Source organism: Carya illinoinensis, chromosome 14 (assembly GCF_018687715.1).
Source record: "Carya illinoinensis cultivar Pawnee chromosome 14, C.illinoinensisPawnee_v1, whole genome shotgun sequence".
Classification (NCBI taxonomy): domain Eukaryota; kingdom Viridiplantae; phylum Streptophyta; class Magnoliopsida; order Fagales; family Juglandaceae; genus Carya; species Carya illinoinensis.
In genome coordinates, this window is record NC_056765.1 from 20383915 (window position 1) to 20437386 (window position 53472).

Here is a 53472-nt window from a genome sequence, read left to right on the forward strand (position 1 = left end):
TTGTAATCTGAATAATTCCTTCTAGAAGGAACTAGTGAATGTAGCTCCTCCATTAGAAACAATATTGAGGGGCATACCATGCAATTTAAAGACATGATCAAAAAAATACCAAGGCTACTTTTGCTGCTATGAAGGGATGTTTGAGAGCCATGAAATGAGAGTACTTTGATAGCCTATCCACAACAACTATCACCGCTGAATACCCTTTTGAAACTTGCAAACCTTCTACAAAGTCCATAGACAAGTCTGTCCAGATGTTTTGAGGCACGAGCAAAGGGTCTAGTAACCCAAGAGAATATATATTCTCAACTTTATTTCTTTGACAGGTTTCACATTCTCTAATAAAATCTTTCACATCTTTCTTTAGTCTAGACCAATAAAATCAGATCTAGATCTTAGTAAGGATTTATGAAATCCTGAATGTCCAGTAGAGGGGCTTGAGTGAATGTAATGCAACAATTTCACTTTTAGCTATGGAGAATTTGGTACATAAATATTCTCTTTTCTGAACAACACCCCATGTTTCAAGGTGAAATTATAATTGGGATTAGAACCATCTTATATCAAACCCAATTGTTGCTGAATGGTTGGATCTATGGCATAAGCCTGTTTGAGTTCCTCTAACCAAAATGGTGTAGGAAATGAAATGGCATACACTATAGCTTCTTCATCTTGGCAATCTTTTCGAGACAAGGCATCAGCTACCTTGTTGTCCACCCCTCGTTTATATTCAATGGAAAACTTATAGCCTAACAACTTTGAGATCTATTTTTGTTGAGTTGCTGTCCCCACCTTTTACTCTAACAAGTATTTCAAACTCAAGTGATCAGTTCTTATTGCAAAAACTGATCCAAGAAAGTAAGATCTCCATTTTTTTATGGCTAAAACCAGTGAAAGGAACTCTTTCTCATAGGTTGAAAGTGTCAGATTCTTTTATTTTAAGGCTTGGCTCAGAAAAGTAATAGGTTCTGATTCTGCATTAACATAATAACTATGCCTACCCACATGCATCGCATTCAATGACAAATTTTTGAGTGAAGTCTAGTAGTGCTAAAATAACAGGACTTACAACAACTTTCTTCAGCTCTTCGAAGGCTACAGTTACTGTGTCATTCCACACAAAGACATTCTTCTTGAGGAGAGAAGTCAATGGTGCTACAATCTGTCCATAATTCTTGATAAAATTTCTATAATATCCAGTTAGGCCTAAAAATCCTTTCAAAGCTTTTAAGAGTTTTTGGAACTAGCCAACTAATCGTAGTTTCTAATTTCCTTGGATCAGCCCTCACACCCTCCATGGAAATTAGATGCCCCAAATATTCAATTTCTTAAATTAGATGCCCCAAATATTCAATTTCTTAGCATGCAAAATGTGTGATGACCCGCTTTTGCGTGTATTTTCACTGAATGGTTGTTTTTATTTTAATTAATATATTATTTTATTTATTTTAATTTATTACGTTTTAAAATTGATTTTTATTTATTTAATGTTGTGTTTTATTTATTTAGTCGTTTTACGGTTTTTAATCTCGTTTTCGGCAGATTTGTTTTGTTTTCCCGGAGTGAGGATTGGACCTCATTTCTTTCCTACATCTTTTCTTTTTCCTTTTTCCTTTTTCTCTTTTTTTTCTTTTTTCTTTTTCCTTCTTTTTCTTTTTCTTCTTCCTTTTCTTTCCTTCCCGCGCGTAACCCCCCCGATCATCTCTCTCTCTCCTCTCCCACGTCGGAAGCAACACCAGCCCCGACCCACCGCCGTCCGGCCACTGTGGTCGACACCACCCCCGCCGGTCGAACCCCCTCCCTTCGGCGCACCACCCCACCAAACCCCAGCCCCATCCGACCAGCTGTTTGGCTGGAAAACGCCCAACAAAGCCCCACGGATTTTGCCCCGATCCGCCGCCGTCGCTCCACCTCCGGCCACCACCTCTTCACCACTTCATCACCGGTTCCTTGCCGTCCTAACCCACCCATTTCCAGCCCCTACTAGCCACCGTAACAGCTCCCACGAGCTAGCTTTCCATTTTGGAAAATCCGGCCATCAACCACCATTTTCGCCGCCACCCACGACCAAACTTCACTTCCAATAGCTTCATAATCATCCTTAGACCATTCCCTATCAATCCCAAGCCTTGGTTTGTCCTCGTTCAAAAGTGGGTATTTTACAACCCACGGCCACAATGAATTTTCACTGTTACGTTGCTTTCCTTCCACCGTTTGCAACGCCGCAAGCTTTCTAAAAATACCATATAGCGCTGTAAGTATTTTCCAAACCCTATTTTCAGATTTAAATATATTTTGCTCATTCAATAATTTATTGCTGCTAGTTGGTTGATTTCGGACTGAGTCCGAGGAGTTCGGGGGTCGGATGGATGGAGGATGGAGTTGCTTGTTTTATTAATTTATGGATGGTTGATTATTTTGTGCATTGATATCGCATTTACATAGTGCATGCACGTGCGTTTTTGCTTATTTGAGAAAAGCCTGTTTTATTGGCGTAAGTGGATTTTCGGGTGCGTGTGTATCACGACCCCAAGCCGGGATGGGGTATTATCTCAGTGGAGCTCCTCTGGTCACTTGGGAGCGAAATAAACTGAGTGACGTCCCCTGGGTTGTTGCTGGGCGACGACGGGAGTGGGGGCTAGGGTATGCTTGCTACGAATGCGCCGGGCACGGAACCGGGCATCGCTCTACGCACCGACTCCGTGGCCCTTCACTAGCGAGGGCTAGAGGATGCTTGGCTACGAACGCGCGGGGCGCGGAACTGGGCATCGCTCGTTAGGTGTCACATGCGTGGTCGTAACCTGTGGTGTGGCACTGGAGCCAGGGTGTGCGAATGACCCCTAGGGGAGGTCATGGTGCATACGGATTAATTGGATAATGGTTTGAGATGGATATAGGCCAAATGTGACTTTTGGCGTGATATTTGGAAAGGTTATGTTTTTGGGCCAAATGAGATTTTTAGCGTGCGTGGAAAAATATGTTTTTATGGGTTTTGCGCATTGGTATCACTTCATGCATATTGTTTGAGTTCTATATGTTTTTATCTAGTGGTGTTTGGATTTTACTTACCTGCGGCACCATTTTTGGTTCCGTAGATTTTGGTGCAGGATTCGAGGAGGAGGAGGAGGCTGAGCCCGAGGATGCGGCTCCGCCAGAGTTTTGAGTCGAAGTTATGCTTTATAGTTTGGTTTAAAACTATATTTGTATCTTGTAATATTTTATTTATGTATGTTTTAAACAGCTTGTATTATATTAAGAAAATTTCTGATACTTAGTTATATGACTTTCTTTATCTGTTGCGTTTCCTTTGCACATTTGTTGCTTTTACACACACTTGGCACTCGTCGATAGGGTGGTGACCCGGGTTGTCATCATCTGAACGTCTCGATTTCCCCGTGTCCGTACGTGGGGGATTTGGGGGCGTCACAAAATGAAACTTAGATTTCTTAACATATAAGTGATTTTTCTTCAAAACTTCCAAAATAGTAGCTAAGTGTGATAAATGAGATTATAGGTTCTTGCTATACACGAGAATGTCATCAAAGAACACAATAACAAATTTTCTCAAAAATGGTTTGAAAACATCATTCATGAGAGATCGAAAAGTTGAGGGAGCATGAGTGAGTCCAAATGGCATAACAAGGAACTCATAATGTCACTCGTGATCTAAAGGTTGTTTTGTATATACCTTGAGGCCTCATTCTTATTTGATGATATCCTAACCTAAGGTCAAGTTTAGAAAAAATGGTTGAGCCAAATAACTCATCAAGTAATTCATCTACTACTGGATTGGGGTACTTATATTTGATAGTAGCCTCATTTAGTTGTCTGTAATCTATACACATCCTCCACGATCTATCTGCTTTTCTGACTAACAAGATAGGTGAGGAAAATGGAGATTGGCTTGGTCGAATTACACCATTCTTGAGCAACTCAGCAACTATACTTTCAATTTCTGCCTTTTGAAAGTGTGGATATTGTTATGCCTAAATTTTGACTCAAAGTTGTTAACCAAAAATTTAGAGCAGTTTTACTTGCAAGTATATAGGTATTGTAGTACCTAATAAGATCGAATCCATCGAGATTAACTTATATGATAAGGAAAATAAACTTAAATAATGAAAACAAATTATTAAAAGGAGCATGCAATCAAATAGATGAGAAAATTACTAATATAGAGATTTTTAAAGTAATAAGATACAACTAAAATGATAAAATAAATCAATGTAGAGAATGACTAAGGTTTCAAGGATTCGTCTAATAATTTAAAATATTGTCTCCGATCAATTTAGTTCAATTAAACTAGAATAATTATTCTGTTTAACTGAAGGATTTAGCAGTTAAGGCCAAGAAAACTAATCACTAATGATTAAGCATAAACAATTGATGGTTAAAATATTCACAAACCCATTTGAATATCACAGAGAATTTTTCAAACATCCAATATATTCGAAAATCACAATTAACCAAGATAAATATATAGATAATCAAAATATATAATAATAAAACCATTCAATCGATCAAACTCACAATATAAACTCTATTATTAATCCGAAACAATGTCTAAATCATTAGACTTCACCTCTAAGTTTAGTATGAAAATTTAGCCAACCATATTCATCACAAGAGCCAACAAAATCAAAGAAATTTTTTCCATTAGAAAACTAAAATAAAACACAAAAATCAACACTAGAAAACCCCTTCACAAGAGAGCAAAGGTGGAGAGAAAACAAAACTAAAAAACTGCTACTACCTGTGCGTCAAAAGCTGAAGAACTCGAGAGCTTCCTGCCTTGGATGTGTCTCGTCAAAGCTGAAGAAAGGCTCCCTACTTTACCTTGTCTCCAACCTCCTATTCCCGGGCAAAAGTGCTCATTTTTCTTTGTTCCAGCAAAAATGCTTTCTCTACTTCCCCAAAAAATGCCACGTGCCACTTGAAAACCAAGGAAGCTCTTGCTCCAATCCTTAAGCCTAGCATCTCGCCCTCCTTTTCGTTCGTCCAAAGCCTTCCTTTTTTTGAAGTGCCGCGTCCTTTTTCCAGAAGCCCCCTCCGGAAAAAAGCCACCCTTGCTCCAAATCTCTTTTCGTGTGTCGAGTCCAAAACTCGAAAAAAAGTGAATTGTTGTGTTGTAGTTTTTTTCTTCTGTTCCATGGAGAGAAGTTCCTTTCAAAGGCAAGAGAAGAAACTACTGTGGTGCTCTTTCTTTATTTCACTGCATGTTAACATCAAAAAGGTAAATTTGTTGCTTTGCATTGCATCTGGAGAATTAGGAAGCCTGCTCCTTTCAACCCATGCGTCCATGTACTGCCTCTGCAGAATAGTGTAAGGTGTGTCTGATTGAAGGCAGAAGGGGGGTCTAACGGCTTTAACTGCCTTTGTTAAACGTTGTGCGTTGATGAGAAGGGAGAGAGATTGTGAAGCTATAAAACGCTGTGTTGAGGAATTAATAAAACGGTGCGTTGCGAGAAGGCTTTAGGAAAGGCAGACTAAAAGCAAAGCGACGTCGTGTTCAATTGCATTTAGTTGTTAGTTGATTTTCTGTTAGGATCGGAAGTGTAGTATAAAAAGGTTGTTCTATTTACTGAATAAGCATCTTAATTCTTGTAATTGTTACAGAGAGAACTTGTGGAGCTTAAGGATTGCTCGAAAATCTCTGCCAAGGAATTATAGTAGTTTCTTGGTTGTTCTTGTGTTTACTTCTTGATTTGTGCGATTCTGAAGTGTAGTGTATTCTGTTGTTCTAATTCCAGTAGCTTACCACTGAGTTCTTCTTCTGGAGAATTCTTGAGTAGGAAGACCATAACAATTGGTATCAGCATAGCGGTCGATCCTTACTAATGGCAGAAGGGACACGAGGAGCATTAAAAGGTCAACAACAAGAAATGGTGCAGCAACAATTGGAGCATCACCAAATCGCAATTTCTGGCATGGCAGAAAGGTAAGATCAAATTTCTGATGTATTAAAAACTTTGGTGGAAACAGTGAATGTAATACCTCGTAGGGAGAGGGAGACTCCTCGTGATAGAGATAATGATACTAGACCTCATGATGAAAGGGGTAGGGCTCAGAGAAATTTTAGGTTGGATTTTCCATGTTTTAATGGAACTAAACCTGTTGGTTGGGTCTTTAAGGCCAATCAATACTTTGACTGTTTTCAAATTCCATTTCATCAGAAGTTAATGGTAGCTTCACACCATATGGATGGGGAAGCTTTGGTTTGGTACCAAAATGGTTTAGATTCGGGGCAATTTAATTCTTGGGAGACCTTGGTGGTAGCTTTACAAACAAGGTTTGGACCATCCTCATTTGATGATCCTATGGAAGCTCTTACCAGGTTGAGACAAACTTCTTCTGTGAGTTTGTACACTTCTCAATTCGAGGCATTGACTAATAGATTGAGAGGATTATCTAAAAGACACAAAATGAGTTGCTTCATAAGTGGATTAAAAGATGACATTCGCATTCCTGTTAAAATGTTTAATCCATTAAATTTGGGGGCTGCTTTTGGTCTGGCAAAGTTACAGGAGGAATATGTGCTGTCCTCCAGAAAATCTTGTAGACCTACTAATCATTATGCTGATAAGTGGCCAATTTACACCATTGCCTTTAATGACTCAGCTTCTCAAAATCACAAGGGATTGTTGCCTTTCAAGAAGGTAAACCCTTCTCATATTGATGAAAAGAGGAAAAAGGGCCTATGTTTCCATTGTGAAGAAAAATGGAACCCGAACCAGGTGTGTAAGAAACCAAAAGTCTATTTTATTCAACTTGATTCTGATATAGACAACCAACTAGAAGTTGAGGAGTCTGAGGTTTCTATTCCTGAAGAGCCAAAGTCTGATGAGGTTGATAGCCTGGAAGTTTCTGTCAATGCCATTTCAAGTTGTATTGGAGGTAATGCTATGAGATTGCATGGATATGTGGGTTCTTGTGTTGTTGAAGTTCTGGTTGATTCAGGGAGCACACACAATTTTTTGGACCCTTTAGTAGTTAAAGAAGCAAAGTTGAGTGTTCAACAAGATTCCTGTTTGCAAGTCTGTGTGGCTAATGGGGAAAAAATTGTGACTCAAGGCAGTGGGTAGGAAGTTATTAAGATTCAAGGCTCGAGGTTCCCTGTTCCTTTTCATGTTCTTTCTTTAGGAGGTTGTGATGTAGTACTTGGGGTCCAGTGGTTGAAGACATTGGGCTCGATTACTTGGAATTTTTTGGATATGTCCATGAGCTTTAATTGGGAGGGTCAAGCCATTAAACTGAAGGGATTAACTTCAGGAAATGTTCAAATGTTGGTTGGTGCTAAAGGCTTCAAGTCTGACTTTGTGAATAAGCAAGGTTGGTTATTGCAATTGATGCTTGTTAACAAAGAGCCTTCTAAAATGTGTGAAGAAGGACCAATGTCTGGGTCACTCAAGGAGTTTGCTGATGTTTTTGAGGAACTAGTGGGACTGCCACCAAGAAGAGAATTTGACCATCCACTTAACTTTACCTGTTTCTGTTAGACCTTACAGGTACCCTCATTACCAGAAGTCTGAAATAGAAAAAATTGTTCATGACTTGTTGCATTCTGGTGTGGTGAGACCTAGCTAGAGTCCATTTTCTTCTCTAGTTTTATTGGTTAAGAAAGTTGATGGAACTTGGTGTATGTGTATTAATTATAGAGCCTTAAATCAGGAAACTATTAAAGACAAGTTTCCAATCCCTGTTATAGATGAACTTTTGGATGAATTGTTTGGGGCAAAGATTTTTTCCAAGCTGGATTTTAGGGCTGGCTACCACCAGATTCAAGTAAGAGAAGGGGATATTGAGAAAACTGCCTTTAGAACACATGAAGGCCATTACGAATTCTTAGTGATGCCATTTGGGCTCACTAATACACCTGCTACCTTTCAAGGGTTGATGAACCACATCTTCAAACCCTTTTTAAGGAGATTTGTGTTAGTTTTTTTTTTTTATGATATTCTGGTCTATAGTAACATTGTTGAAGACCATTTGGAGCATGTGAACATTGTTTTAGGCATATTAAGACAACATACTCTTTATGCTAAAATGTCAAAATGCAAGTTTGGGTCACATGAGATTGAGTACTTGGGCCATATTATCTCTGGGAAAGGTGTGCAGACAGATTCAGCAAAAACAATAGCTATGGTCCAATGGCCCATTCCTAAAACCTTAAAATCATTAAGAGGGTTTTTAGGTTTGACTGGCTATTACAGAAAATTCATTAAAGGCTATGGTTCAATAGCAGCTCCTCTAACTGAATTGTTGAAGAAAAATTCTTTTTGTTGGAATGAAAAAGCTGTTGTTGCTTTTGACATGTTGAAAACAGCAGTTAGCAATCCTCCTGTGTTGAGATTGCCAGATTTCAGTAAACCATTCACCATTGAGTGTGATGCATCTGGTGTGGGTCTTGGTGCAGTGTTAATGCAAGAGTCTCAACCTATAGCATTTTACAGCAAAGCCTTGAAAGGGAAGGCACTATTGCTGTCAACTTATGAAAAGGAGTTGTTGGCTTTGGTTTATGCTGTGCAAAGGTGGAGACCTTATCTTCTTGGCCATTCCTTTAAGATCAAGACTGATCAACAAGTACTCAAGTTCTTGGTGGAACAGAAGATTAGAACTGAGGCACAACATAAATGGGTTTCAAAACTCATTGGGTATGATTTTTCTGTAGATTATAAAAAATGCAAGGAGAATGTGGTGGCTGATGCTCTTTTAAGAAAGAATGAGGAAGAGCAACCTGTTTTGGGAGTAATTTCTTTTCCCACTCCATTGTGGATTGATGAGCTTAAAGGGAGTTATTCTTTGTGCCCGAGAAGAGCAGATATTGTTACTAAGTTGCAGCTTGGGGAACTAGGTCCTAAACATTTCTCCATGCAACAAGGGTTGTTATTGAAGAAGGGTAAGATGGTGGTTGTGCCTGCATCCTCTATGCAGTCCAAAATTCTAGAATATATTCATAATAACCCTCAAGTTGGTCATGTGGGGTATCACAAAACATTGCATCGTGCTAGAAGAGACTTTTGGTGGGAAGGTATGAGGAAAGATGTCAAAAAATTGGTCAAAGAATGTGATGTTTGCCAAGTCAGTAAAAATGAGAATGTCTTGTACCCTGACCTATTGCAGCCCTTATCCATACCAGAATCTCCATGGTTGGACATTTCCATGGATTTCATTGAAGGGTTGCCTCTTTCAAATGGAGTTTCTGTGGTATTTTCTGTAGTTGATAGATTAACCAAGTTTGCCCATTTTTTTTCTCTCTCACACCCTTATATAGCAGCTAAGGTGGCTCAAGTGTTCTTTAATGGTGTTTTCAAGTTACATGGCCTACCTCGTTCAATTGTTTCAAAGAGAGACACAGTTTTCACCAGTGCATTTTGGAAACAACTATTTCAGTTGTAAGGAGTTTCACTTGATTTTAGCTCCTCTTACCATTCACAGTCTGATGGACAGACAGAAGCATTAAACAAATGCTTGGAGGGTTACTTAAGGTGTTATTGCAGTCAAAGACCTAAGGAATGGAATTCATGGTTGTCAATGGCTGAATGGTGTTATAACACCACTGTCCATTCTACCATTAACATCACTCCTTTCGAGGCTCTTTATGGATACCCTCCTCCTAAATTGTTGGCTTATGTGCCAGGTACCTCTTCAAATGATGATGTGGATAACCAACTCAGGTCCAGGGAAGAGTTGCTGGTTTTATTAAGGGATAGTATACTCAGAGCACAACAAAGAATGAAGTACTTTGCTGATAGGAAAAGGAGTGACAGGTCATTTGAGGTTGGGGATTGGGTATTTTTAAGACTTCAGCCCTATAGACAAAAGACAGTAGCTATGAGATACAATATGAAGTTAGCACCACGTTTCTATGGCCCTTTCCAGATTGTACAAAAGCTAGGGACTGTGGCATATAAGCTGAATTTGCCTGAATCTTCAAAAATACATCTAGTATTCCATGTTTCCTGTCTTAAAAAGAAACTAGGCCAGCATATTGTACCATTGCCTACTTTACCACCTACAGATTTTTCTGGTCAAGTACAACCTGAGCCTTAGTAGATTCTTGATAGGAGATTACAAAGGAAGGGCAATCATGCTATTACAGAAGTGTTGGTGAGTTGGGTTGGGGCTACGGCTGAAGATGCTTCTTGGGAAAGTTTGTATAAACTGTGGCAGCTCTATCCTCATTTGGTAGGAACTGTCCTATGAAGGTGTGTCTGATTGAAGGCCTTGTGGACAAGTCCTTTAAGGAAGGGAGAATGTAAGGTGTGTCTGATTGAAGGCGGAAGGGGGGTCTAACGGCTTTAACTGCCTTTATTAAACGCTGCGTGTTGATGAGAAGGGAGAGTGATTGTGAAGCTATAAAATGCTGTGTTGAGGAATTAATAAAACGGTGCGCTGCGAGAAGGCTTTAGGAAAGGCAGACTGAAAGCAAAGCGACGTCGTATTCAATTGCATTTAGTTGTTAGTTGATTTTCTGTTAGGATCGAAAGTGTAGTATAAAAAGGCTGTTATGTTTACTTAATAAGCATATGAATTCTTGTAATTGTTACATAGAGAACTTGTGGAGCTTAGGGATTGCTCGAAAATCTTTGCCCAAGGAATTATAGTAGTTCTTGGTTGTTCTTGTGTTTGCTTCTTGATTTGTGAGAATTCTGAAGTGTAGTGTATTCTGTTGTTCTAATTCCAGTAGCTTACCACTGAGTTCTTCATCTGGAGAATTCTTGAGCAGGAAGACCATAACAAATAGCTTCAGAATAGCATCCCCCCAAATCTCCCTATGTGCAGTTGTCTCAAAAAGAAAAAGATTTCCCGTAAGAGTTGCTCCGTATCTTGCATGAGTGTAGTGCTTGTGTCCAAATGTAGGTTTTGAAATCAAAGATAAATTATCAGTACGAAGGAGCATTATTTAAAAGTACTTTAAAGTAGTACAAGAAAAAAAAACAACTGAAAGAAATAACACACAAAATTAGAAACTCAAAAATAAATTAAAATGAAGAATAGAATATCACAGTTGTGTTGTACATATGAGGAAATATTGCTAGTCCTTGTTTACTTTCATAAAACATCTCATCTCATCTTACTTAATCATTACAATTTTTTTAAATTCTTATACAAAATAAAATAAACAATTCAACTTTTATAAATTTCAATACAAAAATAATATTAAAACAATATATTCTAAATTTTATTCATTTTTCAATTTTAATCTCAACTCTTCTTATCTCGTCTCTAAAAACAAACGAGACAGTGTGAAGTGGATATTGATATGTTCATTCCATTTCATTGAATATGATTTATTGAAGTGCAAAAGGAAACAAAGGTTGAGCTTGCAAGTAAGTAGCTATGACCATGCTTCTTACACAATATTTTCTTCTACTAAATGCTCTCTTTCTTCAAATGCTTCTTTGTGATGAAGAGGAATATATACAATGTACAAGCCTTCTTGGTAGCTACTACATGGTGTATGATATTTTAATTGTATTGTGTATTATTTACTGAATATTAGACTCACTTTTATATTTAATGTTTTAAATGTCTAGGTAATGACGAAGATGACGTTGCAAGTAAGGCACTACTTAGGAAGGAGAGACAGATGCTTAGTGGTAGCCTTGGGTTGGGTCTCTAAGTGGAGTTTAGTTTTTTGGTTGATTTTGTGGAACTGTTTGGCTATGTATTTTGAGAAAAAAGCATTTTGTAAACCAGGTAGATGTTCCTACCGGAAAAGTGGCTGTACTTTTTAATATGTAACTAATGACATCGTCTTATATTTTGACAAACATGTTAGTTTGAATTTTGAAATTACGAAAGAAAATGGGAAAGGTCCATTTCGTAAATTGTTAAGATGTTATTTATGTATAGAAAAAAATAAGTAGGACGAAATGTAGCGGCTCTTTCTATTACGAGAAGAGAAATGCTATACATCATCTTACACCACACATTATATATATTAAAATATTATTTTTTTATTTTTTTTTATTTTTTATTTTATTTTATTCTTATTAAACTAATTAAATTATTTTATTTATCATCCACACACTACATATTTATTATAGAAAAAATGAAAAAAAAAATTAAAATAAATGTGGTGTGTGAAGTGTGAGGATGATAAATAGATTTTTCCTTACGAGAAAGGGCTTCTGACAGGTTATGGCACTTAAGTGTATGCGGTGATAAGATGTGAACTAGCTCTTTGGTGTAATCGGAGCTATCTATGTTGCCAAGTGGCAATTTGGTGCCTGCCAAACCATATCTTTTTGGGTTGAAGACTAAGGCCAAATTTGAATGGTGAAAATATTTCATCTCATTATTATAATTTTCTTAAATTTTTATATAAAATATAATAAATAATTTAACATTTTTAAATCTCAAAATAATATTACTTTTAAAAAATAATATTTTATCAATTTTTAATTTTTATCTAAAATCATCTAATCTCAGCTCACTATTTAAACCGCATTGTTTTAAATAAAACTAATGCATACTTCTTGTTGTTGAACAAGATGCTTCCTATTTGGAGATACGAATGTTTTAAGTTTCTCTGCTTTAGTTTTTATATGCAATTCAAACTTAAGTTTACATTCATTCTCACATTAAACCAAGTAGTTTGTAAGTTTATGTTTATAAGATTTTTTTTTACCAACCATTTCTGTTCAAGTATAAAAAACAAGAAAACAAAAAATTAACGTATTAATTTACTTTCTATTTTCTTTATTTTAAAAAATCCTGACTTTGCTGCCAACTTAATTATGATAAAGAAGTTATATACAATATTTTCTGCACCAACGGCATATGAAATAAATGAAGGGAAGAATAGAAGTAAGGATGTGTTGAATCCATATAGAAAAATGCTAAATGGTCTAATATTTTGCCTCCTTATTTTCACAGTTTATTTATTTTATTATATTTTTAATAGTTAAGAGGAAGATATTAATAGTGAATTTGTATATTTTATATTTAAAAATTATTTAAAGATATTAAAAAATATTAAAAAAAAAAGAAATAGAAGTACAATTATACTAATAATAAATTTGAGAGGAGAAAATGATGAAGTTTAATAGCATTGCCTATACACGTATGATCGACTGGCAAGGGTGAATGAGGTCTTCCAGCATTCGACCAACTTTCATCACCAAACAAGTTTGAGATCCACTCTCAGTTTTGATGTTGAGATAAAATAAAATAATTTTAATTAAAAATTAAAAATTAAATAAAATATTATTAAAATATTAATTTTTAATATTATAATTATTTTAAAGTTTGAAAAAGTTGAATAATTTATTAATTATTCATATTTTATAGAAAATTTATGAAAATTTAAGAAAATTGATAAGGTGAAAAGAAATAAAATAAAATATTTTTACTATCCACACGTGTCAGGTCACAAATTGCTCACATACAATAGTTACCGTACGCCGTAGAGCACACTATCCACCGTTCCCCGAATATTAGAAACTAGAAAGCGCCAGCAAAAGAATATAAATTACAAAACCCTGAGCCCCAGTAGAGGTCCGAACAAACAAGAACCCTAACCTGCGCGGACTCTCTCTCTCTCTCTCTCTCTCTCTCCCGCGGCACCTATCCTCGACAATCGCCAACAATGGCGGCCATGCTGGTACGCGGATTCTCTCTCACACTATCCATTTGGATAGATTCTTAGCTCACTGGTGTTAGCTTACTGATTTTTGTTTCTCGGTGTTTGTGAAATGTATGTTGAAAAAACAAAAAACAGCAACCGCAGATCATACTGCTAAAGGAAGGAACGGACACGTCCCAAGGAAAGGCGCAGTTGGTGAGCAACATAAACGCCTGCACTGCTACGGCAGACGTGGTCAGGACCACGCTGGGGCCGAGGGGTATGGATAAGCTGATTCATGACAACAAAGGCACGGTCACCATCTCCAACGACGGTGCCACCATCATGAAGCTCCTTGACATTGTCCATCCCGCCGCCAAGATCCTTGTCGACATTGCCAAGTCCCAAGACTCCGAGGTTTCCTTTTCTTGATTTTCCTTTTATTTTTTCTGAATTTTCTTTCTGTATACTTTAAATTTTCACTGTGGATGGTTTTTTTTTTTTCCCGTTTATATTCTGCTTGGTTGCCTAGAAAATGGGGAAATGTCCTCGACCGGAATATTGAGATCTTATGTTTCTTAATAGTTTAGATTTCATTTGTTTATATTAGATCAGTAATAATCATTATTTTCCATTAGCATAATTCCTCACAGGAAATATTGATTTTTTTACTTTCTATTGTTTAGTTATAATTATATCGTCACGTTTTCATTTACGACTTTTTTGCCCAAAAATGGGGAGAATATGAGGGGGCTGGAATGCCGAGGTCTTGGGGTTGTCTAACCATTTAGATTTGAGGTACTGATTATTAACGTGGCCTATAGCCCGTTACATCAATTAATTATTGCTATTTGAAGGCGTTAAATGAGCTCTAAGTTCTTTCTTTAAGCGTCTGAGAAAGGGGAGAATGAGATTTTTATTCTATTATTCTAAAAAAACTGGAATTAAGTTTTGATCCACCGGACCCAGCCCAATTGAAGCCAAAATAGAAGAAGAGGAAACGGAAAATAAATTTGGGTTTTATGTGTTCGCTATAAATGTGTCGCCTGCTGAGCAGAAAAGGCAAAGCAGAGCCATGTATGTTGTTGATTACCTAGAAAAAAGGTTTCCAGCCATGTTAGGCTTATTGACATTTCCAACTGCTCCAGAGTTTCCCTGAAATGTGGAATATTTGAATATTACACAATTTTAATAGTTTTTTTTTCTTTCACTTATGGTACTTTCTTAGCAACCATATCAGGTAATTTAGAACTTGACTAAAATCTGTGTAAACAGTAGTTTGTTCTTGGTTTATGGTAGAACTTCTGACAAGTTACATTTATGTATTTTCTTATTGCAGAGAGATTAATCCAAAGTTCAGTTTTTAATTATTTTATAGTTTCTTTTTTAGTGCGATGATCTTTGGAAAGCCCACCCAACATCTGGGCCTATAATTAGAGTAATTATTACAATTAGAGTTTTTTGAAATTATTATAAAGGGTCAGAATTTCTCCCTGCCAAACAATGTGGGACCCTATTCACCACTCTCTCATACTAAACTTGGGTTATTACATTTTAGCTTCTTTTTTCCCTATTGCATTGAAAATTGTGCTGTCTATGATCGAAATGAGAAATGTAATGAGTTCAGCCATTTGCCTCCCACTTCCTTCGTATGAAAATTTGGTAGAAGGTAAAGGGACCAAAATTTTGAATAGCATGTTTTTTTCATTTTTGTTACATTTTACAACACAAAAAGTTCAATTAATGCTAAACTGCCTTCATCATTGCCTAAGCAATGAAGTAGATCATCAACATCTATTTATTGTGTTTTATTTAGTGGTGGTCTTTTATGGAAAAAGAACAACGAAAATAAGAGAATCAAAGTGCTACCTATTGCAGAAGTTTTTTATATTATATTTTGTTGAAGGTGGCTTTTAGGGTTTGAAATGGCAGAGTCATGCTAATTTATGATTTTCAAGCTGTAAAACTCAATTATAGACTTTTTTTTTTGCTCTTTATTCTATGTTTTAACTTGTTTTTGGCAATTAACTTAAATGACTTACCAATTGTAATGTTTGTGGTGTAGGTTGGTGATGGAACCACTACAGTAGTTCTGCTTGCAGGAGAATTTCTGAAGGAAGCCAAGCCTTTTATAGAGGATGGCGTCCACCCACAAAATTTGATACGGAGTTATCGGACTGCATGCTCTTTGGTACATGATCTGTTTTTTTTGTTTTTTTGTTTTTTTTTTTTGTTTTTAACAAAAACAAAGAAGCATGGTTATGCTCATCCTCATTCATTCTAAATATTGTGAATAATGATGCACTAGGCACTGGAGAAGGTCAAAGAACTGGCTGTTAGCATAGAGGGAAAAAGCCTAGAAGAAAAGAAAAGCTTACTTGCTAAATGTGCTACTACAACACTCTCTTCAAAACTCATTGGTGGGGAAAAAGAGTTTTTTGCATCAATGGTTGTAAATGCTGTCATTGCAATTGGGCATGATGATAGGTTGAATATGATTGGAATAAAGAAGGTAAGTTTGGCTGTTAGTCCCTTAAAAGATACAATTCGTAAGTACTTATGAAAAAGATACAATTCGTAATTTCTTGTTTTTCTGTTTTAGTTATTTATAATAATTGGATGTTTAAACCTACCTGTTTAGGTTTGATTAGTAACGTAATGAGCTTTATCTCAATACTGAACACTGGATGATGTAAAGTATCCAGATGGATGCTGAAAACCCTACTTGAAAGATATAATTAGTAGCCCCCTTCCCCAAAATAATATAATACTGGCATAATTAAAAAAATCTGGTCATTACACATGCTTGATGAATAATTGTGATTCCTTGGAATTCACTCCAAAGTACTTCAGTCTAATCTTGATATTTGGAAGCTTGTGCTCTAATCTTTGATCATATCTCACATCAATGCTTCATGTTGTACTTTCAAGTTGATAGGAAACTTGAGCCTAGAGACGCAATCCTAAAAAATTATGCTTGTTGGGTGGCCATTGGGTTAATAACACAACATTTATCATTTATATAATATTGCCACCTTTCACACCATTGACTTCCTGTATGTGCTTAACCATTTTCACTCATTAAAGGAGAATAAATTTGGAAATGAATGTCTTTAACTAATTCGTCAATTAGTTTCATTACCAAAAGGTTGCTTTTTGTCACATGGTTAGTTTTCATTTTGTGACCTTGTCTTCTAGGCTCTCCCGGAGTCTTACATTTTTTTTTTTTTTTTTTAACCAAGCCTCAAATTCTTTTGGGATTTTATATTTTTTGGATTTATCTACTATATTTTGTTGGTTCATTTTGTTTTCTCACCATTTTTGGTTTATGGGCATGTGTATAGAGCTTTTTTCTGGGTACGGATGACATTTATTTTTATTTTGTAAATTACACTCGCACTTATGGGCCTTGATGCCAGAATGGCACCCTTCATCATGCTTTTACTGAGGGAGGATGTGTCATTTGAGCTACCACACAGGATAGATACCACTACTATGGTATTTTTGTTCTAAATATTGTTTAGAAAAGATCCTTCTGACTAAAATGTCACTCCACTTCAATCCACTTTTAATTTTGTAGCAAAACTTCTTTGTTGGAACCTTCTTTCTGTTCATGCCTTTTCCCTTCCAGTGCTGAATGTTTTAATGCTTCTCTCTCTCTCTCTCTCTCTCTCTCTCTCTCTCTCTCTCTCTCTCTCTCTAACATAAATCTTCTAACTTTTACTGGAAGTTTTTCCTAGCCAGAAATTGTGCTCTCAAAATTCAAGCAATGGACAATTTGTTTTTCTTAACAGGTTCCTGGTGGTAACATGCGTGATTCCTTTCTGGTAAATGGTGTTGCCTTTAAAAAGACATTTTCATATGCGGGTTTTGAGCAGCAGCCAAAGAAATTTGAAAATCCCAAGATACTTCTCCTAAACATTGAATTGGAACTGAAATCTGAGAAAGAAAATGCGGAAATAAGGTAAAGTATTTGGGTTTATTTTTTATTTCTACACGGTCATCTGGATAAAGTGCTTATCTGGAAATGTTCTTCCCATCTTCTGTAGACTTTCAGATCCATCGCAGTACCAGTCAATTGTCGATGCAGAATGGAATATTATATATGACAAGTTGGATAAATGTGTACAGAGTGGGGCTAAGGTTGTTCTTTCGCGGCTGGCTATTGGTGATCTTGCCACACAGGTGTCTATTGCCCCAATTCTTAGTGCATCTATTGCTTTTTCATATACATTTGCTCTAACTCTAATTTATGCAATAGGTGTCTTATAATATCTTTTACATATGATAAAAATTATCCTATCAGAAAGATCTTTTACAATTTTACTGAGCTTTTTCATACATTCTTAATTGGTAAACTCAGTTCATACTCCCTCACATTTAGTGAAGAACAGCATTTTTCTATATTTCATGCCTTTTCATTTATGGTTTTAAGTCAGTCATAATTTGATGAAAACTAGGTGTACTCTGTATATGTCCTGTGTACTTGGGCTATTGCCTATCCCTATTATCAATAAAACTTTGTTTACCAATAAAAAAATTTATGAAAACAATGGCTCTGAGGTCTCTAAAGGAAGATTCTTTGGATTTACTGGGGTTTGTTTGACAGTATTTTGCAGATCGAGATATTTTCTGTGCTGGTCGTGTAACAGAAGAAGATTTGCAACGGGTTGCTGCCGCAACTGGTGGAACTGTACAAACATCTGTCAACAACATTATTGATGAGGTCACTATTTTTCATTTTTCTTATTATCTTTTCCCACTATTCTTAAGAATGAAGACAGTGGTTTACTTATGTTGTTTGATATGTTGGTGGATAGTACTTCTAATGAGACTATTGAGATTTGTTTGTCCTCAAGGTTCTTGGAACATGTGAGCTGTTTGAGGAAAGGCAAGTTGGAAATGAGAGGTTTAATATATTCTGTGGGTGTCCGTCGGGCCATACAGCCACCATAGTTCTGCGTGGTGGAGCTGATCAGGTCTGTCAATTACGTGAAAAAAGAACCACCGAGTTATTTGGTTGCACAATGCTTGCACATATAGTTGACCTCTGATTTCTCATGACAGTTTATTGAGGAAGCTGAGCGGAGTTTACACGACGCAATAATGATTGTTCGGAGGGCTATGAAGAACTCCACTGTAGTTGCTGGGGGTGGTGCGATCGATGTATGGTTTTTAGAACAATTAACTAGACCTTAGTCAATTATATCAAGGATATTTTGATGATGCAAAATGTTTTTTTTTGGTGTCAGATGGAGTTAAGTCGATATCTTAGACAGCATGCCCGCACAATAGCTGGGAAATCTCAGCTTTTTATCAACTCTTATGCTAAAGCTCTTGAGGTACGTCTTTTTGGCATTGTGTGTGCCTTTTTTTATCTAGATGAAAACGTTTTGGTTAATTATATGCAGGAAAAAAATTGTACAAGTGGACTAAATTGCTTTATGTTTTCTTTATCAATCGTGCACAAAATAGTATTAAAGCTTTGTTTTTATGCGATTATTTTTCCCTTTGGAACAGATATGAGAATAAACTTGCACATAAGTTGATTCAGAAATTGGCAATTGGTTTCGGTTGAAATGAATCATTTAGTATTCTACAATGTGAGATCTCCATTTTTGCAAGAGTCCTCAAACTATGAGTTTAGAGTGAACAAAACCACTAATTAGGTACTCGTAAATTAGTTTCCACTTGGTGATTTAGGGAAGAAAAGTAAAGAAATACAATATACTTTGTTTTTGGGTGAAATGGATAGTACAAAATCAGTGTTCTGAGGCATATCTTTTGCCTTCTTTATATATTGATTATATTATTACCGATCAAAAAAAAAAAAAAAAGAGATTATATTACAGTTTTACCCAAAAAGATTGCTAGAAAAAAAAAGAAAACAATAGAATTTACCCTAAAAAAAGAAAAAGAAAAAGGGGGGGGGGGGTGGTGGTGGTGTGGTGTTCACTATGTGCTTCCTTGCACTTGGTTTCTTGACTCCATGCCATATATAAGTGAAAACATAGTACAAGAATGGAGTTGGTATAACTAGTTATTAGTAAATTTCTATTTGTTAAAGACTCAATTATATTTTTATTGAATTCCATTTGAAATCTAATAAATAAGTTTGCCATTCATTTTGAAAACAGCATACACATTTTGCGCTTTTTAGCGCGCTCAATTACATGCAGTTTGCTTTGGGGGTGAAGACGTCAGAGTCATGGGACTGACTTAAAATTAAGTTTATAACTAGGACATGATAAAGAAAGGCCAATGAAAGCAAGCTTAAATAGCATGTGGTATGGGGTTTGGAGGGTTAAGTTGAGGTTTGAGCATGTGTGCCTACTACCATTTGGCATGAATTGGGAACACAGATTTCTTGGTATGTTGTCTGACTTACCAATGTTTGAGACCAGTCTTGCTGGACTGATTTTGTTAGGGGTTATTTTGATGATAAATTCTGGCATTATAGACATGCAAGCCATAATTTTCAGGAAGATATCTGTGTAGAAATTACCATTTTACAAACTGCACTTCTATCAAGTTTTTAACTGACTGAAGGAACATGGTTTATAAAATATTTGTTATCTCTGAATTTAAAGGTCAATTCAATCACGAGAGTTTGGTGGAATATATATTTTTTAGAAGTAGAATTTGGGATAATATTGAATATGTTTTCTCTGTGTACTGAATGATAATAGGTTTGTTAACTTTTGGCAATGGTTCTTGGAATAATTAGCATTGCCTTCTTCCCTAAGTATTGCGTGAAGCGGTCACTAGTTTAATCGTGTGGTATTGCAAGTCTAGTACTTGTTAAAAAAAGTGAATAAACGGTTACCTATTTGTATTGTTTATAAGAAGTATCAACTTAAGACATTTTATTAAGGTATGCTCCTCTGATGGTTACAGGTTATTCCACGGCAGTTGTGTGATAATGCTGGATTTGATGCAACGGATGTACTGAACAAATTAAGACAGAAACACGCACTTCAATCTGGTTGGCATCTTTCCATCGTAGATACTAGATATTTCCCTGCTTTCGTTTTTGGTTAAATAATGGTTCGTTACTGAAACATCCCTTTTTGTCTTCAAATATGGTCACCAGAATCAATTGACTATTTTTTTTTTTAATTTTTTATAAAAGAGGACAAAGCCTCAATGTTATTGATAAACCCTCACTTATGGTAGAGGAATACTACGATAACAAACCAACAACTAGAATATACAGAGAACAAAAAGTAAAGTAAATAATCTAGCCATATTGGAGAGACGATATTAAAGTAAATAATCTAGCCATGTTACCCTAATATTATCCCAGAAAAACAGCATTTTCCCTGTCTGGAGAGACTATATTGGATGATTTCTGCAGCATATGAGGTGGTTTTATGTTTGATAGTAGTTTCAGAGTTTTTTCCCCCTTTTACCAAATATTTCAAATCTTTAACAGGTGAAGGTGCAAATTATGGTGTGGATATCAATACTGGTGGAATTACCGATTCATTTGCCAATTTTGTCTGGGAGCCTGCAGTTGTGAAGGTATCTTTCTGTTTTAGGTCCTTTAATATGTGTATATGTTTGGATGAATAATGTCTTTGCTGACAATTTTATTCTTTTGGCCACTATGGTAACTGCTTAATTGCAGATTAATGCTATTAATGCTGCTACTGAGGCTGCCTGCCTTATTTTAAGCGTAGATGAGACAGTAAAAAACCCAAAGGTATTGTCATTTCTGGATTGTGGTTTGAAAGTGAAAACTTGTACCTTATTTTGTTATTTTTATTTTGGTTTTTTGAGGCTTTGTTTGTGAATAGAAAATGATCATATAACTTGATCAGTTAGGGTACATTGAATAATATGTCAGACTCTCACTTCTGGCTCAAAATAAATAGAAAGACAAAAATCCTGATGCGCTCTTAAAAATACAAATTCCACATATTCACAAATACGTATTGATCTGAAAGACCAATTCCAAGAATCCACATAAATATTTAGGGTAAGTTTAGTATGCAAAACGAACAGTTCTATTCTTTTGTTTGGTGACAACACATGATATACTGATTGAAATTGAATTAAAATTCATAAAATACCCAAAGGCCACAGCCTTTTTTTTTTTTTTTTATCAGAAAAACCAACCTCCTTTTATAAGTTAAAACCTGATTGTCGGCCAGCCACAAAAACCTAGGCTATCCTCATTGTGCATGTGGGTGGTTGGATCACCCCCAAAATGGTTCAACCACTCTTGTGGGCCTTTATTGGTGGGTGACCACCAAAATTGGTTGGAGTACAGCCCCTAGGACTTTAAAAATTATTATTTTTCTAAAATAAACATTTGAAAAAATAAGGGTATTTTTGAAAAACTCCTACTCCAATGCCCTAGGATTACTAGGACCCTACTTTGCGAGTTAGAAATACCCTTATTAGTTATTTGAAAAGTGTTAATCATATTATATTGGCAAGCACTTTTTCTAGCTTGTCTTTAAGAATTCTTCGTTATAAATGCTTGGAGGTGATGCAGGATAGTCTCAGTGGTCTTAGGTGTCTTGCCATTTTTAATCATAAGGGCGGTTTAGGATGGGTAATAGAGATGAAGGGTACATTTGGTAAATGAGATGAGATGAGAAATTCTCATAACTTCTCATAATTTCATTTTTAAACATCACTCAAATACAAAATACTTTAATTTCAAATATTCAACTTTTTTATATAATCATTACCTAATCATTACCTAATCATTATCCAAATACAAAAATCAATAGAATTTTTACGAACTTTAAAACAAAACACAAAAACCAATACAACTTCAAAACAAAAATAATATTAAAAAAGTATATTCAAATAATTTTTTTAACTTTATAATATTTTTATTTAACTTTTTCTTTCTCATTTCTCAAAACCCAATGAAATATTTTAACTCAAATTATTTCACTACTATTTACATAATTCTGAGATACTCCAAGTATCCAAAATGAGCCCTTAGTGACAAGGATTCAGGATCTGTGAGTTGTTGATGGCTTGTTGTGTGCATGTAACACTCCGTTTCCCCAGGGTTGATAATAAAGTCATTTTTCGAAATCTCGAGGAACCGGAGTGCTACTAACATTGACTTAAAACTCTTTCTTCTTGATGGGTTTTCATAAAATATCTTGATGCATGTCATTGCGGCTAATGTGAAACTTTTGCATAAAATCATGACATATAAATTTATCATGACTTGAGCATATGAAAAGGGGCTTTCAATGGAGGACATACATACATAGTAATTTTATAAAAGACATTGTTTACCATACATATGTATAAGGTATGATCATGCTTCTTACCAACTTGGTAGCGTTAATCCAATATTTTTAGGGTGAAGTTGATTACCTATAAAATATGCAAGTAGTTTCCGTAAATATCTAATTAATCACGTACTTTTAAATTAAAACCGAAATGCTAAAATATTGTATATTTACCTAAAGCCTAAAATCCTCCAAACCCTAAAATACATTAAATAACCCATATTTCTATAAGCATCAAGTCCTTATAACCGTAAAATCACATTGACTCCATAATGTTGATGTTAAAATTGTAAATCTAGTGTTTTTGTGTCCAACTTTGATTTCGCTATGTTCTGTCAATTACCCTAAAAGTATTCTAACTTTTCATGGGCCCAAATCCTCATCAATTCGTATAGCCCACATAAACCCATAACTGAGAAGTTTCACACTCAATTATCTCCAATCTGCTATCCACTAACCTCACATGCTAATTATCAGCTTGCTTGAGAGAGAGGGGAAGTGTGTAACACCCATTCCTGTAGGTCAGGAATGTTACGTACATTCATAACATAATGCCCGGTAAAAAGATTCAATCTCATAAAATACCTCATCTATTAGATCATAAAACTAACTTAGCATTTTGACTCTTTTATAACATAAAAGCTGAAAATAAAAGAAATGACATAAGCTAGTTCTAAGTGATACCAACACTGGTTAAAATGTATAAATCATACACTAAGCCTTTGGAAATTTATTCTACTCTTGTCACTCATGCTCTGTATCCACGAAATCATCATCTGGGGATATTAAAACATAAAAATAGAGAAAAAAAAAGTTGAAGGCTCAGTAATAGCACATCATATTGTAAACGTAACTTAGTTTAACATTAGGCTTAATTTTTGAAAACACACATACATCGTCACACATATAACATATAGATCATTCATTAGTAACATAAGCGGAATCAAACATAATCATGGCAATACATATAACATGGATGCATCAATAACATAATCATCGTCACACATCCATGTATCGTCTAATGTATTATAACATGTAGTGAAACACGCTTGGGTCTGTGTTATCGCATAGCATATGGTAAACAATGCTTGAGTCTGTGGCACCGGCTAACGTATCAAAACATATAGTGAAATATGCTTGGGTCCATGTTATCACATGGCATATGGTAAACCATGCTTGAGTCCGTGGCACTGCATATCATAACCTTTGGTGAAACACGCTTGGTGTCCGTGTCACCTCAAAACATATTAGCTTGCATGTGGTGGACCCCGTTTGAGTCTGTGACTTGGACATGCACCCATAACTTAAGGTCAATCTTAAAGCTTACTTGTCATTCATGTGTTTTCTTATTAACTTTCAGAATGCATGTGACCATGTTTGACTTCATGAAATTACATGGCATGACATACTCTTGTGCATGGCATAACATTAAACATGGCATATTAACATGAGTCTTACACAACATAGCATAGCATAGGCATGGCATAACATGATCTAAACATTACATGGCGTACATGTGATTTTCATAGCATCTCATCCATCTAACAACGATCCATATCAGCATAGCATGCATATATTCACAAGCATATCTTTGTAATTCATCGAGGTTTGTGAAAAAGGGGCTAACTTTGAATCGGCTCATAGTGTAGTAAAACATCACATTTTCATGCAAAATCCGAATATTTACAGCACACATAAAGGTATGATCATACCACTTACCTTCTAGCGCTGCTTCCACAATCTCACGTCGTAGCTTGTGACCTATATGTAGCACTAATCGTCACTAACATTTCTAGAAAAATGTGTCGTAGCATTCTAGTTACTCAGAATCACCCATAGGGATAATTTAATAATTATTCAGTTATACTAAGATTAATAGATAGTAATGTTATTTAAAAGTCATACCTTATTCCTTGATTTTCTATTTAAAGTATAACATAATAGTCTTATTAAAATCCGACTAAATAGACAAAGGGGAATATTAACTAAAATAATAGGCTCAATATTTTACTTTAAAATAAACTTTAAATTCCTAGAACATTTTCTGATAAAAATAAGTCTGAATAATATATTTATTTAAGTAAAACTTTGGCCTACTTAAATTTCAGCCCAGCCCCAATTAAAGAAAACAACCCACTTAAAATCACTAAATCAGTTTCTGTAAATACAACCAGCCCAATTTAAACATCAAGCCCACAGGAAGTCAACCCACTTAAACTATTATGATAGATTCTGAATTATAATAAATCAAGCCCACCCAATTTAAACACAAGTCCAGTTAAAAACTAAGTCCAGCTCCAACAAAACTCGACCTAGTAAACAGGGCATTTTAGGAAGGTTGAAGATATAAAGGAAATTAGGAAACTGGTTGTGAATTCATAGAACACAGAAGGGGCGGCATCATGCAATGGAAAAGGACAACATCAAATAGAGGGATATATGGGGTGAAGATAGTGGAAGAAACCCAATCAACTAAAATCACTGTTTTAAAGCTAATCTGATAAAATATTTACTAAAATAATAATTCTAAGCCCTAATTTAGGACCTGTATGTTTTCATTGTGGAGAGGCATGTTGCCGATTGTTGGTGCCCGACTGGGTTTTGCTCTGGTGCTAGTATGGTGATAGTGGGAGCTAAGAGGGCAGAAGAGAGAATAACGTGAGAGAGGGGCTTGACTTAGGGAGAAAACAGAGAGAGATTACCAAGAGACGGACAACATTGATGGAGGCTTACGGTGTTGATGTTTTGCTGTGCTTGGAGGTAAGTGCCGTGCTCTGTTTTTCTTGCTTAAAACAGGGGCTGCGTCGATCTCACGAGGAGCTAGTTTTGGTCTTTATATGGAGGGTGGTGCAGGATGGCAGCAATGTGGAGGTTGGCAGTGGGGCTATCCCATGGTGGTGCAGTTGCTGTGTGGTTTCTGAAACTAGGAGGGGCTTCACCGAGTGTGGCGGATTTTGCATGGAACAGTGGTTCACAGCAGCTTGCACTCAGTTGGGTTACGGTGCAGCAACTTGTGTGATGAGGAGAGGAACTACCATGTAGGAGGGCTGCTGGATGTGTTATAGGGGCTGAGGGGAGGTGGTTTACACAGTGGCTTGAGGCGGTGTTTCTGTGGTGGTTTGCTTGAATGTTGAGGGTTTGCTTGGCGTGGGGTTTCCTTCGGGGCTGCTGTTCCATGAGATGGAGACTAGTGGCTTGGGGAGGAAATCTTCTGTGGGGCTGTGCGTGAATATATGAGGGGCTGTGCGTGAATGTGTATTATCGTGAATATTCATAGGTAGCTAGAAACCCTAGAGAAAGAGGAGGATGAAGCTTAACGTGCATGGAACGGAACTTACTATAGTATATACGGGTTTGAGGCAGTGCAACTTTGGGCTTAACTCGTGGGCTTTGGGTATTGGGTACGAAATAAGCCCAACTTATCCAGTAAACATTTTTGGGCTTTAAATAAATTCTTTGGCCTAGTGTTCAATTAAATAGGGATCCACTTGGTCCATAAATATCAAATGAGCCTTAACACAATTACTGGGCCCAATAAAAATCTTATAGTCCACCATAATAATTTATGGGCCCGTGGTCTTTCCAAAATTATCCAATTAATCTCAATTGGGCTTCTATAAATATTAGCCCAATGATACCCTCCAAAATCATCAACTAAACCTTACCGACTTTAAAATAAAATAACAAAATTTCAACAGTTAATAACTTGCAGGCTTATCCCATATGGCCCATTAAAAATCCAATGGCCTATAAATTAATAGCTCGTGGGCTATTCCAATATGGCCCATTAAAACTATTTTAGGCCCAATAAATCGTCCATATTTCATCCCGAATAATATTGGATTGGGTCGTTAAAATGAGATGTGAGCAATCTCAGAAATGCTGAGGAAAGAGGAATCCTTTAGATTGGAAGAAACGAAAAAGTTAAAAGAATGGAAGAAGTGGAAAGGCAATAGATAGAGAACTTGGACATTCCAGTCTTCTAATTCAATAAGGGTCATCTTTCAACTCAACTGGGCCCGTGGATCTAAATGGCATCTGAAGCTTATTATCATGTTTATGCCAAGTGATTCGGGTCTTAAAATGGGTATTGTTGCAGATAATGATGTCGTCTTCTCATTTGTGAGTCAACATGGAGAGTTCTCTAGCAGATGGAGAGAGTGAGTTGTACTCTTCTAAAAGATAAAATTGGTGGGTCAACAGAGATGGGCAAAACCTCATCCCAATCTGGCAGTGTACTCTCCACCTGATGGACGTAGACACGAGCTATTATTACAAGGCTTCAGGCATTGTGAGCCAGGGGATAATAGGTGTTTCAATCCCCTTGTACCTTTTCGGCATCTTTGCCACGGATGAATAGGGCGGCTTACGGGAGAGTAGCAAATTCTGACAGGGTGGACAGACTGGATGAGTGGACTATGATGCTAAGAATGGGGAAGAAAGTGGCTTTGGGGCCTGTTCCTTGTCTTTGCCTGAGACTAAAGAGTGGTTACAGTTTATATTGGTGCACAGGGGATGGAACATTAGTGATGAATGGTCTTGAGATAGAAGTAGTGGATTGATGGCATGTCAGGAGAACCTGGATAAGGTGTCCACCGTCCTTAGGCTTGGTTGTGTATGATGAAGCAGAAAATAGATGTAGGGAGATGGAAACTTATTCTAAAGAGCATTTCCCTTTTCAGACAATGCTGTTGGGATACTTTGGAGCAATCCATCGGATATCTTCCTCAAATTGTGCGGCTCAGAAAGCAATGGAAATCCAACAATGAGGAGTTATTGGGTGTGGGGTTTGAAATGCAAATGATGGCCAAACACAGCCAGAGAAAAGAATGGAGAGTTGAATAGGCCTAAATGGTGTGCATAAACTGACTCTCATGGCGGTAGTTGTAGTCATAGTAGAGGTAAGGGGAGGGTGAAGTCTATTTCTATATGATGCCTAAGTTGCTGTCTAAAAATATTAGGAGGGCAAATGATGCGAACAAGTGGCCATAATTAAAAATTTATTTTGACGAGGGTTGGTAGATGTTATTTGCTTACAAGAGACTAAGATGGAAGCCATTACAAAAAGGTGGTTAAGAAGATTGTGGGGATATACGCAAATGGAGAGGAGCCACATGGCGTCTAGAGGGTGCTTCGGGAGGAATTCTGTTGACATGGGGTCAAAGGATGGTAGAGAGTGGAGGGCTATACGGGGGAGTATATAATTGCTCGCTTTTTTCGAAATGTGTGCGGCAGTTTTTCATCGGGTGTATGCAGCAGTCTATGGGCCACGTGATTGTAAAAGGTTGCTCTTATTAGAGGAATTGGCTGGTCTTAGTAATTGGTAGGACATACTGTGATATTGGAGGTAATTTCAACATCATGTGCTTCCCTGTGAGAGATCGGAAGGCTGTGGAGGCGTTTTCAGAGTTGTTTTTTTGAGCAAGAACTCTTGGATATTCCTTTAGTTTGCTGATAAATGTGTCTACTAATTGGCACTCTCCTTGGATTTTCCATTAGTTTGCAGATAGATTTATCTACTAATTGCTGACTTTGCTCGGATTATGTTCCATTATGTTGGATGGCAGTGGCATTCAGGGTGGCCGAAGATATTTCAAGTTTGACAATGTGGTTAAAAACTGAACATTTTGCCCGCAAGGTTAAACAGTGGTCACTTATTACTTTAAGGTTAACCAAGTTATGTTTGACAGCAGTGGCATTCACTTATGTTTTGGCACGAGAACATTAAGGTGCTAAAATTATGGCCAATCTAGCGATCTTTTGTTCTACTTTTAGCTTGCTTCTAATGTACATGTATTAATTTTTTTAGTGCATTGATTTTATTTCCTCCCAAGACGTAGTGCACATATGATGTTTAGCATTTTTTATATTATGCTTGTTTTCGTTTCTATGATGCAGTCGGAGAGTGCACAGGGAGAAGCTGCTGCTAGTGCCATGGGTGGTAGAGGACGTGGAGGTGCTTTTCCTGGTCGCGGACGTGGTATGCGACGTCGATGAGCACTCAAGACTTCAAAATTTGGAAAGTATGAATTCATACCTATTTTGAAATGTGAAACTTGTGTGGCCCTTTTTTTTTTTTTTTTGTACTTTTCAACTATCAACTTTCTGGGTCGAGTAGTTTGGAAGGTGATGAGCCTCCTGTCAGAGCGGCACATTGTAGCTGAAATCAATTCTATATGTTTGAACAGCTTCCTTCTATTTTGTTTTTTTTTGGAATTAGAAAAGTTGATATCTATTTTGGGAATCTAATTTTTGTGTGTTTCTTTCTTGTATTACTTTTTTTGGTTGCTGGGGAATTAAGTGTTGAATACTTTTGTGGCTTATTGCTTTGGTTCGTTGTGTTGGAGCGATGTATGGAGTTCCAAAATTAATTCTCTGAAATTTTCTGCCTAAATTTGATGATGCGTTGAGCCGTTGGTCTTGGCAGTGATTTTAGTTGTACGGTTATCGAGGTTTTCTAATAGAGAACAGAACGCCCATGGATCTGATCCTCGAAGCATCTGGATCTGGCACTCACATGAAATAATGTAATAGAAATAGTGATAAAGAGAACATTTGCAGAGTTGACACATGCTTGACTTTCATCGATCATATATTATTTGTGAGAACTATTTCTACGATATTGATGGGAAGAGCAATGTTACAAAGAAGTCTTATACCATATACTACGTAACTAAAATTTGATTATTTTTGTCATTTTATTTAGATATTTAAGCATTAAGATAAGACAAAAATGAAAAATTACATATTTGACTCTGGAGGTGTGATGTAAGGCTCTCATATGGAATTTCTTACAAAATAAATATCAGATATCAGAAAATATTTTATTTCGATTGAATTAATTTCTTAAATGCAAGACTGGTGACTCCATGGTCTTTGGGTTACTCATTTTTTTTTTTGTTTTTTGAATATAAACTTTTCATTCCATTTAACTTCAATCATTACAAAATTTGTTTCTGTTTAGGCATCCCACAATGAAATCTGGGACATCCTCTATCCACACTTTTTCTTCATTTAAAGCTAAAGCTTTTTTTGTTGAAGTACGAGCTACCATATTCTTTTCTCTATGGGCAAACTGTATAGTCCAGTTTAATCTGTGTTTAAAAAAATCCTTTACATCTTCTGCTATAGGATCATAACATGTCAGTACTTCATCTTCACTTTTTACTGTAGAAATGACTTCCTTTGCATCCTCTTCAAAACTAGCCTTCTGGGTATTGAAATCATTACACAGTTCAACTGCTTTCCTTAGTGCAATGCACTCTGCCACAGCTGCATCTTCTACATTTGTTTTCTGATCACATAGAGTAACCAAAGCCTATCCCTTCTCATCTCTGATCATGATATCAATACCCATTAACTTTCTTTTTGTATCCAGAGATGCATCCCAGTTTACCTTAACATAATCCCTACTTGGTCTTTCCCACCTCAAATTCACACCCCTATTCTGTACTTGACCATCATTCGACTCTCTCCATGTAGGTTTGCAAAAGCTATGGGCTTATTGGAAGTTTTTAACAGAAGCTTTGGTAGAGATGATAAGATTTCTAGGACATTCAACTCTTTGTTCAAAGACAAACCCATTTCTTCGCAGCCATATTCTTCTGAATAACACTGCCATTTCCTCTAGCTGATTTATTTTTAAGATACTCATTAATTTCTGCCATAATAGTAGAAAATCATCTTCCTGTCTGTTCCATTTTTGTACATAGCTGTTTACCTCCCCCCATATGTCATTTGCTGCAGGGTACTCCCATAGGGTATGCATTAGAGACTCAACTTTCACTTCACACACAGGGCATTTTTTGTCTTGTGTCACTCCCCTCTTAAATAGGTTCCACCTTGGTAGGTAGCAAATCATTGCCAGCTTTCCACAAGAATAATTTTGTCACTCCTGTAACATCTAATTCCCATATGGACCTCCATCTTTCATCTTCTTTTACTTTATAAGAGCTGTCACCTTTAGCCTTCTCCCTATTTTCTAGATGCAAAAAATATGCACTTTTGAATGAAAAGAATCCTTTTTTAGAAGGGCCCCAGTATATCCTATCTTTTGCTCTACCCTTACTCAAAGGAATGCTTAGAATCTTTTCAGCTTCTTCTTTATGAAAAATGCTTTTGATCTGTTGTTCATCCCATTCACCCTTATGTTTGTCAATTAGAACTGCAACCTTTGAATCAGCATGCAACACTGCTACTGGTGATTGAATAGCATATGAGAAAAGACTAGGAATCCACTTAGAACCCCATATTTTTATTTCTTTCCTATCCCCTACTCTCCACCTAATCCCTTCTTTTAGCAAGCCTCTAGCTGACCAAACACTTTTTCAAACCAGAGAAGGTTGTGCATCCAGTTTTGTCTCTAAGAAGCTTGTTTTCCTGAAATATTTCTCCTTGAATATTGTAGCTGCCAAGGAGTTAGGGAATTTTATGAACCTCCATCCTTGCTTTGCCAAGAAAGCTATATTGTAACTTTCCAAGTCTCAGAAACCCAAACCCCCCCTCCTTTTCTGCAACCCCATTTTATCCCATTTTTTCCACACCATTCCCTTCCCCTCATTCTATTTTCCCCACCAGAATTTTGCAAACATACCATTAATATCCTTGCATAGCTTCTTAGGAAGTTTGAAAACCTCGATAGTGAAAGTAGGTATAGCCTATAGAACTGCCTTGATCATAACCTCTTTGCCAGCTTGTGAGATAAAGCTATTCTTCCAGCTTGTCACTTTCTGCCAAATTCTTTCTTTAAGATTCCTGAAGGTACTGAATTTTGATCTTCCTACCATTGTAGGTAGACCAAGGTACTTCTCATAAGTTCCACATACTATAGAATTGCCAGCTTCCTGCACAGCCTTCCTATCATCTGTCTTTGTGTTTCTACTGAAGAAAACTGAGGTCTTATCTTTGTTAAGGAATTGGCCTGAAGCTGTTTCATAAATTTTTAGCGCCTCTTGTATCCTTCTCCACTCCTCAAGCCTTGCTCAACCAAATAAAATGCAATCATCTGCAAAAAGCAAATGATTTACTCTAGTACCTCCTCAAGCCACCTGTACTCCTCTTGTAAACTGCCTCTGCTCATAGTGGTTAAGCAAAGAACTCAAACCTCAGCACATAAAAGGAATAGATAAGGTGACAAGGGGTCACCTTGTCTTAATCCTCTTGTAGGCTGAAAATTATAACCAGGAATCCCATTGATCAAAACAGAGAAAGAAACACTCCTAACACATTTCATTACAAGACTTACCCACTTCTCACAGAACCCCAGCTTTATCAAAACAGCTTCTAAAAACTCCCATTCTACCCGGTCATATGCCTTGGACATGTCTAACTTCAAGGCCATACTTCATTCCTTTCCTTTTTTCTGGTTTTCATGGAATGTAACAGTTCGTAGGCAATCATTACATTATCATTAATCAACCTTCCAAGAAGAAAAGCACTCTGGGTTGGGGATATAATGTCAGCTAACACATGTTTAAATCTGTTTGTGATAGTTTTTGACACTATTTTATACATGACATTATAAAGACTTATGGGTCTGAACTCACTCACCTTTTTTGGACTTTTTGTCTTAGGAATCAAAGCTATGTAAGTATAGTTGAGAGAAGGGTCTAGAGGGTTACCATTCAGTATAGAAATTGCTTCTTTGCATACCTCTCTTGACACTAGACTCCAATGGTTCTGGTAGAAACATGGGCCAAACCCATCTGGTCCAGGAGCTTTTAATGGTGCCATCTGCTTCACAGCTTCTTCTACTTCAGCTTCAGAGAAACTTCTTGATAGCTTTTCATTCATTTCATTTGTGACCCTTCTATCCAACCCCACAAGGCAAGATTCAATCTCCTCTCTACTAGGCTTCGTAGTTTGAAACAGCTTCCCAAAATATTGCCTGAAAGTTTCTTCAATCTCCTTAAAACCCACAGCCCTTCTATTTCCTTCATCCTCCACTTCTTTAATGTTATTTCTTTTTTTCCTTTGATTGGCACAGGTATGGAAATATTTGGTGTTCCTATCTCCATGCTTGTACCAATTATTTTTTACTCTTTGTTTCCACCTGAGGTCTTCCTTATCAAATAACATGTTCAGATCTGCAGTTGTCCTTTTAATGACCTCCACATTTCTATTGCATTCCTCAGCCTGTAACTTTTTTAACAGCCTCGTTTTTTCTTCTATTTCCTTCTCCACTCCCTTTCTGCTATACTTCTTCCATTTCTGAAAAGCTATTCTACTCTTCTGCAATAAGCCAGTCACACCAGAAGTAATATTCTATAATCCTTCTAGATCCTTTCCCTTCCACACTTCTTTTATAAGTTCTTCACAGTCGTCTTCTAAAACCCAACAGGCCTCATATTTGAAGGATCTTTGCTTCCATCTATGGCTTAGTTCTGCAGCTGCCCTTCTTGTAATTAGGTGAACTAATAGAGGTTTATGATTAAATGTTCTAGCTACTAATACTTCCACCCAAGCCTCCTTATACATATCCATCCACACATGATTTGCTAGGACCCTATCCAACTTTTCTTTTGTATAAGTTTCATCATTGAGAGAGTTACTCCACGTGTACTTATCCCCCTCCCATCCCAAGTCATATAGGTTCCCCTCATGCAGAACTTCCCTAAACAACTTCATCTACCCTTCAGGTCTTGCCTTCCCTCCCCACTTCTCATCATTAGTTAATATCTCATTGAAATCCCCTACTATGCACCAGCCTTCCCCCCTTTTTGGTTTCATGGATTTAAGCATTACCCATGTGTCCTTCCTCTTTATTGTCTCTGTTTGTCCATAGAAACATGTAAGCATCCACCTGCCCTCACCTTCTTCTTCTACCCATGCATTTATATGTCTTTGAGAATAGTTTATAATTTCTAAAGTCACCCTTGATTTCCATTATAAGACTAAACCCCCCCTTCTACCCATTGCCTCCACCACAAAACATCCTTCACAATCCAGCCTCTTTTTAACTTTTAGACAACATTTATTTCTGGCCTTAGTTTCCATTAAGAAAACCAAGTTGGGTTTATTTTTCTTTGCCATAGAGCAGAGATCACGAACTGTTCTAGAATTCCCTAATCCTCGGCAGTTCCAACTCAGAATTTTCATAATAAATGGCGGGGCTGACATTCAGCCTCTCCGCCAGTACATTGGTGTTCATCTCTAAAAAAGCTCCACCCTCATCTTTCCTCTCTTACTCCTCTTTTCATCTTCCTCAGCCTCACCCCTTTTCTGTTTTTGTGATTTTCCTATTTTACTATGCCCCTTTAGACTTTGTTTTTGGGTGGCCCTCCTCTTCCAAACCCCTTTCTTTACAGATTTTTTCTTCACTTCCCCCATTTCTTCTTCAAAAGTTACCACAATGTCTTGTAAGCCTTCCTCCCCCCTAATGTCTTGTGGCTGTAAGGATAAACATACTAAATCCCCATTGCCTTCTTCCAATTCAGCTCTTCTTCCATCATTTTTCTTCCTCTCTTCTTCCTCAATGGTTATGCCTACTTCACTACTAACCCCTTGTTTTATCCCCTCCACTTCCTCCTCTCGTGTATCTTGGACTATATTCACACTTTTTTCTCTCCCGCACTCCCCTCCCTCTTGCTTTTTTCCTCTCCCTCATTTTCCCTGCCACATATCCCATTAAGCTTCCTGTCTCCACCCTCTTTCCTCCACCAGCTCTCTTCATTAAGCCTACTAGCTCTAGTACGAAGAAATTGTTTTTTTGGAATTGCTTGGCCCTCATCCATAGCCCATATTGCTGGTCTTTTGCTTCTGTAACCTCCTCTCCATTACAACAACCATTTGTTCCATGCACTACACACCCACAAGAGAAGCATATCTTTGGCATTTTTTCATAGCTAAATGGGATCCACAGGTTATTGCCCTTCACCTTCGTCATCCTGCCCCTTGCTAGTGGCTGAGTTAGATCCAAAAGGATCTGAACTTTTAAGAAACTTCCTCATCTAGAACGATCATCTCTCACATCTACCTCCTCCACTTTTCCAACCGTATTCCCAATTTGCTCTCCTTTGCTTTTTGTCATACACGATAGAGGCAAATTATGGAATCTTACCCAAAAACATTCAGTATTGAAGCTAATCTTTTGTATAGGAGTATAACCATCAAACTTCTTCATTACCAGTACCTGGTTGTCAAACAACCACGGTCTTCCTGACCAGACTTTTTCCTTATCTACTAACGTATTAAATTCAATAACAAAGGTGTTTTTGCTCACCTCAGTAAACTGCGCAGCCTTGCTAATCCTCCAGATCTTACCCATTGTTGTCTCCACTACTTCTCTGCTTATTGTCCTCGTTTAACAGATTTTTCCAATAATCGACCTTTGCTCTTTCAATCCCAGCTCACTCTGCCATTCCTTCTCCAACTCTATCACAACTTCTTCTTCTTCCCTCAGTCTAAGTCTCTTCCATTTTTCCTCTAAGATTTCCATCGTATACGGTTTGATAATCCCCTTTCGCCTCCCAAAATTTCACTCCTTCGTCGTGTACTCTGCCACTTGATGACAGAGAATCACCAATACTTGCCAGACAAATGCCACGGGCCACTTACTATACTGACTTTTCTATTATAACTGCCTCCCACTCACCCTTACATGCCTCCCTTGCACTGACTCTCTACTCCACCTCTTTTCCTAGAGAGAAAAGAGAGGAGAATTGGATTACTCACATATTGATTTGACATGAATTACGACCTGATCTTGAATTCGAAAATGGATTTGCTTGATATTGTCAATAGTAGTAATATAAGGATTTATGGATATACAAGGATTAGAGTTCTTATTAGTCGGTAGGAACTAGGAAGGTTACCTCTCTGGTTGGGAAAACACTTGTATGCCACCCCAAGTGACTGTTCAAAGTGACCGTTGGTTATTTTTATTTATTTATTTTTTTACTTAGTGATTAAGAAAGTAATTTTAAGTGTATTGATGTATTTTTTTTAAAAATATTTAAATATATTAAAAAAATGTAGAGACAACAAGATTTTATTATTATTATTTTTTTGTTTGTTTGTTGCCTGGGCGGCAAGTAGGCCAACTCCTCTGGTTTCCTCCTGCCTTTCTTAAACCAAAATGATATCAATTTTTATACAAAAGGTTTTGTCACTCAATAAAAGTTTATTTAATCATACCAAGTGATCTTAAAAAAATTACAAAAACCAAATCGACTCCACATTAACCCCAAAAAGTATATCTTTGGAAAAATTTATATTTAAACAAGTTTTCATTTTATCTACGCCTTCATTTTTTGGATGATATTACTCTGCCCTCCTCTTCTCTTCTCATTCTCTAAGCCGGTGAAGAACTTCTCATAGTTGTTGTGGGTAACAGTTGTGACCGTGGGTGACATTGTAATAGGTCTTTGAGTTTAATGACTCGTGGCCACGACAATGGGTTATACCTAACCACAAATGTGTCTCCCAACCCCTTGCTTGAGATTTAATAGTCACATTCGAACAGACTTAAGATTATTTGTGATGTTCTCAGCCCCCACTTGGGATTGAACGGTGACTGAAATGTCGAGACATGTAACATAAGGCTACATACTTATTGTACATGACAGTTAAGATGCAATGCACCTATTGATCTAACAGTATGCATATTGCAACGGAAAATTCTACTTAGGTCAAATAGAATAAGACATATATCATAGTACTGAAGCAAATAAATTCCAAAATATAAGTTTTCCATAAAAGCCATCAAAAGACTTAATTTTTCCAAAATAAATTCTCAAAAAGATGGGACCATCACATCAAGTGTTATCAAAACATATCATCCATCAAAATGGTCCTCATAACAAAAGTCCTTCAATGAGGTCGATCCTACTTGGCCTTGTCCTGATTCAATAATCTCCTCAACTGCTAAAAAATCTGCAACACTTCAGTAATGAATTGGTTAGCAGCTTCCAACCTTTTCAAAATACACGGCTCCAGAGAGATCTCGAGTCTCTTTGAAGTCTTGTTAGGGATCTGGGGAGCTGGTCTCCTACGTTTCCACATTACTATCCTCTTGGGTTTCTATCACAACTTTTACCATTCTGGGTGGAGGAATAGTAGTGGAAACTACCATAATGAGATTTCGAGAAATCTTAGTAAGTAAACAGATAACATGTAACATATATCGTAAGCATATATAAGCAAACTAAACAAGAATGCAGGGACATGCAACTTTACTTATGCATGTGACTTTTGAAAATACCACGTGTATCAGAACTTTCATAACCTTTTCCTTTTCATAAAATATCTTTTCATCATGTCATTCTTGTTCATTAAAACATATATGTGAGCTTGAATTCTTGTTCATATAACATAGCATAGCATGACTTGGAGCTCAAGGCCTTAATCTTTGACTTTAACATATAGATGGATTTCTCATGGATTCTCTATGCACCGTTTGTTCCCCGCTAGCTACCGCATCAAGCATTGGCCTACTTTGACCAATGTGACTACATCTTTTTCTTTTTCTTTCTTTCTTTTTCCTTCTCCGTTTCTCCGTGCGCGGGACTCGGCCCCCCATTTCCGTCTGTTTCTTCCATCGCCTAGTTCGCTGCCGTCCCGCCGTCATGACCTGCACCGCCCCCACCGATCGACTCCCCTCCGGCCGGTGCACCTCCCCACAAAATATCAGCCCCTCCCGTGCCGCTGTTAGCCACCGAGAGCCCCAGCATTCTGCACGGTTTTTCCCCCTTTTTGCCGCCGTCGCTCCACCTCTGGCCACCATCTCTTTACCACTTCATCACCTACCTCTTGCCGTCCTAAACCACCCATTTCAGCTTTGATCCGTTGCCAGAGTAGCTCCCACGAGCTCATTTCCATTTTGCCATTTTTTCGCTTCCACTGCCACCCACGGCCAACTCTCACTTCCATTAGCTTCATAAACACCTCTAGGCATTCCCTATCAATCCCAAGTCTTGGTTTACCCCCATTCGAAAGTGGGTATTTTACAACCCACGGCCACAGTCTATTTTACACTGTTATGTTGCTTTTTCTCTGCCGTTTGCAACTCCTTGATCCTTCAAAAATTATTATATAGCGCTGTAAGTATTTTCCAAACTTTCTTTTAGATTAAAATATATCTTTGCATTAACGATAAATTGTGATTGGTTGGTTATTCCGGACTGAATCCGAGGAGTCGGGGGTCGGATGGATTTGAGGATGGAGTTAATTATATTTGGTTGATGTTGATATTTGTTGGAGATTTTGTGCCTTGATGTTTGCATTGTATAGTTCATGCATGTTCACGTTTAAAAAGGGAAAACTGGGTTTTCGTGTAATTGCATGCATGTACATGTGTTTGTAAAATGAAAACTGGGCTTGTAAGTGAGAAATGATTTATGGTATATGTGAACGATTGGATTGATTGGTTTGAGTCAGAGGCACGTGTAGGGATGGTGGTGAGCAGGGATGGTGGTAGAGTCCCGCCTGCGATTCCCGCCTATGGTGCACGCGGCGTAGGGATGGTGGTAAGCAGGGAGGGTGGTAGAATCCCGCCTGTGATTCCCGCCTACGGTGCACGTGTGGGGACGGTGGTAAGCAGGAATGGTGGTAGAGTCCCGCCTGCGATTCCCGCCTATAGTGCTCTGATCGTTTGGTTTTTGGGCCATCATCTGGGATAATGGCGAGGTTATGTTTAAAGGGAATGTTTTGGGCCAAAATGGAATTTTTGACGTGCGTGGAAAAGGTGGAATTTTGGGATATACGCGGATGGCATCATTTTCATGCATATTGTTGTGGCATGAATATACTTTTTATCTTAAGGTTGTTTAGTCTATTACTTACCTGCGGTACCGTTTTGGAACCGTAGATTTTGATGCAGATGTTGAGGAGGAAGAGGAGGCTGAGCCCGAGGAGGCGGCTCTGCCAGAGTTTTGATTTGGAGTTGTTTATGTCAAAAAAAAAAAATCTCTATTAGTTTTTATGCCTTGTATTTTGGTTTTGAAACAATATTTGAGACATGTAATATGTTATTATGTGTGGTAACGAGTTTGTATTTAGTTATAAGACTTTTATTATCCACTGTGTAATTTTATTGTACACTTGTTGCATGTACACACACTTGGCACTTGGCGATGGGATGTGTGACCCGTGTTGTCATCATCCCGACGTTTCAATTTCCACATGTTCGTACGTGAGAGTTGGGGGCGTCACAGGTGGTATTAGAGCGGTTCGGTTTTGGGTAAAACCACATGTCCCATAGGTGGAGTACCAGAAAGTTTTAAAAGCTTGAGTTGATTTTATCTTGTTTATTTAATTTGATTTGGTTTGGTTTGGTTTGAGTTTATTGGAATTGGAAGTATGTTGTTTTATTTGTTTTATTTATTTCAGTGTATGTTATTTTATTTATTTCAGTGTATGTTATTTTATTTATTTCGATTTGTTTTGTTTGGAGTTGAAATTGGGGTTAAGGGTTACGCTATGGCAGGAAGGCGATATAATCGAGGATACTATTATTAGGAATGAACATTTAGTGTAATAGGCTTTAATTTTTAGCGATGTGGTTTGCTTGTATGATGTTGAGGTCTGAAGGGAATGTCATGGTTTAGGCAATCTTTGTAAGGTGGGAACTCACGTCGCAGTGAGGAGAGGAATTAGCTTTAAGTCGCTTAAGATGATTGAGGTCAAGGTTTTGTAGAATTTATGTAACGAGGCTATAGAATAGGCGAGTGTAGGTTCAACAAACTTTAAGGATATGTTTAAGAGAATTTTATTTAAGGTTTGAGGCCTTATAGATTTTAGGAAAATAAGTTTATGGTAATTAAGGTGTTAGGTTCGATAAGTTTTGGGGGAAATAATTAAATTTCAAGTTTTAAATTTCGTTGATTCAGATGAGTAATTTGGTGGCAATTGGGGCTTTAGATTTTACAAGTTTTTAAGGTGAATGTTTTGGATTAAAGCCATCAATTTTGAGAATTTCAGAAAATGATTTATTATCCATTAATGTTTTAGAATTTGAAAGATTTGGGAGTCGATTTTTTCTATTATGGGATGTAAGTTCTTTGATCTTAGAAGTTTCGGAAGATGATTCTTATTTGATTTAAGGTTTTAGAATTGTTGAGTTGAAGGATTGATTTATAATAAGAATTTAGTTTTTAGTTTTACAGACTTAGTGTTGTAGCTTGATCTACTCTAGTGAGTGATTAGTTTGTAACCATTAAAATGGGGTTGATTAGAGTTGAGTTATTGATATGAAAATTTTTCTAGAGTAGATTTCTTTGAGGATTGAAGGTAATGATCTAGTTCGTGTATTTCTTTGAGGATTGAAGATATCGAGCTAGTTTAGAAAATAATTATTGTTAACTCAAGGTTGTAGTAGCAGATTTTAGGAAATGATTTTATTGATTCGAAAAATATAGGTCCATCAGGGTGTTGGAAATAGTAGATATTGTGTTGGTATTGAATACGATTGAATTTGAGGCTATATGATCCGTAGACTTTTGGGAATAGATTCTTAGTAGGTTTAAGGTCATTCTTGGTACCAAACTTTAAGCAATGGCTAGTTGCTGATTTAAGGATATAAGTTGAGTAAATTCAGGAATCATTCTTGTTGAGTTGAGGATATAAGTCTAGATGATGGAAATGTGGTAATGGATCACTTGTACATTTGAATGATTTTGGTGTTGGCTAAGAGTGCATGAGATCGATGAGTAGTAATGGTAAGTGTGTATGGATTTCGAAGAGTGCTGGTCCTAGTCTCATTTATTTTTGGCTTGGTAGGAGTTGAAGAGGAATTTGTGTGTTAATGTTAAATTCAAGAGATATTGGCTTTGAGTTGTTTGGTAAGTTGAACGGAATGTGCAGTCAAAGCGGGTTACCCATTGGAATGATGGTTTGTAACAACTATTGTGTTTATCTTGAGAATTAATTCCGACTTGAAGTCATAGGGATTTAAATTTGTGAGGCTATACTTGTCTTTAGAGATCAAGTATCCAGTTGGGAGAATTAGGGATATTGTTATTTAACTTGAAAGGAGATTGTTAGGTCACCATGTGTGGTGTATGATAAAATCTTGGAAGTTGAAACTTATGCATCAACGGTGGGTAGCATAATCATATGTATGAAGTAATAAAGCATTAGGATCCATGAGTGTTGTTCAATAGTTTTTGATGGATTGAAGATTTAAACAGTATGACCTGTCTTGAGATTTATTTGTGATGTGCGATTGAAGGAATTAGAAGTTTTAATACTAGAGTTTTTGAGGGTATAAGTTGGTGGGTGAGTTACCAAGAGCGTTTCGATTATGTCTAGGTGAAGTCAATTGTAGTTTATAGTGAGTTAGTTATTGCAAGATTAGATATTATTAAAAATATAGGTAATGAGCTTGAAGTGTGGGATATCGGATAGAAGTTATAGGCACTCTCGTTGGTTGGCCGGGAAGGACTTGGGCCTTTTGGATATGTTCCTTATCTTTAGAAGAGACAAGTGTATTTTGGGATGATGTTATGTGTTTTCAATTTGGGGCCTGGAGGTTGATTAGTATTGATTTCTGTCATCAATCAATGGATGTATTTTTGCGGAATGTTGATTTTGATTAAGGTAGCAAGAGCCAAATGAGGAGTGAGTAATAATTCATGGCTTTTGGAGGTATATTATTTTCTATTGAAGTGTGGCAAATGATTTTCTTGTTTTCAGGTGTTGAGTTAGCTTGTATTGTTGATTTCTGAGGACATAGTCTTTTTTGTATTTTGCAAGTTATCAGAGTGCGCACGGAATCATGATTTTTTTTCTTGAGATAATTAGGTATTCAAATTTTGTGCTGATTTTGAGGAATTAGTAGTGATTCAAAATTTTAATGGAAGATTAATCATTGGTTGTGCAATTTATGCTTATTGATGGTTTACTTCGGAAGTAACTAATAGGTTACCAAATTGTGGAATATAATAGAGGTTTGGAAGTTTTCTTTTAACGTGAGAGTCGATTGAGATTAACACAATTTATAGCGTGAAGATAATAACCATTGGAGTTTACTGGGTGTTGTAGTAAGTTTTTTGTGGAATTGGAGATTTCGGATTAAATAGTTGCCTTAGGAGTACTAGAAGTGATGGTCATTGGGAGACCTGTGCGGGCATGATGGAATCGCCTATAGGAGCAGACAAGAGAGAGAAATATCATTAATTGTTTGGGTGTTAATGATGGTATGTTTCTCCCAAATGTGTTATGAGTTATATCTTGTATTCTGCTTTGTCAATGATGTTTGACCTTACAAATTTCGAGGACGAAATTTATTTTAAGGGGGGGAGGATGTGATACCCCCTTTTTACGTGTATTTTCATTGAAGAAATATTTTAATTTAATTAAAATATTAGTTCTTTTATTTTAAATTATTGTATTTTAATTGGATTTATTTAGTTGTGATATTTGTTTTGTAGAGCTTCCTTAATATTAATTATCGTTTTGAGTTTAAATTACTGTGTAATTTATTTTAGTTTGTTTTTGGATTTAAAATTAGGTTGTTGTTTTTACTAGTTATTTATTATATTTTAGATTGATGTGGTGTTTAAATTATTTTATTCGTTTTATAGCTTTTAAAGTTGTTTTCGTCGGATCAGTTTCTGGACTCCAGAGGTGAGGATTGGACCTCATTTCTTTTCCCCATCTTTTCTTTTTTTCTTTTCCTTTTTCCTCTTTTCTTTTTCTTTTTCTTTCTTTCTTTTTCCTTCTCAGTTTCTCCGTGCGCGCGACCCGGCCCCCCATTTCCGTCCATTTCTTCCACCGCCCAGTTCACCGCCATCCTGTCGTCGTGACCTGCACCGCCTCCACCGGTCGACTCCCCTCCGGCCGGTGCACCTCCCCACCAAATATCAGCCCCTTCTGTGCTGCCGTTAGCCACCGAGAGCCCCACCATTTTGCATGATTTTTCCCCCTTTTCGCCGCCGTCATTCCATCTCTGGCCACCATCTATTCACTACTTCATCACCTACCTCTTGCTGTCCTAAACTACCCATTTCCAGCTCCGATCTATTGCCAGAGTAGCTCCCACGAGCTCATCTCCATTTTGCCCTTTTTTCGCTTCCACCTCCACCCACGGCCAACTCTCACTTCCATTAGCTCCATAAACACCTCTAGGCCATTCCCTATCAATCCCAACTCTTGGTTTGTCCCTGTTTGAAAGTGAGTATTTTACAACCCAAGGCGACAGTGTATTTTACATTGTTACGTTACTTTTTCTCCGCTGTTTGTAGCTCCTTGATCCTTCAAAAATTATTATATAGCACTGTAAGTATTTTCTAAACTTTCTTTTAGATTAAAATATATCTTTTCTTTAATGATAAATTGTGATTGGTTGGTTATTTCGAACTGAGTCAGAGGATTCAGGGGTCGGATGGATTTGAGAATGGAGTTAATTATGTTTGGTTGATGTTGATATTTGTTGGAGATTTTGTGCCTTGATGTTTGTATTGTATAGTGCATGCATGTTCATGTTTAAAAAGGAAAAACTGGGTTTTCATGTAATTGCATGCATGTACATGTGTTTGTAAAATGAAAACTGGGCTTGTAAGCGAGAAATGATTTATGGTATATGTGAACGATGGTGGTGAGCAGGGACGGTGGTAGAATCCCGCTTGCGATTCCCACTTACGGTGCACACGTAGGGAAGGTGGTGAGCAGGGATGGTGGTAGAGTCCCGCTACGATTCCCGCCTATAGTGCTCTGATGGTTTGGTTTTTGGGCAATTATCTGGGATAATGGCGAGGTTATGTTTAAAGGGAATGTTTTGGGCCAAAATGGGATTTTTGGCGTGCGTGGAAAAGGTGGACTTTTGGGATATATGTGTATGGCATCATTTCCATGCATATTGTTGTGGCACGAATATACTTTTTATCTTGAGGTTTGTTTGGTTTATTACTTACCTGCAGTACCATTTTGGAACTGTAGATTTTGGTGTAGATGTTGAGGAGAAAGAGGAGGTTGAGCCCGAGGAGGCGGCTCTGCCAGAGTTTTGATTTGGAGTTATTTATGTAAAAAACAAAAATATCTCTATTAGTTTTTATGCCTTGTATTTTGGTTTTGAAACAATATTTGAGACTTGTAATATTTTATTATGTGTGGTTTAAACGAGTTTGTATTTAAACAAAAAATTCTAGTATTTAGTTATAAGACTTTTATTATCCACTGTGTAATTTTATTATACACTTGTTGCATGTACACACACTTGGCACTTGGCGATGGGATGTGTGACCCGTGTTGTCATCATCCTGACGTTTCGATTTTCACGTGTCCGTACGTGGGAGTTGGGGGCGTCACAGGTGGTATCAGAGCGGTTCGGCTCTGGGTAAAACCACATGTCCCATAGGTGGAGTACCAGAAAGTTTTAAAAGCTTGAGTTGATTTTATCTTGTTTATTTAATTTGATTTGGTTTGGTTTGGTTTGATTTTATTGGAACTGGAAGTATGTTGCTTTATTTGTTTTATTTATTTCAGTGTATGTTATTTTATTTATTTCGATTTGTTTTGTTCGGAGTTGAAATTGGGGTCAAGGGTTACGCTATGGCAGGAAGGCAGTATAATCGAGGATACTATTATTAGGCATGAACATTTAGTGTAATAGGCTTGAATTTTTAGCGATGTGGTTTGCTTGTATGATGTTGAGGTCTGAAGGGAATGTCATGGTTTAGGCAATCTTTGTAAGATGGGAACTCACGTCGCAGTGAGGAGAGGAATTAGCTTTAAGTCGCTTAAGATGATTGAGGTCAAGGTTTTGTAAAATTTATGTAACGAGGCTATAGAATAGGAGAGTGTAGGTTCAACGAACTTTAAGGATATGTTTAAGAGAATTTTATTTAAGGTTTGAGGCCTTATAAATTTTAGGAAAATAAGTTTATGGTAATTAAGGTGTTAGGTTCGACAAGCTTTGGGGGAAATAATTAAATTTCAAGTTTTAAATTTCGTTGATTCGGATGAGTAATTTGGTGGCAATTGGGGCTTTAGATTTTACAAGCTTTTAAGGTGAATGTTTTGGATTAAAGTCATCAATCTTGAGAATTTCAGAAAATGTTTTATGTTTTGGGGCACTTCGGGGTTGAGTCTTGGTAATTGATTTTTACTATAGGTTAAAATGAATATTTAGAATTTTTCAATACTAAGTTTATTTCGCATTTTTTTGAGTGAATAGTAACCTCATAAGCATACTAAGTGCAGTGTTTTTAAAATCACAGTGTGGAATGTCCAAATTAGGTTAGAGATGTTTTATTTAGACACTTGGCAAGATATTAGCCACGCATAGTGAATAGTATTAGACACTTGGCAAAAAGAGGAACCATTAGATGGATTTGTGAAGAAAATCAAGGTGTAAAATCATGCCACTTAAGCAAAATTTTTTTCATTTGATCAACCAAATTGAGCCAGATCAAAGAGGGTTTCGACCCTAGTAAAACCCTAAATGGTTGGAATCTAATTGAAACCCCAAAAGTTTGGTTGCAAAACCCTAATCGGTTTCCTCGAAACCTAAATTGGCCTTCAAACCCTTTTTGATCCAATTTCTAGCATTGAGTTTAATCACTTGATTAAATCACTTCCACATGCTATTAATTTCTCAAATCCTTGTTATGACATCATTATCCAACCTTTTAAATCTTGGATATTTGATTGGGCCATGAAAAATTGGATTTGAGCTTGATAGCATCTCAAACCCTAACCAAACCCCCTCTTCAAACCCTAAATTGAAGCCCACTTGGTTGAGGCCCACCAAGGCCCACGAATTTGGCCACCTTGCAAAGCTTCTTGAAGAAGTTTCCTCCCCCACGTGGTAGACCATCCACTTCCCTTGGTTGCACCCAATGGTGCCTTGATGAGATAGAGAAACCCACCCCATCAACCTCCATACCTCATAGCCTCTGCATGCAGTCCTTTCCCCTCACTATTCTCCACTTTATGTCACATAGCCACCTCCAATCAATGATCATTCAAGTTCATATCTTCCCCCTCCAGAAGTATAGAGCCTTGCAAGACACCCTTCTTGCCCTTTAATCACTTCTTCACCCCGTTTTTCGAGAGAAAGCCAAAATAGCTCTCTCGGGCAGATTTATGGGTTCCTTTTGCATAGAGATTTTTGACCCTTTGTCAGTATTTTCACACAATGACTCCTTCATTAAAGTTGTTTCTATTTGAGTATAGTTTTCGTAGATATATTCTTTGTATCATTACATAGTCATTTGCTCAGTCAAAAGTATTTTTAACCATGGAAAGGTCATTCTGGGCGTGAAACTGGAGAATATGTTATGTTTTGGAGTTTTTGACCAAGCTAATGGACATATCTTGGTCCGAAAATTTTATGGATTGTTGTTAGCATGTATTTAAGAGTGTTCATTGAGATTTTGTCACATGAATAAAACTTTTAATTAGAGAGTTTCCTAAATCTAGAAACTTGAAAACTGGAAGTGGCAAAACAGTTTTTATTTGGAGAAAGTTTGAATATTTCGAGGCTCAATCTTACTCTAAAAACTTTGATATTTTTATATGATGATCTTAAATCTCTTATTTTCATGTTAGGATGTAATTTTGAAGATATTTAGTATTAGTTTCAAAGATATGATTTTTCTATACAAGAGGATTTCTGTTAGGCCTAAGATTTGATATTTTTGGATTAGATCCATATTTTATTGATTTTTAGCCATCTGATTTTAAGTTTGATGGTTGGATATTCTTTAGGACACATTTTTTAACTCATGTGATGCTTTATGTCAAAGATCTTACCTTCTTAAGCCATTGATCAAGAGATTTATCAAAGCTAGTTGAGGAAAATGTTTCTGTTTTTGGACTAAGTGTAAAACTAAAAAGTCCAAGTGTTATTTTATGATTTTGGTGACTTTAGCATGGTTGATCTTAGGATGATGTTATGAATATGTTAGAAGTAAGATTTGATTTTTGGAATTCTTATGGATATTTTGATTTAGGGTCAAAACTTGTGATTCAAGTGTTTGGATCTTTTTACAAAAAGTTTGGTGGTGATTATTAGCTTTTTCTAAGTGGATGTTTTAAGTATGGTTTTAAACTTAGGATAGGAAGATTCTTGTTTCAAAATTTTACTATAAGCATGAGTTTTGAAGTTGGAAGAATTACAACAAAAATTGAGAGAAATGGCTTATGGATGTTTTGGCTATAGTGTGTTTTCCTTGTTTTGATTTGTTTTAAATTTTCTGAATTGATATTTGAGTTTAGGACAAAATTTACATGAGGAATGTAAATTTTAGAAATTTTTGGAGTTAGGATGTGAAATCCTTAAGTTAGGGGTAAAATGGTCATTTTCCCACATGTGGAGGGTAAAATGGTAATCTTACTCTAAGTTGTCTCTTTTACACATTTCTAATTATTAGTAATTAAATTTCTAACTTTTAGAATACCCTCTTACAGTTCCTTGTATTTCGCGCTTTATTCTCGTAAAACGTGACGATCGAGATAAGTTCGCTTCTAACTTACTATCAGTTTACTGCGTATGTATGATGGGTAAGGAAACTACAATTTATGTATGTATGTTATCATATAGGTCATGTCATGCCACGTCATTACATATTTATCTATTACGCATGATTTATTCTTTCATGAATATTTATCTGTTACACAATCTATTTTGTCATGTAATACTGTATGTTATAAGTATGCCAAGTTGAGTCTGCCATATGTTACATGTACGTCATATCATGTAATATTCACTGTTGCAAGTATGTCATGTCAAGTATGATATCTGTTACATGTTTGGTCATGTTATGAAGTGTTTCCATCTCAAGTAAGTCATGTCTTTCGAGTTATGTTTAAGTCAGTTATGTCTAGTCTGAGCATCTCCACTTGTAATTCACACGAGGTACTTTTAGCAAAATCATTTTATTGTTAGAATGCCATTCAAGTTCAGTTATGCAGATACTCCTAGTGTAATCATTTTGATTGTTAGGGTATCTTATTTAAAATACTTGTGATGGAATCATTCTGATTGTCAGAGTATTAATAATAGGTACTCCTGGTGTAATCATTCTGATTGTTAGAGTATTACTAGGTACTCCTGGTGTAATCATTCTAATTGTTGAGGTATGTGTTTTAAAATACTCATGATAGAATCATTCTGATTGTTCACTATTCCTGACAAAACGACTGGAGGAATCATTTTGATTCTCAGAATTCTAGTTCAAGTTTATGTCAAGAAGTTAAGAATAAGCAATCATGGTGACCCCATGAGATAAGAATAAGTTTCAGATTAAGTCAACGTTAAGTCAAGTTTCAAATCAAGTTCATGTTATGTTATGTTATGCTCACGTACATGTTATGTTCATGTTCACGTTAAGTTTCAAGTTCATGTTCATATCATGTTATGTTCACATTTATGTTATGTTCAAGCTCATGTTCATGTTTTGTTATCTTCATGTTCACGTTATGTTTCAAGTTCACGTTTCTGTCATGTTATGTTCACGTACATGTTATTTTCAAGTTCACGTTCATGTTATGTTATGTTCACGTTCACATTATGTCTCAACTTCATGTTTATGTCATGTTATGCTCAGGTTTATGTTAAGTTCAAGTTCATATTTATGTTATGTATGTTCACGTTCATGCTATTTTTCAAGTCCACGTTTTGTTTCAAGTTCACGTTCATGTTATGTTGCTAGTCTATGTTATGTTTTAAGTTTAAGTTCATATCATGTTAAGTCAAGTTCAGTTCACATTTAAGTTCATGTTATGTCAGTTATGCCATATATATATATCAAGTTATGCTATGCTTATTTACGACTTTAATTGTGTATTCATGCTTTTACTGCCATGCATGCATCATTAACCTGTGTGAGAGTTTTCTGTTAACTTATTGAGATTTATAATCAAATCTCACTGTGGTAGTCCCAACTACCATTCTCCTTGAATGGTAGGCGATGTGTCAGGGTCAGAGTAGGGAGCGGACATTGGTAGATTGGAGGATGTTGACTAGACGTCGCAGACATGACGAGGAGCTTACAACTTTCATAGTTAGTTTTTGGACAGTATTTTGGCCTCGTTAGTTGAGTTACACGAGTTAATCGATGAACTTCCTCAATAGTATATTTTAGTAATGTAAATATGGAGTCTGGTCTCCCATGCTTTTGAGATTACAGTCTTCTAAGACTCGTACTGAAATCTTGGATGTTTATTTTTTTAGGTATGCTTAGATTACGATTTAACTATTTGGGATATTATAAGTTTAGGTGCATAGTGTTGTTCAAAAAAAATTATCTGTTGCAAATATTGCATAATCTATATGCATGTTAGAAACATTGCATCTTTTATATCATGAACGGGGGTAGGTAATCTTGTGTTGCATGTCCCGACACTTCGAATGTCCAGCTGATCCCAAATAGAAATCTGGGGGTGTCACATGAACATTCACACAAGGATCCGATTATATCATATGGAAGAACATCATTACTTCAAACATAATCATACAACCAAATAACAAGTAAGTTCACATTGTATATACATAAAATATCAAGTACAAGTTAGAAATTTACTTTCAAAAATTCACAATTGATAAACAAGCAAGCTGAAAATGTAAATACAAAGATCATTAGGTTCAGTTTATGTAAAACCCTAACCCATGTGTATACGTGTAAGCTTATGGCATCTAGTCTAAGGAAAAGCTCCCAACATTTCAAACCTCTACTCAAGTCCGAAACTTGTATCAACTCAAACCCTAGTTTTAATAAACTCTAAAACCATGTGTGTATACGTGTAAGCTCTTGTGGGAGACTTCACAAAACATGAGCTAACTTTCTTTAGCTCAAGTGTGTGTGTGTGTGAGGACATAAGTTCATGATGAATTTGCTTAAAACTGAAACTTTTCCTCTCATGGCCGTGTGTGATGAAATGGAAAGGTGGTTTTTGGCTTCATACCTTGTGTGATTCTCTCCTTAGAAGTATCTCCTAGTTTTGCTTGCCCTCAAAATGATATTTGAAAGAAAAGAGAGTAATGTGAATGGTGTTTGGACGGTGAGAAAGTGATGGAAAGTAGAGAGAAAGGTGGTGTCCAAATGCTTCACAAGAAAATCCTCCAAGTGACTAAAAAGATGTGGTTTTTGGCACCCTCTCCTTTATATAGGTATAAGAGTCTTCTTGCACAAGCCAATCTCATTTGCATGGATGCAAGTGGTATGTCACCCTAAGCCTCTTCCCCTTCCTCCATCATTTAATTGTGTTGGAAACACAAGAGAACCTTTTGACAAGTGGTGCCTTCTCCTCTGAAATTGAAACCTCCATTCCATTCTTGCCCTTCATCTCATGTCTTGGTTCAATGAACCTCATGGAAATTTGGTCTTTCTCTAGCTAGGATCTCCCTCAATCTCCTACATGTGTGCATAATTCTTAGAATCTATGTTCTTAAAAGGAAACTCAGATTCTAAAAACACTACATCTCGGGAGATAAAACTGTGATGACTATCAAGGTTATACACTTTATATCCCTTAACTCCTACTGGAAGAAACATTTATGAGCTCTTAGATCTAGTTTAGTTCGATTGTGTTTGAGTGTAGAAACAAAGCAAAGACATCCAAAGACTCTTAAATGATTGTAAGAAGGCTTTGATGGAAATAACACTTTGTATGGAGATTTGTTATGAATGGTGGGTGAAGGTATTCTATTGATCAAATGTGCAACTATTAAAGCTGCATCTCCTCAAAACTTTATGGAAGTGAGGCTTGAATGAGTAGGGCTCGGGCAACAGTGATCAAATGTTGTTACTTTCTTTCCACAATTCCATTTTGTTGTGGTGTGTACACACATGTTTTTTTTTTTTTTTTTATGTAGAATCCCATGGGAATTAAAGAAATCAGACATATTAAATTCCAATCCATTATTAGTTCTAACACTTTTAACTTTTGAATTGAATTGAGTTTGAACCATAAGGATAAAGGATTGCAAAAGGGGTCATGGTTTTGATTGAAATTGCATTAGGTATACTCATGTGACTCAGCTAAAGTCATCAACAAAAGTTAAGAAATAACAGTGACCATGCAAAGAAGCTTGAGAATATGGTCCCCAAATGTCATAGTAAACAAGTTCTAAAATAGCATTAGTAGAAGTAATGCTTGATTGAAATGGAAGACGTTTATGTTTAGATAAAGAGCAAACAATACAATGTACTTGATCACAACCTTTTACATTAGGGCAAGAAGAATGAATTAAACTCATTCTTTGGTTGGATAAATGTCCTAATCTAAAATGCCAAACATCAAAAAACTGTTCATTGACAACATTATAAGCTAAAACATTGGAGGGATTTAAAGGGGTCCTAGGAAGCACTGCAGCCAAGATAGCTTGAGAGTTGAAAATATAGGCCATGATTGAGTTTAGCTAGTCCAATCATCATCCATGAAGAGAGGACTTGTATAAAGCAAAACTTGTCTAAGAAAATGAGGCAAATAAGAGGTTAAGAATGAGTTTACTGACAAACAAGAGATGGATTGTGAAGGAAGGGACATATAGGACTCCAGTGAGAAGATGGGCTTTTAGAGATGGACATCTCCTATATGTGTGACCTCAACTCATGTCCCATTTGGCAACTAAACTGATGCCTTGGCAGTGCAAGTGACAGTTGTGAGAAAGGTTGGAGATCAGACTATGTGGTCTGTTGCTCCAATGTCAATGATCCAAGGTGTGTTGGTAGATTCATGTGATTGATGATGCACAAGAAATGAGTGGTGATGCTAGTGATTTGTGTAAAAAATGGATGATTATGAAATAGCAGATGAGCAAGAAGGTATACCTGCCATGTTTAAATGAGGTGTGGTATGCACATGAGGGTTATTGCTTGAGTTTGAGGTGGTTTTGGAGGGCTGAGACGTTCCATGAGATGACTAATTATGAGTTGGCTGTGGTGTTTGGTTATTGACTAGTGCCATGAGCTGTTGAATCTGAGACTGCGAGAGTGTCAAACTTGGTGCTTCCATCATTCCCTTCTCCTGGCCTTGAGACACTACTTGGTTAGCTGAATGAGCAGCAAAAAAATTTTGATTGTTGAAGTATCCTGGTTTCTACTTTGTGAACTTAAAATTTGGTGGAGATCCTATTAACCTATAGCATTTGTCAAGGATATGTCCAGATTTCCCACAGTGTCCACAGGTGAGCTCAGGCCTTTCAATTTTCTTAGACTGGTAGTTAAAAACTGCTAGAGTTGAAGACTCAATTAGTGGCATTGCTACATATCCCGCCTGCCTCTTCATTTCTTCTTGCAGAATCAAGGAAAAGGCCTTTGCTGTGGAGGGAACAGGACTCATGAGTATAACCAGTGACCCCCCCAACTCTCACGTACGAAAATGAGGGAATTGTGACATTGGGATGATGACAACACGGGTCACACACACCAAACGACAAGTACTAAGTGTGTGCACATGCAAAAAGTGTATATTGAAAACTGCGGCAGATAAATGAAAGTTAGTCAACTAAGTACCAGAATTTTAAATACATATTTTTCAAAATAAAAATGACTTCAAAAGTTATATAGTAATCCGATAACAATATAATACAAACCAAAATACATAACAAAAGTGGGAAACAACTCCTAAAACAGGAAAAGTGACCCCTGGTCACTCCTTTGATGGAGCTAAAGCCTTGGGCTCAATGTTCTCATCTGCATCAAAATCTATGATTCCAAAAAATGTAATCGTGGGTTCGAATACCACGTGAGATTATGAGAAAGATAACAATACATTAATGCAACCAACATGTATGTATGCACCAGATGAAACATGTATGAGACCCAAAACCATTATTTCCCCGAAAATGATTAATTTTCCAATGCACGCCAAAATCCCATTTGTTCCAAAACGATTCCATTAAAAATACCAAACGCCATTTTCCAAAAAAAGGCCCTAGAAAAAGGCCCAATTATAAAATCCACCAGTTTCCCAGAAAATGGTTAACATATATCTATTTATCAAAAATCTGCAATTTTCCCAGAAAATGGCCCACATATCCAATTAACCCGTATGCATCATGATCTCTTCTAGGGACTATCCACACACCCTAGCTAAGACTGTTCATCCAGGCTGGATTTTTTCCTGGCCCAGTCCAAAACCCGGATAACCAAATTCAGACTAAAACCCAGATTATAATATCTGGACCTATGCGGTCCAGTTGTGGGTAAGGAAACCGGGTTCCAGATTTACAATTCGGTACCCAAGTTTATATATGTTGAAAAAAAAAACCCTTCAGTATAAACTTAACCCGATATTCATCTTCTCAATACTAGGGTTTCTGCCGTCTCCCCGTCCTCTCTCTCTCTCTCTCCCCGATCTGTGATAGCACTCTGCTCGTTATTCTCCCTCCGAAAAAACACTACGTGATTCCACAATCCATAGTGCATAGAAGACGACGAGGTAGCTCTCTTCAAGTGGGTTCCTCACGCTGGTAGAGTCTTGACAGAGACCCATAGCACTCTCTGCTTAGGCCTCTCTTTCACGCGAAATTGCCTCATCCTGGTGACTCAAAGTTTGTTCTCTGCGATTTTTCCGATTTGGGCCTGTTTTATTACAATAAGAAAATGCTATTTGCTGATATCTCTTCTCACCCTCTCTATCTTGCATCTTCAGATACCTTGGAATGAAGATGATGAAATACTAAAGCTTGTGTAGCTTTTGGTCAGGTAAGATTTGTGCTACGACATTCTGTGTTAGTTCTGGGTTTTTTTT

At 36.8% G+C, this 53472-nt stretch overlaps 1 protein-coding gene across 1 annotated transcript; it reads left to right on the top strand.

Moving 5' to 3' along the window:
- Nucleotides 1-13447: 13447 nt before the first annotated feature.
- On the top strand, nt 13448-29159 carry LOC122294408 (T-complex protein 1 subunit eta). The gene is made up of 14 exons (XM_043103114.1): nt 13448-13609; nt 13727-13987; nt 15636-15761; nt 15879-16082; nt 17365-17534; nt 17620-17755; nt 18180-18296; nt 18430-18549; nt 18638-18736; nt 18823-18912; nt 20468-20555; nt 21006-21094; nt 21201-21275; nt 28735-29159. Exons 1-14 carry the CDS (start codon nt 13595-13597, stop codon nt 28831-28833), a joined length of 1689 nt encoding a protein of 562 aa, XP_042959048.1. The 5' UTR covers nt 13448-13594; the 3' UTR covers nt 28834-29159.
- Nucleotides 29160-53472: the final 24313 nt, after the last annotated feature.

Bases quoted from the DNA above. Each gene is read 5' to 3' on its own strand.
- LOC122294408 (XM_043103114.1), top strand. The intron at 18,297-18,429 runs GTCACTATTTTT...TTTGTCCTCAAG, and splicing joins TCAACAACATTATTGATGAG to GTTCTTGGAACATGTGAGCT. The intron at 21,276-28,734 runs GTATTGTCATTT...TCTATGATGCAG, and splicing joins AGACAGTAAAAAACCCAAAG to TCGGAGAGTGCACAGGGAGA.